This window comes from Rhinoderma darwinii, chromosome 10, assembly GCF_050947455.1.
Source record: "Rhinoderma darwinii isolate aRhiDar2 chromosome 10, aRhiDar2.hap1, whole genome shotgun sequence".
NCBI lineage: Eukaryota > Metazoa > Chordata > Amphibia > Anura > Rhinodermatidae > Rhinoderma > Rhinoderma darwinii.
Genome location: NC_134696.1, coordinates 13,601,239 through 13,673,327, shown reverse-complemented (window position 1 = coordinate 13,673,327; position 72,089 = coordinate 13,601,239). Strand labels below are relative to the sequence as shown.

The window sequence follows — 72,089 nt, the reverse complement described above, 5'->3', positions numbered from 1 at the left end:
CCTTTCCACATTCTGCTATTTCTCCCGTGTACATTGATACCAAATATGTGTGTCTAATCTATTATATGGACCTGTTATAGGGAATATCATAGAGGGAGTCTATTTTGGCTTTTGGAGGCCTTTTTACACCAGAGCTGATTTTAGTGCACCATGCTATATTTGCCGTGGTGCTGAAAGTCATTTTGAGAGGTATAAATGTCCTGCTAATATTCATCTAGGGGTATAGTGAGTATTTTTAATAGGTGGAAAGAAATAAAAAAATAGGTTTTTCCAGAAAATACAGTATTGCTGCATTTTTACAGTGAAACATTATCCAATAAGCAACCCTCCCTTTTGGTTTTTCCTACAAAAACAGTGTGAAAGTAAATGAGTTAATAATGTGGGTAATATCACGGTCTTTGCCGTCATAGATTCTAAAGTCAGATGTGTAGCCTGTACCGCTCTCACAGAGCTTGTAGATTTTAACCCCATATTTTGCTCTCTTTGAGGGGATGTGCTGGTGGAATGAGAGCCTGCCTTTGTAACTCATCAGCGATTCATCCACCGCTAGGTTTTTTTCGGGGTTGTACACCGGCATAAATGATCCCTCCAAAAATTTTATCAGCGGCTTTATTTTATACAGGCGGTCACGGCCTGGATCGCTACTGGGGGGGGCATTGTGATTGTCGTTAAAATGAAGGAAACGCATTAGCACTTCACATTGGCTTCTGGTCATAACGGCTGGAAAAACAGGTATGGCATGTGTGGGGCTTGTTGCCCAATATGACAGGATTGAGGGCTTTTTCACTAACCATGTTGAGGATGAGCCCCAATTTTTTTTTAAGTTCGCCAGTATTTGTGGGGTGCCACTGCTTTGCATAGGAGGACGTTGGCTTTTCAGCAAAGAATTGGCGAGCATACAGATTGGTTTGGTTAACAACCAGCTAAAATAGTTCATCTGTAATGAATAGTTTTAAAAAATGGAGGGCTGTAAAATTTTCCACATTAATATATATATTTTTTTAAAAATTTACATTTTTATTAACTTTTCAAAATTACAGGAACAGAAAAACAAAAAAACATCAGACTTTATCAACAATAAGGTCCACGCAAGAACCTTCAAACATATAGAACAAATAGTGTATTATAATAATACCAGTCCACATATCGTAGTGATGCATACAATAAATAGCATACAAAATGACAAAACGAACATTGACCACCTCTATTATACTACTATATAAATATAGCATATTGGTATATAAAGATATCAGAACATTGCAATTATAAAGGATTCTGAGAGGAAGGCAAGGCAATGTCTGAGAGGATGCCAGGGCACTACATAGAGAAAAAACCCCACACATGTGAATAAGAAATAATAAAACCCATATTATTATTATTATTATTATTATTATTATTATTATTATAGTGACAGACTCAAAGGGTTACACCAATACCACAAATATTACCTGAAAGGTAAATTATGCTAGACAATGAAGAGCATGTTGTAATATAAGTGGCATGAAGCTGGTAACCTAAATTAGTAACCTAAATAGCTGCACCTTGTACTGCAAATGTCAAACTACAGGTGGAAGAAGAGAAATCAGCTGAACTCCCTGTGAGGAGGTGGAGAGATACTTGGTCTATGGTTCCCATAGTGTGAGAATGTAAGGAAGTCTATGGTATCTCAAAGCATACATACATGCGTTCCATAGTAAAGGAAACATTAACTTGATTAATCAATTCAGGAATGGAGTATTGAGTGAGTAATTTCCAGTACTTAGCTAAGAGCAAACGAGCCGCTATGATAATATGACTGGACACCATTTGAGAGTGACGAGGGATATTGTGCATATTAAGAAAACATAAGGCCAGAGCCGGATCAGGCTTAAAGGGAAGGTGTCACGAAAAAAAAAAAAATTATATTATATTTGCTTTTAGTATGGTATTTAAATACATTTTATTTATTTGTGTTCTTGTATTGTACTTTTTTCTTTTTTCTTACTTTTACTTCTCTATGGGGGCTGCCATTTTTTTTTTCATCTCTGTATATGTCGATTAACGACACATACAGAGATGGAATACGGCACATACATCCCCATAGAGAATGCGAACGGGAGCCGCTCCCACACACAGACCAAAGGGAAGGTCTTTGGTAGAGCAACATGCGGCGCCATTTTCACAAAGACCGGAAGCCACAGCCGGACAGTAATGATGACGCCTTCCGGTCGCGGCTTCCGGCCATATGTTCAAGGCAGCGAAGATGCAAGGTGTAGGAGCGGAGGCGGCAGCGGCTGCAGGAGCAGGTAAGTTATGTTTGTGTATGTGATGTGTGTATTATGTTTGTGTATGTTTGTGTTATACTGTCTGATTAGCACTGTATCTAATCCTCCTACACTGTGCATTCGCTCAGAAAATGGTGACACACAGTGTAGGAGGTTTGAGGATTCAACCCCCTCCTTCTCCTGGCACTAGCCAGGATAAGGGAGGGGGGATAGTGTAAGTACACTAGAGCGAGTGTGTCTACCCCAAATTTGCAGCATAAAGCAATGAGGTTGCTTTACCACATTGCCAATGCTGCAATTTCGGGAATTGCTCCCTCTAGTGACCAGCACATGGAAATGTTATAAATTAGAATCTAATTTATAATACTTCCTGACTTGAGAAAAAATTTAAAAAAATAAATCAATGTGTAATCACTTATATACTAACTGTTTAACTGAAAAAAAAACAAAAAAAAATTTCTAGCGACACATTCCCTTTAACAGCACAAGACGAAATTTGGGAAATTATATCAAATATCTGCATCCAAAATGAGTAGACTTTCGGACATTGCCACCATATGTGAAAATATGACCCTTTGCATCCACATCCCTTTCAGCACAACTCCGGATAAGAATTGTCAGAGTTCGCAAAATTTGAAGGTGTCAAATACCAGCGTAATAACAGTTTTTAAGAAGCTTCCCAATGTTTAACCCCCCTAGAAAAAATTTTGGTCCAAGAAAAGGCTTTCCGCCATTCTATCAGAGAAAAGGAGGATTGAAAATCATCCTCCAATTTATCACAATAAGAAGGTCTGTTGGGAAGGAGATGCTCACATAAATCACCATAGAATCCTGAAATACCCCGTTTCCTACCTGTGAGATCACAATACAGCTGAAGAGCCATGGATGGAAATGATAAGGCATTGACATCTAAGGACTCAAATAAATGTTGAATACATAAATACTTATAGAAGTCCCTATTAGGGATAGCATAAACTTTTACTAAATCTGAAAAGGTCAAGAATGTGTGGTCACTAAATAACATGTGAATGTGGGAGATCCCTGAAGTTATCCAATTATCCAAAGATACCCCTGGCAAAGAAGTAAGTAAATATCGTAAGAGTAGTCTTTTAAGTTGAGTAAGAGCCAATGAGGGAAGCCGAGAGGCGTATAATATCCAAGCCTTCAGAGAAGCCGAGACAGTCGGAGGCGCATAATTATAAGTTTTAGGAGGATAGTGTGAACCAACCCCTAACAATGAGATAAGTGGACGGTCTACTAGTGCCTGCTCAATATGTATCCACCTCTTCAAGGGGAAAGGTGCACACCAAGACTTCAGTTGATCTAGTGAAACTGCCCAATAATACTTTTGAACATCTAGCATTCCCATACCTCCTTGTCTCCAGTGTCTAAATAATGTGTGCATCTGCACTCTAGGCTTTTTATGCGCCCATATAAAGTTATTAAGTATTCTTTGGATATTCCTCAAAAAAGGACCGGGAAGAGGGATTATCAGTGCACGGAACGTATAAAGAATAATGGGCAAGATCATCATTTTAATGATCGCTATTCTCCCCGCCCAAGATGTACAGACGTTAGACTAGGTAGATAACAATTGGGGAATACTAGTTAAAAGAGGGATAAAATAAGGTTTAAAGAGGAGATTAGTAGAATTAGTAAATTGTATGCCCAAATATGAGATTTTTAGTGAATTCCATTGGAAAGGGAAGGAGCTTCAAATCCTATTCCTAACTTGTACCGGGAGCCCCATATCTAACAAGTGTGATTTACCAGCATTAATTTTATAGTAGGCCACCCTCCCAAATATGTCTATGGTGTTTTGCACCTCCGAAAGGGAGGATAATGGATTGGAGAGGGAGAGGATAACATTGTCTGCATATAACCCTATCTTATGTTGGAGTTGACCAATCGTTATACCTGTAATGGACGGGTTTTGTCTAGTAGACATAGCTAGAGGCTCCAACCATCGCAAAGATCAGGGGTGACAGTGGGCACCCATGACGAGTGCCATTGGAGATAGGGAACGAGGTAGACATAAACCCAGAGGCCAATACTCTAGCTGAGGGAATGGACTACAGTGCCATAATAGCAGATTTTATCCACCCACCAAATACAAATTTGCACAGAACTGCCTCCAAGTATTCCCAGTGGACCCGATCGAATGCCTTCTCCGCATCCAAAGTGAGAAGCACGGAAGGCACTCAACGGGTCCTTGCCCAATTAATCAAATCTAGTCTAGTACCATCTGGCGCCTGCCTCCCAGCAATAAATCCCACCTGATACTCGTGTATTAAGTCAGGGAGTAAATTAGCCAACCTACCAGCCAATATCTTAGCATAAATTTTAACATCTGTGTTCAACAGAGATATTGGATGGAAGTTAGCAGGAGAATCAGGTGTTTTCCCAGGCTTCGGCAGAGTGACTACCGTTGCAGAGAGCATTTCCATTGGAAAAGACCCCGCGGCTGCAGCTTCATTAAACACATTGACTAATTTAGGGGCTAGAATCGTAACATACCTTTTGTAATACTGATTAGTAAACCCGTCTGGGCCTGGGGCTTTACCTTGTTGTAAACCTTTAATAGCTTGTGAAAGTACAGTAAAAGGGGATTGTAAATTAGAACTATCTTCTTCTGACAGGGAAGGAAGATTCAGGCCGTACAGAAAGTTTTTATGTCTGATACTGATGGCTGATAAGTGGCTTTATCTTCTCTGAGATTATATAAATTGTGATAAAAACTCCGAAATTGTTCACTGATTTCTTGAGGGTGAGTAACCTTATTACCATTTTTGTCAATGAGAAATTCTGTTCTCTTCTTAGCACTCCTTTTTTTAATCATTTTGGCTAGAAGTGCCCCTGGTCTATTACCATGAAGGTAAAAACCAAATTGTAGTTTTTTAAATAAGGCCATATGACAGGACATAAGTACAGCTTGAAGTTGATCTCTAAGGACTTTAATTTTTTGCGATGTGTCTGGAGTCACTTTAAGGGATTCCAGATTATGTAATTGGGTGAGAATATCATTAGTGGTTTTCTCCCAATGTTTTTTTTTATCTGGAGGCGGCCTGAATCTCCATCCGACGCATATATGCCTTATGAGCATTCCATAGAGAAAAGCAATTGTCTGAAGAAGGGGTATTAACATCAAAATATGTTTGTACGTGGGTATCCTTCAAATCTTTAGTAAGAGGGTGATCTAAAACTAAATCATTTAATCTCCAGGAGGAGAAAGGGGGCGATGGTAATTGATCCAAAACAACTATAGAAATAGGGGCATGGTCAGACCACGATATGTCCCCAATAGTGGATGAAGACATACAGCGGAGACTGATTTTGCTCACTAAAAACATATCTATTGGAGAGTACACTCTATGTGGTGCAGAGAAAAACGTAAAATCACGTTCATTACCATGGTGACAGCGCCATACATCATATAACTCTTCCAAATGTACCGTATGATGTAAATTGGAGTGTGGTCTATGGACATTGGAGGAGTCAATTGATGGATGTATAACTTCATTGAAATCCCCTCCTATGATCAACAGACCCTTCGCCACTTTATTAACCTTCCGGAGTATTTTGTGAAATGCCTTAAGCTGGTGTGAGTTAGGTAAATATATGTTAACTAACGTGAAATTAATATTATTTATATCACATACTAGTATCAAGAATCTACCATGAGGGTCCAACAGGACGTCATGTACATGAAAGGTAACCGAATCTTTAATTGCAATCAATACACCCTTAGATTTGCTGGAGTTAGATGCCTGAAATATGTGAGGAAATTTAAAATGTGTACGTTTCGGAGGATGAAGGGATGAGAAATGAGTCTCCTCGGCGAGGAGAACGTCACTACGAAGGGCCAGAGCCTCCTTCCACATCTGCCGCCTTTTAAAAGGGCTATTTAGTCTCTTTACATTTAAAGAGGATATAGTAAAAGGCATGAGGTAGTGTAAGAAACATATTATGCCTGGCTGGGCATTGATCACTAAATCTTAACAGACAAGTAGGATCTTGTGAAACATGAAGTAGACAAAACAATATGCCCAAATAGTGGAATATAAACAGGAAAACAAAAATGTAAAAAAACATGGTGCCTACTCTGCGCCGTACAGACCTCCATGGGGAAGAGAGGAAAGAAATATTAGCAACAAGTAGCATTATTACATGACCATACAACCAGCGTGAAGATCAGGTGATGGATTGTCCCTGTACCAACTCCCATTCCGGATGAAGACGTCTCAGTGGCTTACTGGCGGGCACAGATCCCGTAGACTGGATAGGAATTTTCCACTGGCGAAGCAGAGCAACCCCATCAGAAGGAGTAGGAATCACGTGTGTGGAACCATTCCTGGAAACCAATAACTTGACCGGGAAACCCCACTTATATTTCAGATTTTGCTCCCTGAGAGCCAAAGTGATCGGTTGAAATTGCTTTCGTAGCATCAAGGTAGAAGCAGACAGATCCGGGTATATTGAGATGTGAGCATAGGGAGGTGGGAGTTTCCCCAATTTTCTGTATTCCTGAAGGATACGGTCTTTGGCTTGGTAAAAGTGTACCCTTGATAGAACATCTCTGGGAGCATTTTCCAGAGCAGCCCGAGATTTAGGAATCCTGTGCGTTCTACCCCAAGTTAAATCCAGTGGGGCAAACATTGGAACTAGAGTTTTAAACATAACTTTCAGAAAGTTAGGTAGTTCAGAGGGTGAAATGTCTTTGGGAATACCTCGAATTTTGAGATTATTCCGCCTTGATCTGTCCTCGATACATTAGCGTATCTTTTGGCCACTTTACGTCTTCTGTAAGCTCAGCATGAGCATCGATAAGATCCTTATGGGCCCTGGCGTGATCTCCCAGACTTCGTTCTATATGATCCGTGCGGAACCCTAGGTCATCCACAGACGTATGGATTTGTGCCAGTACTCTATCCAGCACCCCAGAAATTGAATTCTGCAATGTATGCATTAGCCCTTTCATGATGGCTGTGGTCAGAGGATAATCGTCAGCTACCTCAGACATCCCAGACAGATCAGAGTCCGTGAGATGTGTCTCATGGGGTGGTAGACTTTGAGGGAAGAGCGCTTTTTTAAACGCTGGGCCCTTACTATTAGGTGAGGAGGAGACCGATCTAGTCGCTCCTCTTTTGCCGGGGCCAAACACCTCTTCCATCCTGCCCTGTGAGTCGACATCTGCAGACTGACCTGAGACAGCTAATGGTTGCGTATGAAGGTGCCGCACATCCAGCTCAGGCAGGGAGCCGACGCCATCTTGTCAACGGCCCGTCGCGGGGAAGTAGTAAGGAAGCTTTTTTGGCTCCGATTTTGACTGTCGTCTCCTGGTCATGTTCCACATTTGGGTCAGCCGGAGCAGGGATCCTTCAGGGGAAGATAGACCGCAGTAGAAGGTCAGATATCGCCGTGAGCCGCAGTTATGCTACTAGTGAAGCAGGAGAGATTTCACTACACCGCCATTCCAGTCAGCGGCAAGCTCCGCCCCTTTCCAAATTAATATTTATCCCTGGTGTGGCAATAGATTCTGGGATATTAGGGGAAAATGACTCTGTGGGTATCCATTCAATATATTCTGGGGGAATAAAGTGGCCCGTGTTTTGTGGTACTTCTGCGACATGCCCTGTGCTTGTGGACTCTGCAGCAACACTTGCATTGCAGAAAGTGTATCACTGTCGTCGCTATCACTGGTACATTTCTACCTTAGACGTGGTTTCTGTATCGCTTCCATCAGGGTCAGAAATTAACATGGCATATGCCTCTTCCACCGTGAACCTTCTATGGGCCATTTTAATTACACACACGTACAACAAAGACTGTAACCAGACACACACGCAGACAAATTGTATTATTTTGTTCTTTCCTTTTATTTTTCACAGACAAAAATACACGGACGTCACAAAAGCACATTTCACAAAAAACTGATGTCAAACAAACAGACTATAAAACTTTTTTTTTTTACATATATCTATTTTTACCTTTTTTTTTTTGCACAAAAAAAATACACAGATGACACACACGTACGCTACACAAAAACCCAAGGCTAACCCTAGACTAAACCTAGGCTAACCCTAGACTAACTCTAGAATAGAACCTAGAATAACCCTAGACTAACCCTAAGGGCACGTTCACACATGGCGGAATTGCTGTGGAATTGCGCTGCGGACAGTCCACAGTGGAATTCTGCAGCGGCCGTTTTTTACATTTGTTTCTATACATTTTTACGAAAGTTAGTTCAGATGTTGCGGAAAACTCCTCTGTGGACCATAGGCTGCGGTGCGGAATTTTCCCTCCGCAGCATGCACTGCCTGTTGTGGAGAAGAAGCGGAATTTCACTGAGTATTTCAGCCTTTGCAATGCAAAAACTGAAATCTGTGGCATGTCCGCTGTGTTTTCTGCAATGTCTGAATTACCTGTCAAATATGCAAATGTTGGTGCAGATTCGTTGCGTAATTGCCCCAAATCTGCACCAACATTTGCAGTGGAAAAACTCTGCCACGTATGAACGTGCCCTAAGGATAACCATAGCCTAGGTATAGAATTGAAGTTTATATAAAGTTTATATATTAGATTTTTTGTAATTTAGTGTCTTTGGTGTCACAGTAAAATTCTCTCTCTGTCTCTTCTCATACAAAGTAACAAGTGTGAGGAGAGACAGAGAGACAGGTAGGAGAAACACTGTTTTCCATTTTGTGATCACTGTGAATGGTTCTCACAGTGATCACATGAACGGAGACCACTGTTATTGGTCTCCGATCATCACTCTAAAGCCTTGGCTGTTGCGCTAACAGCCTTGGCTTCAGGGGCAGATTACCCGATGACCGGGAAAACCGCTCCAATGCGGCCCCCTCCCTCGCAAACCACTCACTTGCTATTGAGTGCCGCATCTGAGGAGTTAAATACGATCGGAGACCACTGCTAGTGGTCTCCGATCGTTGCCCTGAAGCCCGAGGCTGTTACCAGCAGCCGGGTCTTCAGGAGATCCCTGCGAAAACCGCTCCAATGCGGCCCCCTCCCTCCCAAACTACTCAGATGCGGTACCTGCTATTGAGTGCCGCAGCTGAGGGTTACATACGATCGGAGACCACTGTTAGTGGTCTCCGATCGTTGCCCTGAAGCCCGAGGCCGTTACTAACAGCCCGGTCTTCAGCATCACCCCGCACGATGCAGGGAAAGTTCTTCTGAAGTGCCGACGTGAAAAGCCGACACTTCAGAAGAACTACCCTGAACGGCCGACGTAAAAACACTATACGCCGGTCGTTAAGGGGTTAAGGAGTTGTCCATATTCTCTATTAGGGAATACAGAGTTAATATAGTGAGGGCACCTGTTCAGACTCCTGTCCTGTCCTACACTACACAGACAACACATTGATATGAATGGACACTGTGCAGAGCTTGATTTACCATGTGGTGGCGCTGCAGGGAAATTAAACTCTTACTTCTAGGTTTCTCATAGATTACAGCTGATCGCTAGGGTCTCAGCAGGGGGACACTTTGTGTTCTGTTTATTGTCACGGGACCCTTCTAACAAGTAGGGATTTTTTTCAAGGAGGAGATCACCTTTAGTATATACAACCTTTACATAACTAGAATTTGAATATAATAGGATTTCACTATGAATTTTTTGTTAAGCAATTGGTTAATTTGTTGTTATAGCTGCTTTGTTTTTGGAATCTTTCTTTGGACTAATAATAGTGTCAGGAACTAGTGTGATCTTCTAGGACATAATGGGGTATTATGAGGCTTCTGGCTATTTGCATTATATTAGCATTGTAATAAAGATAAACATATAAGGCTTCATTCACATATGTGTCAGGGCTCCGTTCATGGGTTCCATCAGGAGAACCCGTAAACAGAACCCTGACTGAAACAAATGGAAACCATAGGTTTCCGTTTGCATCACCATTGATTTTAATCGTGAAGGATCCGGTGCAAATGGTTTTCGTTTGGCACCGCTATTTAAGGGTTCCATCGTTTTGACGGAATGAATAGCACAGTCGACTACGGTATTGATTCCATCAAAACGATGGAACCCTTAATCAACGGTAACAAACGAAAACCATTTGCTCCGGATCCCTGACCATTGAAATCAATGGTAATGCAAACGAAAGCCTATGGTTTCCCTTTGTTTTAGTCAGGGTTTCGTTCATGGAATCCCCTGATAGAAAGCTCAGACAGAACCCAGGAACGGAGCTCTGATGCAGATGTGCACAAAGCCTAACTGTATGCTTTCCTTGATGAGATTATTGTTACTCGCCTGCTCCTTATCATAGGTATTAAGAATCTTGATTTATGAACCTTAGATTCCTCCTGAGTCAGAAAGTGAAAATGAATAGAATACAATATTAGCTGTTTCATACGATGGAATTTGGAGGTTAAAAAGTGGTGTAAGGAAAATATTTTTTAACATAAGTCAAGCCCATTTTTTGCAGGTCACACTCTTTTCACTTTCCTCACCCATTCAGTGCTATAAATGTGCCTTGTATCCCCTTATTTATAAAATATACTGCAAAAAAATAATGAAGTTGTAGCCTATAGCAACCAATCAGATCACAGCTGTGCTTTCCAGGGCAGTGATAGGTCAAATCTAAATGTTGTTATGGCCAACTGCTGCACCAGAACAAAGCTCAGTACATATATACACCACCAGAACCAAGCTCAGTATATATATACAGCACCAGAACAAAGCTTCACTACATATATACAGCAACAGAACCAAGATTCGTACATATATACAGCACCAAAACCAATCTCAGTACATATATACAGCAACAAAACCAAGCTCAGTACGTACATACAGCATCAAAATCAAGTTCAGTAAATATATACAGCACCAGAACTAAGAACAGTACATACATACAGCACCAGAACAAAGCTCAGTACATACATATAGCGCCAGAACAATGCTCAGTACATATATACAGCACCAGAACAAAGCTCAGTAAATAAGTTTTGGGGTTACCCTCATAGCGGGCAGGCATAGTTAAATGTAGTCCTGGACTGTGGACAGGAGCTTGCAGTGGTGGCTGTAATGGAGGCGCCGGAGGCGCTAGTTCGTTCAAACGAGTGGACACATTTTGCAGCAGCTGAAAAAGCTGATCTTGGCGGGCTCGTTATCTAGAAAGCTCCTGAGCCATATCAGCTGCGTCAGGCAGGGCTGTGTCAAGGGGATCCATGGCTTGTTCAAACTATAACGGTTCTCACCGTTTTTTTTGTGGATCCTCTGTGTCGTCTGAAAGATGGTGCTTGGAACCCAGGGCAACGCTTGGCACAGCAGGTTAGAGGCAGTCGGATGAATAGGCCAGAAGTCAGGACAGGCAGCAGACATCGTAATGGGTATGGGTAGCAATAGGTCAAGGCAGGCGGCAGGCAAGGACAGTCAGGTTCAGGCAGAGGTCACAACGGGAAATCCAGACAAAGGCAGAAGTCAAGGAAACAGGGAACTAGGTTGAACAAAGCATGGTTCAGAGGGAGGAATATCCTTAAATAGTAAGTCTGGAAATTAGGCACGCGCTGGCCCTTTAAGAAGGGAAGAGTCAGAGCGCGCCCTCTAGTGGCTGAAACCGCACATCGAGGATGACGGCCGCAGAGGGAGGTAGGAGATGCACTTACCTGACGCTGCCCAGAGCCTGCAGAGCGTCCGGATAGGGTAAGTGGAGCTCGGGAAGAGCATGAGGGAATGGAGGGCGCAGGAACCGGAGCAGAGGGTGTGGGAAAGGTGGGGAACGGTGCAGCAGCCTTTACACATACACTGTGCTCCCTGAATATAAAGCACCATACACATAGTGCCCCTTGAAGATAGTGCCACATACTGTGCCCCTTGCAGATAGATCCACACAGATAGTGCCCCCTGAAAATCCAGAATCACATACACGATTCCCCCCAAAGATAGCGCCTGCCTCTGTGTCCCTAAAAATGAAGTTCCACATGATGTTCCCCTGAAAGTAAAGTACCCCACAGTGCCCACTAATGAGGAAGCGCCAAACAAACAGCAACACTAAAACAAGTAAAACAAATGTACCTGTCCCCGTTTCCTTGCTGTCATACAGCGATGAAGGCCTAGCTTCTTCTAGTCAAACAGAATGATGAAGGAACCACGTCAGCGGCGCGATTAGGTCACCACGCCATCTGTTTCACAAACAAAGCAGGGAACTTATGGTTTTCTTGCTCCCGAGAACACCAGTTAGGGCTGTTCAATAGTATCTCGGTCCTAAGGGGGATTCAGGTAGGACTGGATCGGGATCCCTCTACTCCCCGGTTTTCCAAACAGCTGTCATTTTAACAACCGGTTAGAGAGAACCGGGGAGAACTCAACCTTATAGATAAGGCATTAAGTGTTGTATAGCTAGATTTTTCAAAAGCATTTGATGCAGTTCCACCTGAAATGTTGGTACATAAAATAAGAATGCTGGGGCAGATGGAAAATGTTTGTATTTAGGTTAATATCTGGGAAAAGCATAAAAAAAAGTGTTTTCTTCATGAACTATACTAAGATTGGGTCAAGGTTACCTTTGCATACCTAATAACCGTCCCATTTTTCATGGGATTGTCCCATGAAACAGAACTCAAAAGGTGAAAGGTTTATGCAAATGAGCCAAAAATGGGCATTTCTGGAAGGTTTTGTGGGCATTTCTGGGCAGATTGGGAGTGAAGCTTAAAAATGTCCCACATATGGTAATTCAAATGTTTTGGGGATTGTTATTGAAGTATCATAAGGGTCAGTAGTAGGCTACAATCACAGAACAGTGGAGAACGGCCATACGACGGACGTTTTTAACTGCTGCCGCATGGCTGCTTTCAAAATATTGAAGTTCTATGGGTGTATTCATACAGCCAAGGATTCTGCTCCAAGAGGAGCCCCTGACATCACTGTACATATATGGACAGTGACGTCAGGGGTTCCTCTTGTAAGCGGAATTCACGACCAGAGCATTGCCGATGCTCTGGCCAGGGATTACGCTCCTGCAGGAGCCCCTGGCGTCACTATCCTTACATGGACAGTGACGTCAGGGGATCCTCCTGGAGTGGAATCCCCAGCTAGAGCACTGCCGATGCTCTGGCCGGGGATTCCACTCCTGGAGAAGCCCCTGGCGTTACTATGCATATGTGGACAGTAACGTCAGTGGCTTCTCCTAGAGCAGAATCCCCGGCCAGAACATTGCCAAAGCTCTGGCCGGGGATTCAGTTTCTGGAGGTGCCCCTGGCGTCACTTTCCATATATGGATAGTGATGTCATGGGCTCTTTCTAGAACGGAATCCCCGGCCAGAGCTTTGGCACTGCCGACGCTCTAACCGGAGATTCCACTTCAGGAAAAGCCCCTGGCGTTACTATGCATATGTCGACAGTAACGTCAGTGGCTTCTCCTAGAGCAGAATCCCTGGCCAGAACATTGCCAAAGCTCTGTCCGGGGTTTCCGTTTCTGGAGGTGCCCCTGGCGTCACTTTCCATATATGAATAGTGATGTCATGGGCTCTTTCTAGAATGGAATCCCCGGCCAGAGCTTTGGCACTGCCGACGCTCTGGCCGGGGATTCCACTCCTGGAGAAGCCCCTGGCCTTACTATGCATATGTGGACAGTGACGTCAGTGGCTTCTCCGAGAGCAGAATCCCCGGCCAGAGTCTTGCTGAATCTCTGGCTGAGGATTCCGCTTTTGGAGAAGCCCCTGGCATCACTATCCATATATGGACTGTGACGTCAGGGGCTACAAGGGGGGGCAGTGTGGCACTATATACAAGGAGAAGCTGTGTGGCACTAAACACAAGGGGGCTGTGTGACATTATACACAAGGGGGAGCTCTGTGGCACAATATACAAGGGTGTCTGTGTGGCCCTATACTAAGGGGGGCTGTATAACACTATTTACAAGGGGAGGGCTGTGTGGCATTATATACAGGTGTCGGTGTGTGGCGCTATCTACAGGGGGGCTGTGTGGCACTATGTACAAGGGGGCTGTGTGGCACTATATACAAGAGGGGGGCTATGTGGCACTATCTACTTCACCCTTCAGCCTACATTTAGTCTGTCAATAGGGTAACCAATCCTAATCCTAAACAGCAGCCAAATAACAACTATTATCAACAAGTTAACCAAATTTTTGTTATCATTAAAGGGATGGGTATGATTCATGTATGTCTAACTGTCTTAGGGGCTATTGGATTTTCTATAAACTTTCTAGTTACAGAGATGTTACTTAATAATCAGCAACTCATTCAGGTTGGGTGTCCAAGGGTTAGCCCACAACCATTGCTCTTACTTCCAGCTAGGTGCGCCTCTTATGGGTCACAGACTGGATATGCGGAAGTCTTAACAATCACTTGGGCGGGGTTGGGTACCCATCACATCTGCAAGAATCAATTTTCAATCTGATCCTAATACATTCTAAACCCAGGGGCCGAAGGGAACACTGTGGACAGGCCTTTTCGTGTTATCTCTGTATTTGGTTAAAGGGACAGTGTCATGATTTTTTTTATTCATTTATGTGTTTTTATTGAATAAAATTTTATATTGACTTTATTTTTTCACACACAATGTTTTTTTTATTAACACTTTCTTACTGTACTGGCGCTGCCATGTTTATTTCATCTCTTAACGACACATACACAGATGGAATACGGCAGCTATAGTGCATAGGACACAATGAACGTCTCCCGTTCATTGTATCCTCTGCTTCCGCTATCTAACTCTGCACTGCAGTTCAGATTGACCCAGCAAAGAAGTTGCAGCCATCCCAGTGCCCAACCATCACTACAGATTGTCGTGTACTGGATTGTACCTGGCTCCTCCCGATACCCCTGGTGGCGGTGGGTAGTGGGGTAATAATGGGGGTTAGTATTGGTCTTTTACTGGCTAATATTAAGCCCCGCCTTAGTAATGGACGTCGTGAAACAGACAACTGCCATTACTAAGGTGGTAATAAAGAATTAAAAAAACAGAGACATAAGAAAATATTTTTATTGAAATAAATACTCCCCCACACAATCCTCGCTAACCATTTTATTTAAATAAAAACCGTAGATCATCGCAGTAGTCCACCGAATCTACAACGCAGTCCAATAGGTCCAGCGGAACCTACATAAAAAATAAAGTTAGGCTTCGAGCACACTTCAGTGAAATGCTTCAGTGTGCTATCCATTTTTTTAGCAGATAGCACACTGACCTCATTCATTTCTATGGGGTCATGCACACTCCTTTTTATTCACGTGTTTTTTTTTACAGTTTTTGTGTGTGCTTAATTAATCCAACACTTCTTTTTTACGCAACACGTTTTTTAAAAACCCTTGCTTTCCCATTGATGTAAATGATGTAAGCTTAATCAAGCATTTGATGCTTTTTTCACCTGTTTTTTGACACATTTTGTGTGCGCTTTTTGGCGCATAATTCAAACTCCCGTTGACTATGGGAAAATTTGACACGTTTTACTTGCAAAAGAATTGACTCGACACTTCTTTATTTACATGACGCATTTTTTTAAAACGCGTGTGTAATAAAGTGCGTTGTATTTACTAACGTTTTCTGATGCGGTTTTTGGCACATAAAATGCACCAAAAAAACACCTCAACTTCACTCCATGTGAATCTGTCAACTGATACGTCATTCACCACAGGGTCCCCCCTCTACTTTCATCATTCTGAGCCTTTTGGTGTATCCTAGAGCTCTGCCAGCTACATTGTAAAAAGCACCCCCAAAATGGAGCTGGACAATGCTTAGCAATTTGAAGACACCTTTTCCTGGTTTGTAGCCAAAAATAGGGAGGGGGTGTAAGTCTCCCTCCCACATTTATGGCAACTGTGATTCTGCTTGCTTTTACCTTATTCACCTTGATGTAATTCTGGGAAGTGCTCCCTCTGGAAGTGCTCCCCCTGGTGGCCAATATAGGAAAACATGTCAAATTATTATTTCATTTTTAAGACTTTCCACCTTGTGGAAGAAAAAAAAATAAAAATACGGCAAAAAAACTTACAAAATATAATAAAAATAAGTAACTTACTTAAAAATATATATTATTTGGCGACACATTCCCTTTAAATTTTTGTATGTCTTGGGATCATAAAACAAACGTTCCCTTATCTCAGCCTCCCACAGATTCATTCATAGATTTGTTTAATCTCACACACCTATTCTTATAACACATACAAAAACCCACAGACAAGTGATGTTCATGGTTCCCAATTAGTCAAAAGAGACAATACTTAGATGGCATCTAATTGAAGAGGGAAGTGCACAGTAAGAATAACATTTCTTACTCACCGGTATTGTGTGCAGTTGTGTGCAGTTGTGTGCAGTTGTGCTTTGTTAGCTGTCGTCCACCTTCGATTGTTTCCTCGGACCTGTGTTGGGATCCCAGACAAGAGCCCTCAGGAAATGTCGCTGCAGAAAGTAATTTGCCCATTAAAAACAGGACAATCTGAATTTGTCTATGAGTTCTAAATCAATTAATACTCTCTCACTAGGGGATTGAGAGAATCCGACCAGTGAGACCATGACACACAGCATTGGTGTTCAAACGAGCCTCTGCCATGAACTGGCAGATGTAACTTTATTTCTGATAATACGAGAGCAGGCGTTATCCTCATACTTACACACATACATTGCACATATGGTATAATAAAGAATCGTCCAAGCTCGTCTACTCAAAGGTCATTGGGTGAAATACCATAAGTCTTAGAAATAAAATACCCATTATCCGCTGTAAGCTATTTTATAGTTCCACCTGTCAACAATAAATATTCCTGACAGCAATTTTAGGTTTACATATAATGATGCAATATTAAATTATCTTTCATAACAGCTCATAAGCATAATTTAAACATAAACTTTTACTCTGAATTTCTTGTTAAGCAATTGGATCATTTGTTGTTATAGCCTCTTTGTTTTTAGAATCTTTCCTTATACTGATAATAGTGCCGGGAACTAGAGTGATCATCTGGGACATCATGGGGTATTTTGAGGCTTCTGGCTATTTGCATTATATCAACATTGTGATAAAGATAAACATATAACATATAACTGTGGCTTTCCGTGAGGAGATAATTGTTACTTGCCTGCTCCTTATCATAGATATTAAGAATCTTGATTCATGAACCTCAGATGCTTTAAAAGAAATAGACAAAAAAGATATTAGCAGCACTTATTATGAGATGTCCTCATCCTTAAGCTGGCCGCACACTTGAGGTAGTTTTTGGCCAACAGCTATTCCTCCCGACTCCACTATACACGTACATGTGCTTTTAATGGATAGAAGTGAGAAAGCCGCTGCCACGTTCCTCTGGAAGCAGCTTATCTATTTGCAAACGACAGGATCAGACATGTTGGAATTAATCATTCTCAACCCTTCTCTCCACCGACATCTGCCGTCGAGGGAGTGTTGGGATGCCACCATATACATAAGATAGTCGACATACATCTAATATGTTTGGCCAGCCTTAGGGCTCATACACAAGGGCATATTATTTGTATGTTTTGTATGGAGCTGTAATAGACCTTATATAGAGGTGCATGGGGCCTCTACTGTACCTCTGTTTCATCTGATGGGAATTGGAGGTTGCACGGAGGTTTAAGGAAAATATTTTTTGAAGTAATGTGCACACATTTTTTACAGGTCATGCCCACTTTACAAGGCTTTCCTCAATCGTTCAGTGCTAAAAATTTGCCTTGCATTCCTTTTTTTTTAAATAAATTCTAGTGCAAAGAAAATATAAATCAGTTGACCATAGCAACCAACCGGATTACAGCTGTACTTTTTCAGGGCAGTCATAGGTAAAATCTAAATGTTTCTATGGGCAACTGCTACACCAGAACTAAGCTCAGTACATATATACAGGACTAGAACCAAGCTCAGTAAATATATACAGCACCAGAACAAAGCTCAGTACATATATACAGCACCAGAACAAAGTTCAGTACATATATACAGAACCAGAACAAACTTAGTACATATATAAGTAGTGTACGGCTGGCACAGGGTAAGCGGAGCAGGCCCAATATGGAGGCGGGAGATATGTCTTAAACGGGCTTTAATCCTGGTTAACGGGCCTACTGTAACTTTCCCACTTTTCCTTGGGCTAAACGCACACCAGTGATAAGGGGGGGTTTTGCACTAAGGATAAGAGGATGGCAGTCTCTAGTTCTGCCAAAGAAATTCTCAGTGTCTACTCCTGTCCTGTTGGTGTGTGAGGTCTCCTTGCTCTTTACGGGCAAATTAAAGACAGGAGGTTGCAATAAAGTGAAACAATTATCCCACCGTTTCTTTACTTTCCATAACTTGTAAAACTCTTCCAATTTGGAGGCAGTTCTTATAATAAACAGTTTTTCATCAATGGGCTCGAAATTCTGGAGTTGAAGTAGAGTTCTAACAAGTGTCAAATAATGTACACAAAAAGTAATTTGAAAGTTGCTAAAAAAAACTGATTAGCCAGGCTGGAAGCCTAAGGCCTAATCATACATAAAAGTGACCTGGAAGTTATCAAAAATTACTAAGTCAGGCCCGAAGGTTCTTACTTAGACATGGCTGTAAGACCCAAAGAAAATGTTTTCTCAGAGACTTCTATTCTGTTCTCCTCCGATACTAGCACATATCGTGCTCCATCCATTCTCTGTCCAACGCCTATAACTTATCCTAAGAAAGGGAGCAAATCTTTTATAACTTTAGCTCCTCCCTCTTCCAGAACAATCTCCAGGTCATACTACCTAAGTATTGGGGAGAGCCCTTCACTCCTGCTCCAGCCTCAGATGGTAAGACCCAGGTATTCAAAGATACAATTGAATTTACATTTAAAGTGACAGTACACAATAAGTACAAGTTCATTATAAAACACCATAAAACATTGTAAAACACATTATACTTGCAATGAATACTTTGTAGTGTTTTGTGGGACACAACATATATAGCACGAGAACAAAGCACAGTACATATATACAGCAGCATCAATAATATAGCTCAGTACAGAGATAATTTGTAAAGCCAGGTTAACCTTAGCCATAATTTGTACGAAGTGAAACTACAGCTTTCAAAATGAACTGAAGAATGGTAAAGATTTGCGGTGCCCCATGAAGGTAGTGCCACACAATGTGGCCCCTGAAAAAATAACAACACACCCACACACCTGGCCTCTTCTAGTCTAGCAGAACTTTTGCAGAAATAGCATCAGCAGCACAATTACATCATTGCGCCATCTGTATTACAAGCAAAGCAGGAAACTGCTCCTGAGAAAGCCAGTTAAGGCTTTTTAATTGGACTTCCTATATACCCCGGTTCCACAAACCAGCTGTCATTTTAACAACTAGTTATGGAGAAACGGAAAGAGCCTAACCCTGTAGGTTAGGCTTTGGATGTTGTAGATCTAGATTTTTCTAAAGCATTTGATGCAGTTGTACCTAAACATTGGTACATAAAACAAGAATGCAGGGACAGATGAAAAACATGTGTATTTAAGTTAATATCTGGGAAGGTCAGGAACAAAGCGTGGTTATTTATGAAGTATACTAAGACTGGGTCAAGATTCTAATGCATACCTACCAACTGTCCAGTTTTTCACTGGATTGTCTCATGAAACAAAACTCAAAAGGAGAAGGGATTTTACAACTGAGCCAAAAATTTGCATTTTTGGAAGATTTTCTGGGCATTTCTGGGCAAATCAGGGGAGGAGCTTAAAATGTCCTGCATAAGGTATTTCGAATGTTTGGAGGAATGTTATTGACTTTTTACAAGGGTTAGTATTAGGGACTATATTTTTTTGTATGTTTATAAGTCATCTTGTAGATAACATACAGAGTAAAATTGTAATATGTGCAGATGATACTCACCCAGGAAATTTGTAGAGAATTGTATTAATTTGTTTCATTTGTGTCCGTTACACTATGTATTTGTCTCTTTGCTGTATACTTCTGGATAGTGCGCCAATATCCAGAGAAGGATGTCCAGTCAAAAACAGGAGAGAGACGATGGAATGCACAGGGGTATGAGAGTTGGTGAATCAGTCCGATGGGAAACTCAGAGAACTTTCTATTCAGGATGAACACCCTGTGTTTTATATTGTTATAGTGGACATTATCAATATAGTTTATATAATTTATGTTATATTATACGTTGAAGGCTGATATTTAACCCCTTAACGCTCAGTGACGTACTATTCTGTCATGGAAACCATCCCACTCGCGCTCCATGACCTAATAGTACGTCACGGGAGGAAAGGCCATTTCGGCCGTCTTCCCGACACATACAGGAGCTGTGACAGCTGCTGTCTCGTACAGCAGCTGTCACAGCTCCTTCAACGGGGACCGATCGCTGTGTCCCCGCTGATTAACCCCTTAAAAGCCGCGTTCAATAGCGATCACGGCTTCTTAGGGGTTAAACCACCATCGACGGCCTGCTACATGATAGCGGGCAGTGATGGTGGCTATGGCAACCGGATGCCTAACAATGGCGTCTGGCTATGCCATCTACGGAAGCCTAGTGGGTCCTGACAAAGTCAGGACCCACTATGCTTGCTGTCAGTCTGGAACTGACAGCTCCAATACACTGCACTACGCATGTAGTGCAGTGAATTAGAATTGCGATCAGGGCCTCCTGCCCTCAAGTCCCCTAGTGGGACAAAGTAATAAAGTTAAAAAAAGTTGTGTAAAAATAAGAAAATAAAAGTTTTAAAAGTAATAAAAGTAAAAATCACCCTTTTTCCCTTATCATACCTTTATTATTAATAAAAATACATAAATAAACTCTACATAATTGGTATCATCGTATCCATAACGGCCTGAACTACAAAATTATTTCATTATTTATCCCGCGCGGTGAACGCCATAAAAGAAAATAATAATAAACCGTACCAGAATCACAATTGTTTGGTCACTTCACCTCCCAAAAAATGGAATAAAAAGAGATCAAAAAGTCGCATGTACCTAAAAATGGTACTGATCGAATCTACAGTTTGTTACGCAAAAAACAAGTCCTCGCACGGCTTTCTTGATGGAAAAATAAAAACGTTATGGCTCTTAGAATAAGGCAACACAAAAAGTAAATGATTTTTTACAAAAAGTATTTTATTGTGCAAACGCCATAAGACATAAAAAAACTATAAACATATGGTATTGCCGTAATCGTATCGCCCCGCAGAATAAAGTGAATATGTAATTTATTGCGCACGGTGAACGCTGTAAAAAAAATAGAATAAAAAAACAATAGTATAATTGCTGTTTTTTAGTCACCACGCCACCTAAAAATAGAATAAAAACTGATAAAATAGTCGCATGCGCCCCCTGAAAACTGCAGTGAATTCCTCAAGGGGTCTAATTTCACTTTTGGGGGGTTTCCATTCTCTTGGCACCACAAGACCTCTTCAAACCAGACATGTTGCCTAATAAAAAGGAGGCCTCAAAAGCCACTAGATGCTTCTTTGCTTCGGAGGCCGGTGCTTCAGTCCATTACCACACTTAGGCCACATGTGGGATATTTCTCAAAACTGCAGAATCCAGGCAATATTTATTGATTTGCGTTCCTCTAGTAAAACCTTAGGTTTTACAGAAAAAAAAATTGAATAAAAATGCTGTTGTGAATACTTTGAGGGGTCTAGTTTCTAAAATGGGGTGTTTGATAGGGGTTTCTAATATATGGGCCCCTCAAAGCAACTTCAGAACTGAACTGGAACCTAAAAAAAATAAAAAATGAGGCAATACTACATTATACTGATAATGAGCAGGGCCCACCTTTAGATGGCCCCAGTTTTGACCGTTTGTATAAACAGAGACCCTTATTAGACCGTTTCAGTGCCCGGTTTGCCCAAACATACAGCCCCGAGAAGTGTATTTCTGTTGATGAGTCCCTGGTATGTTTTAAAGGGAGGTTTCAATTCTGCCAGTACCTGCCGAGTAAGAGGGCAAGGTATGGTGTGAAAATGTATAAACTGTGCGAGAGTGCATCATACCTACAAATTTAGGAGATATGAAGGGAAGGACACCAGTATTCAGTCCCCAGAATGTTCCCCCTTACTGGGATTAATACAAAAACTGTGTGGGATTTGGTGCACCCACGGCTGGACCAGGGTTACCACCTCTACCTGGATAATTTTTATACCAGCGTCCCACTCTTCAACTGCTTCGCTTCCAGAAGTACTGCGGCATGCGGCACTGCTAGAAGAAATCTGAGAGGCCTCCCTAAGACTCTGCTGGGGCAAACAAGAAGGGGTGAGAGCAGGGCAAAATCTAGCAGCAACATATTGTGTGTCAAGTACAAGACAGGAGAGATGTTCTTGTATTGACAACAATACATGGCCACACCAGTACCCATGTCCCTGTACGAGGTACCATTACAGAGACCCCCAAACCAGACTACATCCTTTACTACAATAGGTACATGGGAGGGGTGGACTGGTCAGATCAAGTCCTGAAGCCCTACATCGCAATGTGGAAATCGAGGGTGTGGTATAAGAAGCTGGCCGTGCACATCATACAGATGGCTTTGTACAATGCGTACGTGCTACGTCGATGTATAGGCCAGAGGGGAACTTTCCTGGAATTTCAAGAGGTGGTTATCAAGAAACTAATTTTTAGGGTCCAAGGAGGGGGGGGCACCCAGTACTTCTGGAAGCAAGGCCACCCGCATCGTACCAGGGCAACACTTCCAGGAGAAGTTCCCCAAACTGGCAAGAAGGGAAAAAATCAAAAGAGGTGCAAAGTCTGCTATAAGAGGGGGATAAGGAAGGACACAATATATCAATGTGACACGTGTCCCGAAAAACCAGGGCTCTGTATGAAAGAGTGTTTTAAATTTATCATACATCCCTTGATTTTTAATCTACCCCAGTTTTACTTAGCCTGATACACTCTGCACAGCTTGTCCCCCCTCATCTTTCCCTTCTGAGCCCTGCTGCGTGCCCAGGCAGTTGTCAACAGCCACATTGAGGGTATTGCCGTACCTGGGAGAACACACATTACAGTTTATGGGGTGTACGTCTCCGGTCAAAATGCTCACTACACCACTAGATGAATGCCTTAAGGGGTGTAGTTTTTAAAACGGGGTCACTTCTTGGGGGTTTCAACTGTACTGGTACCTCAGGGTCCTCTGCATACGTGACTTCGCACCAGAAAATCCCCAGTAGGCCAAATGGTGGTTCTTTACTTCTGAGCCCTCCCATGGGCCCAAACGGCAGTTTATCACCACAAATGGTGTATTGCCGCACTCAGGACAAATTGAGCAAAAAAATGGGATATTTTATTCCTTGTGAAAATAAGAAATTTTGAGCCAAAACGACATATTATTGGAAAAAAATATGTATTTTTAAATTCCCAGCCTAATTCAAATCATTTCTGTGAAAAAACTATGGGGTCTAAATGGTCACAATACCCATAAATGAATTCCTTGAGGGGAATTTTTATTTTTTTTTAACTTTACAGCCCAATTCAAATAAAGTCTATGAAAAAACTGTGGGGGGTATTACTGCACTCAGGAGAAATTGGGAAACAAAATGGGGTATTTTGTACCCTGTGAAAATTAGACATTTTGATGAAAAATTACATCTTATTGGAAAAAAATTCATTTTTTTAATTTCACAGCCCAATTCAAATACGTGCTGTGTAAAAACTGTGGGTTCAAAATGGTAACAACAACCATAAATTAATTCCTTGAGGGGTGTAGTTTCCAAAATGTCACTTTTGGGGGATTCCTACTGTTTTGGCACCTCAACACCTCTTCAATCCTGGCATGCTGCCTAAAATATATTCTAATTAAAAAAGGTGCTTCTTTGCTTCTAGGGCTTGTGTTTTAGTCCACGAGCGCAGTAGAGACACATGTGGAACATTTCTAAAAACTGCAGAATCTGGACAATACATATTTAGTAGTGTTTCTCTGGTAAAATCTTCTGTGTTACAGAAAAAAATTGAATAAAGTGACCAATCAGCATCATGCACTCCTCTCCATTCATTTAATCAGCGCATAGGGATCCTTTTTATACTAACACATTAACGATACTGAAGTGGCTAAACAGTGAATAGACATTCCACGGGATGTCTATTCACAATCCCTGCACTTTGTTACCGTTTCTGTGGTAGTTACAGCAGAGCAAGCGTAATCTCGCTGTTACCTATCATCTACAGCGTAATCTCGCGAGATTACGCTTGCTCTGCTGTAACTGCCACAGAAACGGTAACGAAGTGCAAGGATTGTGAATAGACATCCCGTGGAATGTCTATTCACTGTCTAGCCACTTCAGTATCATTAATGTGTTAGTATAAGACAGCACACAGTGATCTAAAAGGATCCCTATGCGCTGATTTAATAAATGGAGAGGAGTGCATGATGCTGATTGGTCACTGATTGGTCAGCGTCATACACTCCCCTGTACAACACCCACTTGGTTATATAGTAAAACACGCCCAGTTGTCCATTGAGCAACTCATTAGCATAAATCTAAAATCGCTAATAAAGTGGTGAAAATAGATTGTTTTTTTAAATAAAATTAGTCATTACTGTCACCTACATTGTAGCGCCGATCTCCTTTTGTAGGAGATAGAGCACTTATAATGTGGTGACAGAGCCTCTTTAAAGGGAATGTGTTGGCAGAAAAACATGTTGTTTTTTTTTTAATTAAACATTTAGTGTGTAGGTGATTAAACATTGTTCAAATTTTTTTTATTTTTTTCACGAGTCAGGAAATATTATAAATTAGATCCTAATTTATAATATTTCCCATTGCTGGTCACTAGATGGAGCTATTCCCAAAATTGCAGCATTGCAAAATTGGGTAAAAAGCCCTCGCTCTAGCGAGCTCTCAGCATCCCCCCCTCCTTTATCCTGGCTAGTGCCGGGATAAACGAGGGGTTTGAACGGTCTATCCTCCTACACTGTGTCTCGCCATTTTTTGAGCTAACACACAGTGTAGTAGGTTTACATACAGTAGTAAACGTACACAAACACGAACATACATTGAAATCTCTTACCTGCTCCTGCCGCCGCGGCTCCCTCCGGCCCGTCCGCTCCGTCTGCTGCCGCTGGTCCAAGTGCACAAGTCCGGAAGCCGCGACCGGAAGTAGTAATCTTACTGTCCGGCTGCGACTTCCGTTCCACAGGAAAATGGCGCCGGACGGCACCAATTTCAAATTGGACTGTGTGGGAGCGGCACATGCACAGTTCCCACACAGACGGCGTACACAGAAGTGGATGGGACGGGAGCCGTTCGCAGTCCCTATGGGACTGTGGCTGCCGTATTCCATGTCTGTATGTGTCGTTAATCGACACATACAGAAATGGAACAAAAAATAGCAGCCCCCATAGGGAAGAAAAAGTGTAAAAATAAGAAAAAGTAAAACACAAACACACAAATAAATATAAACGTTTTTAATAAAGCACTAACATCTTTAACATATGAAAAAAAAAAATTGTGATGGCACTGTTCCTTTAAGGCCAAAACAAGGCTGCGTCCTTACGGGGTTAATATTAATTGAATTATTATTTTTATATTTTTTTTTTATAGATTTTCTCTTTGTTTCAGAACGCAGGCTTTTATAATGATTTTGTACACTATAGGCTTCTAAAAGTAGAATTGCTCAGTCTTCAGTATGAAGGTGCATCCACATTTATAAAGAGTTGTGCACAAATCACATTACCTCCATATTCAAGCATCCAGCAGGAGGTCTGCAGATTTTAGTAGAAGACAATACACATTGGGGTATCTGGCGATCAGCGTTAGGTGCTAAGCTGCCCAGCCACACCATCTGCACCCAGACTACAAGGAGCGCCAAGCCACCAAGATTCTAATAAGACTGCACGGAGTACCCAGTAATACTGGCCATAACCCATTACCAGACTGCACTCATAGAGAAGTGTGGGTATAGCACTACTATGCAGTAGCATGGCAGTATAGATAAGGAGACTCCATCCTCTCCGCTTGTTAGGTGACTGACAAAGAGACAATTTTATATTTTATTTTGTTTTTATCTCATTGTTCCTCTAACAATAAAATAGATTTATTTATTTAAAGATCATTAATTCTCTATGTGAATTTATTATAACACATGACCGGTTCATAGGCTCATGAATATAATAAGTCATCATGTGATAAGTTATTTTTAGTAACACACTTTGTAGATTGAATCCTGGTAATTATATAAAGACATTGTACCCCGGTCTAGAGGTAGTCACCCCGTCTGTGGTACAGGAGTAGATGATGGATTCCAGTACCCATAAGCTCTATCATGTACATGGTTATGATTCGAGACAATATCTGGAGCATTACTTTTCAGATAAATCTGACATGGTCTTTGGAGATGACACCTTGAAATTTGCCATTGAAAATCTTAGAGAAGTTTTCGCAGTGGGTATGTATCCTGATTTTGTGACTCCTAAGATATGTTGACACGTGTATTCTTATATTTTGAACTGGTTTTAAACAATTGCAAACAACTGAATACAAATTGAGCAAACTTGTTTTTTTGGGGTGTGAGAGATCAGAGATGGTGAAAATACTGCCCCAGTCTTAGCAACTGGAAAAACACAGGGTGCAGAACAAAGCCCTTGTCATTGTATATGATGAAGAATATCGGGTGTCAGGGTTTAGTAAAGTCATGTTTTTTTCTTCTCTAACCTCGAGAACCCGGGAAAACTTTTTGGCAAATGTTGAAGGGCATCTAAAAAATTCTAATTTTGTGTGCAATTACCTAAATCTGCTGTTATCTGACAATTTGTGGTTTATCAGTTTAAACTGCTGTTATTTTCTGATCTCTTCTAACTATGTTTTTTATAAACTAGAACCTGATCTCTATAATCTACAGTTTGATGTTTAATGACAGTAATCCATACTAAAGAATAATGCACCAACATACACTACCATTCAAAAGTTTGGGGTCACCCATACAGTTTTGTGTTTTCCATGAAAACTCACACTTATATTTATCAAATGAGTTGTAAAATGACTAGAAAATATAGTCAAGACATTGACAAGGTTAGAAATAATGATTTTTATTTGAAATAATAATTTTCTCCTTCACACTTTGCTTTCATCAAAGAATGCTCCATTTGCAGCAATTACAGCATTGCAGACCTTTGACACTCTAGCTGTTAATTTGCTGAGGTAATCGGGAGAAATTTCACCCCATGCTTCCAGAAGCCCCTCCCACAAGTTGGATTGGCTTGATGGGCACTTCTTGCGTACCATACGGTCAAGCTGCTCACACAACAGCTCTATGGGGTTGAGATCTGGTGACTGCGCTGGCCACTCCATTACAGATAGAATACCAGCTGCCTGCTTTTTCCCTAAATAGTTCTTGCATAATTTGGAGGAGTGCTTTGGGTCATTGTCCTGTTGTAGGATGAAATTGGCTCCAATCAAGCGCTGTCCACAGGGTATGGCATGGCGTTGCAAAATGGAGTGATAGCCTTCCTTATTCAAAATCCCTTTTACCTTGTACAAATCTCCCACTTTACCAGCACCAAAGCAACCCCAGACCATCACATTACCTCCACCATGCTTGACAGATGGCGTCAGGCACTCTTCCAGCATCTTTTCAGTTGTTCTGCGTCTCACAAATGTTCTTCTGTGTGATCCAAACACCTCAAACTTCGATTCGTCTGTCCATAACACATTTTTCCAAGCTTCCTCTGTCCAATGTCTGTGTGCTTTTGCCCATATTAATCTTTTCCTTTTATTAGCCAATCTCAGATATGGCTTTTTCTTTGCCACTCTGCCCTGAAGGCCAGGATCCTGGAGTCGCCTCTTCACTGTAGACGTTGACACTGGCATTTTGCGGGTACTATTTAATGAAGCTGCCAGTTGAGGACCTGTGAGGCGTCTATTTCTCAAACTAGAGACTCTAATGTACTTATCTTGTTGCTCAGTTGTGCAGCGGGGCCTCCCACTTCTCTTTCTTCTCTGGTTAGAGCCTGTGTGTGCTGTCCTCTGAAGAGAGTAGTACACACCGTTGTAGGAAATCTTCAGTTTCTTGGCAATTTCTCGCATGGAATAGCCTTCATTTCTAAGAACAAGAATAGACTGTCGAGTTTCACATGAAAGCTCTCTTTTTCTAGCCATTTTGAGAGTTTAATCGAACCCACAAATGTAATGCTCCAGATTCTCAACTAGCTCAAAGGATGGTCAGTTTTATAGCTCCTCTAAACAGCAAAACTTTTTACAGCGGTGCTAACATAATTGTACAAGGGTTTTCAAGTGTTTTCTAATCATCCATTAGCCTTCTAACACAGTTATCAAACACAATGTACCATTAGAACACTGGAGTGATGGTTGCTGGAAATGGGCCTCTATACACCTATTGCATTGAAAACCAGACGTTTGCAGCTAGAATAGTCATTTACCACATTAACAATGTATAGAGTGTATTTCTGATTAATTTAATGTTATCTTCATTGAAAAAAACTGTGCTTTTCATTCAAACATAAGGAAATTTCTAAGTAACCCTAAACTTTTGAACGGTAGTGTACATTTTCTGCTCAGGTTACCATTAATGGCAGAAATAACATACTTTATTACTTATTATTATTATTATTATTATTATTATTATTATTATTATTATTATTATTATTATAATAATCATCATACTTATACTTAGAGGTTGTTGTGATATTAGGATGGAGATGTCACTTTCTTTGTCACATTAGACTGCACATAAATGACAGCTCGGCAAACTTGTTGATTGGGAGATTCTACACAGGGTCAGGTCCAGTCACATCACAGGAACTCAAATAGTAAAATAGGTACAAAAAGTCATCATGGGTTAGTTCAGGAATACGCAACCTTTTTGTATGCTGGTGAAATAAAGAATCAATGATGAAGTACTCCGTCTGCCATGCAAATATGAACGTCATATAAGACAAACAGTTACCATGTATGTATCATAAATCAATTGAACAGTTAATTAAACTAACATTTCAGTGTGACCCATGTCCCTGACTTTTTTTGCAAAAATTATACATCTGTGGTGCGTACCAGCAGGGTGGGTGCACATAGGAGAGACTGTGGCTACTGATCACTAGCTTGAGCGCGCTGCACACAGAGAAAGCGACTGCTGAACACCGGCTAGGCAGAACTTCACACAGGAGCTGCAGCTACTGAACACCGGTTTGGCAGGGGGAAAATAGGAGAGACCACACTACTGAACAACAGCTTGGGGGGGTGGGGTGCACAAAGTAGAGCTGTAAACTTTTGCTAACGTTTTCTTTTACAGAGCAGTTACAAAACTCCGTCCTTGTGGCGATGATCACCAGGAGAGAGCAGCGCTTCACTATGCACTTGGCAACTCTGAACACCATGACAGAGAGCAGTGCTGCATTGTGTGCACTGCTCTCTCTTTTGATCACCGCCGCCAAGCACATATTGAAGGGCCACTAAGTGCCACTATCTCTCGCTGTGTTGAGCGCTGCCAAAAACAGAAATGGTGCTGGTCACTGGGAGAAGGAAGTATGCCAGAAAACCATGCCCCAAGTGCCGACTGTGGCACCGGTGCCATAGGTTGCTGACCCCTGGGGTAGATCAAGGAAAATATGTGAAAAAAAAGCTAACCGAGAGCACATCAATGTAATATAGGCAGTAAAAGGTCTAGAAATTAGAAACCATTGGAGTCGTAAGTGAAGCTGTAGATGTGAGTCTGTAAAAAAAACTAAATGAACCAGAATGTAGCTCATAAATTCTTAAAAAGTTGATTTAATTTTCTCAAAAATTTTTGCAAGATAATAATGTCTACTAGGACTTCTGAGCCTGACAATATGGTTTTGTTCGAAGCCTCATACATATAACTTCCCTTAAGACACCTTATCTGGTTTCTGTGTGTCCAGTGTGGTGCTTTAGAATATGCAATCCAGCCAGGTGGGTCTAGCACCTTATTTTCTTAATCTACATTATACAGAACATACTACACAAGGGCCCCAATGTTTGCTTTTTTTCATCTTTTGGTATTTCATTCTACATCTAGATCCATGAGTTGCAGCCACCAGGGCCGGCCTTATGAGTGTGCGACCTGTGCGAGTGCACAGGGCGCTGAGCCCTCTTTAAATGTAGGGGGCGCCACTGAGCATGTCATTTTATGAGCTATCTATCCTCTGCTTCTGGTTACACACAAGGAGAAGACAGGTGTAGAGGCAGCAAGAGTAGAGAAGGAAAGTCCACCCACAGGCTGCTCCTGCAAGAATCCTCTGAGCAAGGGATAAGCTAAGTGCCTAATGGAGAATTTTTCTGCTGTTTTTGTCTATATATGTGCCTGTGTTACTATATGTGTATCTGTGTGTATCTATGTGTCTGTGTATATACAGATGTAGCCGTCTTTATCTTGACTTTTAACGCATTAAATACACAGTGGCAGGATCCTTTATCTTGACTTTTTCAATGACTTTTCAATGGCTTTTGTTGTGTGACATCTCGCTGCAGCAAGTTATCAGAGTCAAGATAAAGATGGCTACATCCGTAAGTCTCTGTGTTTGTATGTGTAAATGTTCTAATATGTGCATGTAAAAAATTGCACCTACATAAGGTACAACTCGTCCCACAAAAAACAAAGTCTCATACAGCTACATCAAATAAAAAAAAATTTAAGTTATGAGCTCAGGATTCAAAGAGGGAAATATAAAAAAAAATGTTATGTCCTCAAGGCCAAAATTGTCTGTGTCCTTAAGGGATTAAAACATATTGAAGACATTTGTATTTTTCTAGTTACGGCCCCATGAGCCTCCCTTCTCCTTCACTTTCCTCTTACTACAGGACCTCAGATGATTGCAGTCTTCACCTTCTAAAAAAACTTTGACGTCATCGATTTATAGAACATTTGAGGATTATTTAATATGTTTAAGATTTTGGGTATTGGAAACCCAATGTTTACATCGTTTGCTAGAAGTGATACAGACATATGTCCTTGTTTATCCATAAAATCTATGAAGATTCAACATATTAAATGTTTCAGTAGTCAAACATTTTTTCTGCAGGTCATATTAATGGAGACATCTTGATTGACCTCAGTTCTGGTTCCATGGTTCATCATCTATATTCAGCCTGTGAGTTTTTTGAAAACATCATAGTGTTGAAGGCCAATAACAGATGCATCATGGAGCTGAAGAGATGGGTGGACGAACGTACGGGAGCATTTTATTGAGGCCATATATCAACTCTTCTTCAAGAAAAAGAAGAAAACAGGTGACGTATTTGTCCAAATATCAAGATAAAAACCAATGTCATTGTGATTGTTGCTTCTTATACCCAGATACTTCTCAACAAGTGACTCTCCCAGTATAGCTCCCCCTAGGACATATTATACATGCAGATTGTTGGTACCCAGAGGAATAACTCTACATTTATCTACATTAAACATAATTTGCCAAGTGGATGCCCAAACACTCAGTGTGCCAGATCGGCTTGTAATTTCTGAACATCTTCCATAGACTGAACTATATTACATAGCTTGCTGTCATTTGCAAAAATAGAAACAGTGCTTTTAATACCATCCTCTATATCATTAATAAATAAGTTGAATAATAGTGGTCCCAGCATGGAACCCTGGGGTCACCTCTTATAACCGGGGACCATTCAGAGTAGGAATCATTGACCACAACTCTCTGGATACGGTCCTTGAGACAATTTTCAATCCAATTACAGACTTTCTAAACCTATTTACCCATCAGGCGTCTATGAGGGACAGTGTCAAATGCCTTTTCAAAGTCCAAAAACACTTTATCCACAGCGGCCCCTCTGTCTAGGCTTCTACTCACCTCTTCATAAAAACAAATCAGGTTAGATTGACAACTTCTGTCCTTAGTAAAACTGTGCTGGCTGTCACTTATAATACTTTTTTTTTGTCACATACTCCTGAATATAATCCCTCAATAGCCCCTCAAACATTTTTTCCACAATGAATGTTAAGCTTACTGGTCTATAATTACCCGGGGCAGACCTAGAACCCTTTTTGAAAATATGCACCACATTTGCCCTGCGCCAGTCCCTTGGCACTATACCAGTCACTAGAGAATCTCTGAATATGAGGGGGACAGAAATAACTGAACTAAGTTCTTTAAGAACTCTTGGGCGTAACCCATCTGGTCCCACGGCCTTGTGAACATTTATTTTATTTAACTTATCTTGTACCATATCTACATTCAGCCAATTCAGTACATTAGTTCATGTATTAACAGCACTGGCACTGGCTGCATCTGATACTCTTTCTTCTAATGCATATACAGCGCTAAAGAATTTAGTAACTCTGCCTTCTCTTGATCCCCTGTGACCAAATCCCCTATACCATTATTTAGGGGTTCTTCATGTTCAGATCTTGGCTTTTTTGCATTTATATATTTTCATTTTTTGAGATTTGTTTTACTATCCTTGGCCATTTGCCTTTAATTTTGTATTTTTGCTGATTTTATTACTTTTTTGCGGATTTTATTAAACTCTTTGTAATTTACAAAGGCTAAAGCTGTACCCTCAAATTTGTATTTTTCAAATGCCCTTTTTTTTGTCATATATTGCCGTTTTTACAGAAGGTGTAAGCCATAGAGTTTATACTTGTTACCTATAGGAATACATTTTGCACTATAAAGTAGATTTTAAGATTTCCCACTTATCATTTGTACCATTATTTGACATTAGTTGTTCCCAATCTATGTCCTGAATTGCAGCCCTCATCCCGGGGAAATTGGCCTTCTTAAAATTAAGTGTTTTTGCCCTCCCCGCCTGTGTTTGTTTTTTACAGTATAGGTAAAATATAACTATATTGTGATCACTGTTACCGAGGTTTTCACGAACATTGACATTCCCAACAAGCTCTGCATTATTAGAAATGACCAGATCCAATAGAGCTTCACCTCTAGTCGGGTCTTCCACAAACTGGCCCATAAAATTTTCCTGCAACAGGTTGAGGAAATGTCTCCCCTTTGCAGTTGAAGTCGAAACATGACACCAATTAATATCCCGGTAATTAAAATCTCCCATTATCACTACAGTACCAGCCTGTGCAGCCTGTTCCATCTGTTTATATAGCTGATCTTGCATTTCCTCAGTTATATTGGGGGGTCTATAGATTGCACCAAAAATATTTTTTTCGGTGTTTACCTCCCTTTGTAATTCGACCTACAAGATTTCAACCTCCTCACAATCTTCACCCACTATTGTCTCTTTCACACTCGCTTTCATATCACTTTTCACATACAGACATACACCACTGCCTTTCCTATTTGTCCTGTCTTTTCGAAACAATGTAAAACCCTGAAGATTTACAACCCAGTCATTAGAAGAGTCCAGCCATCAACTATATCAATATGTTCCTCCAGTACCAAGGCCTCAAGCTCACCCATTTTTCTTGCTAGACTTCTGGCATTTGTGAACATACACTTTAACTTGCGTTTCAATTTCTCGCATTCAGTATTAGAAATGTGATTATTTGACATTATTTGTGCATTTTTATCTTTAATATTGTTTTGGAACAAGGGGATCTCCTTATCTTTTTGCCTAATCCTCTCCCTACAGTCATTTTTCGTAGACCCCTTTCTACTGCCCTTAACTACATTAACCCAGATACTTAGCTGATATTTATGAACCATGTTTTCACCCTCCTAACTGCATGCTCAGTGAGCAGCATGCTCCGCTCAAGATTGTCTATTGCCCTCTGTGTTGCATTTTGCTTCACCAGATCTCTAATGCGAGCTTCCAGGTGAACAACATGCTCACATCTGCCACAGAGGTATTCACCTGGAAAATCTTGCTCCAGTCTTGCATACACATGGCAACTGTGCACTGAAGAAAACCTCCAAACCTGCTGGCCATTATCTCAACTACAAAAAACAGTGCACAATTTAGAAAGTAAAATAAAAGAAGAGTACTTACAGAAAATTTAACTCCTCCTTTGAACACCGGTTTATTAACTCCACTTATTTCACAAGGCACTTAGTCCACCAAGCTCATTGAGAGCGATTTTGATCAAATTGTTTGAGCCCACCTGCTGAGACAATTAGACAATGGCATCCTCTTTTAAGTGGGTCCCTAAACGAAAAATATTCTGTTACGGGTCTAAACCTGCAGAATATACTCGGGGTGGGTATAAACGAGCTTTGCTCAATTGGGGTAAAGCTCGATCCTACCTACCCCGAGTAATGCAAATGTATTTATATATATATATAGTGTATTAGGTAGTCTTAGCTTTCACAGAGTGCTGCTGCAATGTTTTTTTCTTTACCTGTGTTTTTTTATATTGTTATAGTGGACATTATTGATATATATATTTTATGCATGTTATATTATACCTTGAAGGCTGATATTTATTTTTTATATCATTTTTGTTTTTTTAATTTATATTTTTGTTTTTTGATTGATTCTTTTCATATAGGACAGGAAAAAACGCACCAAACATATAAAGAGTTGTGGACAAACCACGTAACCTCCATTTTCAAGCATCCAGCAGGATATGGCCCGTAGAAGACAATACCCATTTGGGTTTCTGGCTGTCAGCATTAGGTGCTAAGCCACCCAGCCACAACATCTGCACCCAGACCACAAGGAGCGCCAAGTCACCAAGGTTTTAATAAGACCACACAGAGTACCCAACCATACTGCCCATAACCGATTACCAGACTACACTCATAGAGAATTGTGAGTATAGCACTACTATGCAGTAGCATGGCAGTATAGATAAGGAGACTCCATCCTCTCAGCTTGTTAGGATTGTAAAGCTCTGCATTCTGACAGACTGAAAAAGAGACAATTTTTTATTTTATTTTGTTTTTCTCTCATTGTTACTTTAACAATAAAATTGATTTGTTTATTTAAAGATCGTTATTTCTCTATGTGAATTTATTATAACACAAATTCCCATGACCGACTCATGACTATAATAAGTCATCATGTGATAAGTTATTCTTAGTAACACACTATGTAAATTGAATCCTGGTAATTATATAAAGACCTTGTGCCCCGGTCTAGAGGTAGTCACCCCGTCTGTGATACAGGAGTAGATGATGGATTCCAGTCCCCATAAGCTCTATCATGTACATGACTTTGATTCCAGACAATTTCTGGAGCATTACTTTTCAGATAAACCTGACATGGTCTTTGAAGATAATTGCTTGAATTTTTATATTGAAAATTTTAGACAACTTTTTGCAGTGGGTATGTATTCTGATTTTATTACTCCTAACATATATTGACCTGTAAATGATTCTATTTTTAACTCGTTTTAAAAAATTGTAAACAACTGATTAAAAATTGGGCAAACTTTTTTGGGGTGTGGGAGATCAGAGAGGGCAAACATACTGCCCCAGTCTAACTAACTTGAAAATCACAGGGAGCCGAGCAAATCCCTAGTCATTGTATATGATGAAGAATATCGGGTGTCAGGGTTTAGTAGAGTAATTGTTTTCTCTTCTCTAACCTCGAGAACCCCGGAAAACTTTTTGGAGGATGATTAAGAGCATCTCAAAAATTCTAATTGTGGATGCAATTACCTAAATCTGCTGTTATCTGCCAATTTGTGGTTTACCAGTTTGAGCTGCTGTTATTTTTTTATTTCTTCCAACAATTTTTTTTTATAAATTCCCTGATCTCTAGAATTTATGATTCTGTGTTCAATGACAGATATCCATACTTATTATTAAAAAAAAATGCACCAACAATCATTTTCTGCGCAGTTTATAACAAATGGCAGAAATAATAATATTATTTAATCGTACCCATATTTAGAGGTTGTTGTCATATTGGGATGGAGATATCACTTTCTTTGTCACATCAGACTGAACATGGATGACAGCTCGGCAGGCTTGATGATTGCAAGATTTTACACAGGGTCAGGTCCAGTCATGTCACAAGAACTCAACTACTAAAAGGGGAAAAAAAGTCACAAAGGGTAGATCAAGAAAAAAATGTGGGGAAAAATGCTAACAGAGAGAAAACCTATGTAGCACAGCCAGTAAATAGTATAGAAATCAGAAACCATAAGTGTCATAAGTGAAGCTTTAGATCTGTGAAGCTTTAATGAAACTGAACGAACCAAAATGAAGCTCATAAATCCTAAAAAAGTTGAGTGAGCACCGCTTCTTTAAAGAAGAACATACAGCGAAGGAAATAAGTATTTGATCCCTTGCTGATTTTGTAAGTTTGCCCACTGTCAAAGACATGAACAGTCTAGAATTTTTAGGCTAGGTTAATTTTACCAGTGAGAGACAGATTATATAAAAAAAAAAAAAGAAAATCACATTGTCAAAATTATATATATTTATTTGCATTGTGCACAGAGAAATAAGTATTTGATCCCCTACCAACCATTAAGAGTTCAGCCTCCTCCAGACCAGTTACACGCTCCAAATCAACTTGGTGCCTGCATTAAAGACAGCTGTCTTAAATGGTCACCTGTATAAAAGACTCCTGTCCACAGACTCAATTAATCAGTCTGACTCTAACCTCTACAACATGGGCAAGACCAAAGAGCTTTCTAAGGATGTCAGGGACAAGATCATGGACCTGCACAAGGCTGGAATGGGCTACAAAACCATAAGGAAGACGCTGTGTGAGAAGGAGACAACTGTTGGTGCAATAGTAAGAAAATGGAAGACATACAAAATGACTGTCAATCGACATCGATCTGGGGCTCCATGCAAAATCTCACCTCGTGGGGTATCCTTGATCCTGAGGAAGGTGAGAGCTCAGCCGAAAACTACACGGGGGGAACTTGTTAATGATCTCAAGGCAGCTGGGACCACAGTCACCAAGAAAACCATTGGTAACACATTACGCTGTAATGGATTAAAATTCTGCAGTGCCCGCAAGGTCCCCCTGCTCAAGAAGGCACATGTACAGGCCCGTCTGAAGTTTCAAATGAACATCTGGATGATTCTGAGAGTGATTGGGAGAAGGTGCTGTGGTCAAATGAGACTAAAATTAAGCTCTTTGGCATTAACTCTACTCGCCGTGTTTGGAGGAAGAGAAATGCTGCCTATGACCCAAAGAACACCGTCCCCACTGTCAAGCATGGAGGTGGAAACATTATGTTTTGGGGGTGTTTCTCTGCTAAGGGCACAGGACTACTTCACCGCATCAATGGGAGAATGGATGGAGCCATGTACCGTCAAATCCTGAGTGACAACCTCCTTCCCTCCACCAGGACATTAAAAATGGCTCGTGGATGGGTCTTCCAGCACGACAATGACCCGAAACATACAGCCAAGGCAACAAAGGAGTGGCTCAAAAAGAAGCACATTAAGGTCATGGAGTGGCCTAGCCAGTCTCCAGACCTTAATCCCATCGAAAACTTATGGAGGGAGCTGAAGATCCGAGTTGCCAAGCGACAGCCTCGAAATCTTAATGATTTACAGATGATCTGCAAAGAGGAGTGGGCCAAAATTCCATCTAACATGTGTGCAAACCTCATCATCAACTACAAAAAAGTCTGACTGCTGTGCTTGCCAACAAGGGTTTGGCCACCAAGTATTAAGTCTTGTTTGCCAAAGGGATCAAATACTTATTTCTCTGTGCACAATGCAAATAAATATATATAATTTTAACAATGTTATTTTATGTTTTTTTTTTTAATATAATCTATCTCTCACTGGTAAAATTAACCTAGCCTAAAAATTCTAGACTGTCCATGTCTTTGACAGTGGGCAAACTTACAAAATCAGCAAGGGATCAAATACTTATTTCCTTCACTGTACATGTGTAGCTAAGTGCAGCATGTAATGGACAGGGCTTCACAAACCCTGGGGCTCTTTACATTTTATTCTACCCTCCTCCGTTATTTAGATATCGTGCCGTTATATTTGGTGCCTGATATTTAAATAACCCCCTGAACTGTCAATGAGGCGTGTACTGGCAAGGGAGCGTGTTGCTATGGCTGTGACACTGTCCAATCAGATATGGACAGTGTTACAGCAAGAGCGAGGATAGAGGAGAGAGTGTGTGCGAGCGCGAGCGCACGCACTCACTCTTCAGCTTTCAAGATTAGTCTTCTGCAGAACTGGCAAGGGGGCGTGTCACTGCTACGGACAGTGTAAGAGCTGGGGAGAGGAGAGCGCACAGCGCTTACACTGTCCGTATCAGTGACACGTCACCTTGCCAGTTCTGCAGACAAAGTAAAAGACATCTCTCGCAAGAGCTGAAGAGATGAGAGTGCGCATGCGCGCTCTCCTCTTCCCAGCTCTCACACTGTCCGTAGCAGTGACATGCCCCCTTGCCAATTCAGCAGAAGACAAATGTTAATATCATTATTGTCATATCTATCTATGTCTCTCATATCCATCCATCATATCTATAGATCATATCTATCTATTAGATAGATAGATAGATAGATAGATAGATAGATAGATAGATAGATAGATAGATAGATAGATAGATAGATAGATAGATAGATAGATAGATAGAAAAAGCAAGTTTGCGCACCATTCATTGTAAGCTCCGCCTCGCGCCCAGCGTGTAAGACATACACACATATTTGGTATCGTTAAAAACGGCAGAAGTTGCCAAATATGAATTTAGGTGTGTTAAACCAGTAACATGCACCAGATGTGAAAAAAAAAACACCTAATATCACATATGCATATTTTTTTTTATTTATTTCCCGTTTTTCCTTTTACATTTTTTAAAAGTAACATACACTACCGTTCAAAAGTTTAGGGTCACTTAGAAATTTCCTTAGTTTTGCAAGAAAAGCACAGTTTTTTTCAATGAAGATAACTTTAAATTAATCAGAAATACACTCTATACATTGTTAATGTGCTAAATGACTATTCTAGCTGCAAACGTCTGGTTTTTAATGCAATATCTACATAGGTGTATAGAGGCCCATTTCCAGCAACCATCACTTCAGTGTTCTAATGGTACATTGTGTTTGCTAACTGTGTTAGAAGGCTAATGGATGATTAGAAAACACTTGAAAACCCTTGTGCAATTATGTTAGCACCGCTGTAAACAGTTTTGCTGTTTAGAGGAGCTATAAAACTGACCTACCTTTGAGCTAGTTGAGAATCTGGAGCATTACATTTGCGGGTTCGATTAAACTCTTAAAATGGCTAGAAAAAGAGAGCTTTCATGTGAAACTCGACAGTCTATTCTTGTTCTTAGAAATGAAGGCTATTCCATGCGAGAAATTGCCAAGAAACTGAAGATTTCCTACAACGGTGTGTACTACTCCCTTCAGAGGACAGCACAAACAGGCTCTAACCAGAGTAGAAAGAGAAGTGGGAGGCCCCGCTGCACAACTGAGCAACAAGACAAGTACATTAGAGTCTCTAGTTTGAGAAATAGACGCCTCACAGTTCCTCAACTGGCAGCTTCATTAAATAGTACCCGCAAAACGCCAGTGTCAACGTCTACAGTGAAGAGGCGACTCCGGGATGCTGGCCTTCAGGGCAGAGTGGCAAAGAAAAAGCCATATCTGAGACTGGCTAATAAAAGGAAAAGATTAATATTGGCAAAAGCACACAGACATTGGACAGAGGAAGATTGGAAAAAAGTGTTATGGACAGACGAATCGAAGTTTGAGGTGTTTGGATCACACAGAAGAACATTTGTGAGACGCAGAACAACTGAAAAGATGCTGGAAGGGTGCCTGACGCCATCTGTCAAGCATGGTGGAGGTAATGTGATGGTCTGGGTTTGCTTTGGTGCTGGTAAAGTGGGAGATTTGTACAAGGTAAAAGGGATTTTGAATAAGGAAGGCTATCACTCCATTTTGCAACGCCATGCCATACCCTGTGGACAGCGCTTGATTAGAGCCAATTTCATCCTACAAAAGGACAATGACCCAAAGCACACCTCCAAATTATGCAAGAACTATTTAGGGAAGAAGCAGGCAGCTGGTATTCTATCTGTAACGGAGTGGCCAGCGCAGTCACCAGATCTCAACCCCATAGAGCTGTTGTGGGAGCAGCTTGACCGTATGGTACGCAAGAAGTGCCCATCAAGCCAATCCAACTTGTGGGAGGGGCTTCTGGAAGCATGGGGTGAAATTTCTCCCGATTAACTCAGCAATTTAACAGCTAGAATGCCAAAGGTCTGCAATGCTGGAATTGCTGGAAATGGAGCATTCTTTGACGAAAGCAAAGTCTGAAGGAGAAAATTATTATTTGAAATAAAAATCATTATTTCTAACCTTATCAATGTCTTGACTATATTTTCTAGTGATTTTGCAACTCATTTGATAAATATAAGTGTGAGTTTTCATGGAAAACACAAAATTGTCTGGGTGACCCCAAACTTTTGAACGGTAGTGTATATCTATTATTTTTTTATACAATATGGAAGCACAATATGTTCTGAGAAAAATAAGACCAAATACATGTGGATTTTAAGAGTAATAGAAGAACAATTTGCTTTTAAATTGGCACATGGCTAGAACTTGAAAATGGGCCTGGTCAGGAAGGGGGGTAAAGCCTCTGGTCAGGAAGTGGTTAAAAAGATTGCAGGCTTCACCTCCAAAAAACATTGGTGTCATCTACAGACCCTACTGAGTTGCAACTTCATAACTGCTCATCTTGTACTTATGAGAAGTATTACATTAACAACACCAAATCACGCCCCAAAAAACACATTAGAGGATTATATATTTTATTTTTTTCAGATTTTTGGGTATTGGAGACTCAATGTTTACATAGTTTGCTAGAAGTGATAGAGACATATGTCCTTGTTTATTCACAAAATGTATGAAGATTCAACGTATTAGATGTTTCAGTAGTCAAATGTTTTTCTGCAGGTCATATTAATGGAGACATCTTGATTGACGTCAGTATGGGTTCGATCATTCATCATCTATATTCAGCCTGTGAGTTTTTCAAAAACATCATCGTCCTGAAGGTCAATAACAGATGCATCATGGAGCTGAAGAGATGGGTGGACGACCGTACGGGAGCATTTTATTGGGGCCATACATCAGCACTTCTTCAAGAGAAAGAAGAAAACAGGTGACGTATTTGTCCAAATATCAAGAGATATAACCACTGTCATTGTGATTGCTGCTCCTGATACAACAAATATAATGGGAAATGGGGCAAAGATCCCGGAAAATGTTTACTCTATTTATACTCAGTTTAAGGTGTGAGTGGTATATTTGAAGCCTTCCACCGCAGGACTTGATATTTTGTATACTCTACAAGAATTTATAATTAAATCACTGGAATAGGACTAGAGTTTAGTTTAAAATGTAACTTTTACTTGTAACATATTTAAAAAGTGTGTAAAACAAATGACACACCAGGACAAGACTGTTTACAAAAAAATCTTCCTTATTGTACAGGAGATGTAGTGCTCCATGCAAAAAAAGTCAATTCAATATTGGTGATATTATCATTTCTTTGCAGAGTTTAAGAAAATGCTCCAAATTGTTGCAAAACATGTGAGTGATCTATTTCCCAGGAGGATAAATATAAATCTCTGTGGGGTAATGACCCCTCCTACCCGTTCCGTAGTGTGTTAAAGTCCTGTTTCGTTCTTATGGCTGGGGACTGGGAAGCCTCACTTGTTTCTTTCATATGATTTTAGGCAATCAATCATTGCTTTCTCCCGACGCGTTTCCTTATGGCCAGAATTCCTCAGGGGAGATAAGGCCAGATAACCTCCTTAACAGGGGGCACAAATTAAGTTGGAGCTGTTTTGAAGTTTAAATCTTCTGCAGTGGCAGAGATTCCTCATAGCACTTGTTTCCTCGTGCTGGAGTAAACGCTGGTTCCGGCATGTGACGTCCTCACCCACATGTGTTTTCTGTTGCTCTTTATACAGGTTATTCCCTCCCTCATTGTGCACTCCTCCAGTGACGTATCCAGGGGAGTGCCCCTTAGTTGAAGCTAATACAGAACGGAATCCAGAGCACCTCCCATTGGGTAGTGTCTGTCAGTGACTCCATGTTATCCAGCTCCTCCTACCACAATCACGGACCACTGCCTCTGTGATTGCTGCTGCTGGACATGAACAACTGTCAAAGACAGTTGAATCACCCTCAGCAAACAGCAAGTCAGCTTGCGTTACCGCATGCATTCACAATGTGAATCAGACCCAGTGCTGCCCGAGATTGGGAGAGAGGGGAGGGTGTGTCTGGCTTATCTACTGGTGTAGATGTAGTGTCTGTGGAAACAAATACAGAGAACTACATACCATTAACCCCTGCAAACCCGTTTATAAATTCCAAATTTGAGCTATTAAAGTGGGTTTTTGTTCTTTTATTTAGATATATTATTATTTAGATACTTTGGGCAGTAAACCTCCTGGGAAATAGATCACTCACATGTTTTGCAACAATTTGGAGCATTTTCTTAAACTCTGCAAAGAAATGATAATATCACCAATATTGAATTGACTTTTTTTGCATGGAGCACTACATCTCCTGTACAATAAGGAAGATTTTTTGGTAAACAGTCTTGTCCTGGTGTGCCATTTGTTTTACACACTTTTTAAATATGTTACAAGTAAAAGTTACATTTTAAACGAAACTCTAGTCCTATTCCAGTGATTTATCTATTTATACTCAGGTCAGATGTAAAAATTCTATTACCCACTCAGATAAATGTTATTATCAATAGGGTGTGATCTTATACAAGTTAATGCTGGAAAGGCACAGTATAATCCTGACACTTGGTGCCACAGTCTTTAGATGATTTCAGGCTTTACCTCTAGTATTGCAAGTCAATAGTCCAGTGCTAAGTACTGAGCCACCATGTTGATGTTGACTGTGGGACAATCACTTTACTTGTCTTTTTTGTTTTCCAGTGACCAGTTTCAGGACCAGGAATCAAAACTGAGATCAGCCATTCAACATATTGTGAAATACGACCTGGAGAAAGAGAATATGACAGACCCGCTGGTCTTACCACCAGCCGACTGTGTCATCAGTGCTTTGCTCCTGGATGTTATCAGCAAAGGTCAAGATGATTACATCAGATATCTGAGGAAGTTCTCTAGGTTGCTGAAACCTGGGGGACACCTCATAATAGTTGGGACTTTAGAAACAACATATTACACAGTCGGAAATGACAAGTTCCATGCTTTCACATATGATGAGGATTTTGTCAGGAAAGTTCTAGTTGGAGAAGGTTTTATCATTGAATACTGTAATGTCAAGGAGAGAATGGGTGTGAGTGACCTTACTGACTTTAAGGCAGTCATGTTTATTTCAGCTCACAAGGAGAAGTAGGTCTAATCTTACAACGTCTACATGTCATTACTTCATATGTTAAGCTTAAAAACATCTAATAATCAAAAAGAAGCTTCCTTAGTGCAGTATAGAATAGCATAAAAATAGTTGTTCGGTTCTTTTTGGGACTTTGCCTTGGATTGGTCCTAGATAATATTGCCGGGACCGAGTCTGATCATCTGGGACATCATGGGAGTCTGAAATCTTGGGATCAGTTGCTTTCTCATTGTTGTTCTGTTTCGTATCTGCTTTATATAAATAGTGTAATAAAGTGAAGCATAGAGCATTTAACTCTTTGTGTCCTTGGCTTGAGGAGGGGGGTTCCTGCTCCATAGATTTTACAGACCTTGATTTATGAGAAGAAACTTAATAACTTTAAAACAAAACAATATAATAATCCACAAGGGTTTTGCTCTATGATCTCATTTACTTATAGATTATTTTTAGGGAATCCTGTTAATTTACCTAATTAGAATCTAGTGCACAATATAATTGTCTAAAAAAAATTTTTTTACAGCCTTTAGTATAACAGATGTTTTGCAGTATATATCCCAGAGGGTGTATGTTGCTAGTGCTGTGTCTTTAAAATCCTCTAATGGTGCCACAACTTTAAAGTTAATACCCACCTCTGAAAATTATTTTGTTAACGGTCCAAATTTCTGTGCCTAATAATTTCAGAATTATACGGCAAAGGAAAATAGTTAATCCCTAGAAACCCGATAACAGAGAGCTTACTGCATACTGATATATTATTACTAGATGCAATGAGGGCCATATACAGCAATCTCCAAAACTTCTCATAGTGGTGACTGTAGAAAGCCAGAATGTTATCACCTAAAGGGGTTTTCACAGAATTATAAATTATCACCTATCCATGGGATAGGAGATAATTTTATGATCGCTGTGAGCTCCACCGCTGGGACCCCCATCAATCGCGAGAACGGGAGTCCCAAACCCCTAGATCCTCCTAATTGCACCCCCTGCTCCATTCAGTATCTATGAGAATGACGGAAACAGCCGATAGTGTGAATGGAGCTGCAGTGCGCATGCTCGACTGCTGCTCCAATGAATGTCCTCCTCACTGCGGTCAAGAAGTGAGAAGGCACATGGGGTTTAGGACCCTTGTTCTCACGATCGATGGGGGTTTGAGCAGTGGGGCACTCATTGATCAGAAAATGATTACCTAGGGGGTGTGGCTTAGCAAGCAAGGTAGAAGGACACCTTTCTCTGTAGCTTCCCTTATTGATGGTCTACAAGGTCCTGCTGAAACAGGTGTGCCCTCCTGTAAACCTGGGAGACATTACCCTACACCCTGAATAATCTCCTTCACCGTGCGCTTACATCTAGCAGCTCTGCCTGACAACATTTGGAAGTACCACATAGGCTGCTGAGGTTTATGGAACATCACTCTGACCCCCTTCCCCCCACTAACACACTGCCTTAGAAGTGAGGGTCACTGTGACCTATTGTCAAAACAGGTTTGCCACCTGTCTCCTATGACTTTCCACCTGAATTTATTTGTCCACCCAATCTAAAGTGTCTCCTCATGTTGAAGTACTGCCTTGATGGGATGGACGTAACAAGTGAGACAAAGTTTTAATCTATCTGGAGCGTATACCCACAAACACTTCCACAGTCCTGTTAGTGGGATGTTTGCCATCACAACGCCAACTATAGATTGCTGCTGATTTAACCCTTCCCTCCAACTTCCCTTACTCTTGCACTGGAGTAACCGAAATCACTTAATGACAGTGAGCTATGCTGTTGAAATGATCTTCTGTACACAAATGTAAAGGCGCCTTAAGCTCTTCCTTCTCTAAGGCTACATTCACATGAGCGTATCAGATTCCAGCGCGTTAAAAAAGTGTGTGAATCTGGTCCGTGTGTGTCGCGTTGTGCAATCAGTGTGGCATGTGTTTTTCACGCACTCGCAAAGCACATCTTTTTTTAAATTAAATTGATGCGCAAGTCACGCACAGCACAAGGATGTGCATCCGTGTGCTGTGCGTGATTTTCACGCACCCATTGACTTCAATGGGTGCGTAGGTGCGTGAAAAACCGCACCAATATAGGACATGTAGAGAGTTTCACACAACGGACACACGCTGCGTGAAAACTCCTGCATGCATGATTTCCACGTGCAGCACACGGACGTTATTCATGGTCATGTGAATGGGCCCTAACAGTTTAAAGGGAACCTGTCACCAACATTTCACCTATTAAACCGACTATACCTGGTGGTAGTGGGTGAAAAATCATTTCTATATAACCTATAATTATCTTCTTAGTCGGCTCTCTAGCTTTAGTATTTAGCTTTTTAGTGTTCCCACACCGTATGCTAATGAGCAGAAAAGAGTCAGATCTTCATTTGAAAAGAGTCAAATCTTCGTTTGGAAAGAGTCATATCTTCATTCCTCAAGTCTTTCCAAGTTTACTTCGCCTCCTTACTTTTGATTGACAGCTCCTCGCCTTCCCCCAGCACACAAAATCCTGCGCTTGTGCATTAATGTCCTCTTCTGGTGTGTGCGCACAAAGGGACACCGCATAATTACGATAAAAGGCGCAAAACGTTTGCAGACCGATATTTACAGTCGGAAGAGGAGTTTAGGAGCGGGGATAACGGCAATTAACTTTTTATAGCAGCGGCCAGTGAGGGAGAAGTAAAGTTCAATAGGTGAAATGCTGGTGACAGGTTCCCTTTAACAATGGTCAAGATTGGTCAACAGAAATTAAGAGAAAACAGTTCGACAACCAAGCAGAGAAATTTGGACAGTTACGTTAGGAAAAACGCTCCAGATTCTCAAAAACCTTCAAACATAGCTGCGCACTTTGAAAAGCCAAGCTCCTTAAAAAATGTGGATTCATTTCTGAAAGATGACGAGAGTGAATGCACTTTCCGTTTCGAGGTCCTTCATCAATGGAGCACTCATGAAAGCTTTATATCCCATTGTCAGTGACCTTCAGGAGATAAAGCAGGAAGTCCGATAAATTGGTCACAGAGTAAAACAATTTGAGACCTCCCAGGCACAGGTCAAGGTCATCTCAACAAAATAATCAATTGGCTAGTGGATCATAACTACAGAAACAGGCGTAACAACCTTAGACTTAAGGGAGTTCCAGAATCTTCCAAACTTCCAGGAAACTCTACATACCTCAGTCAGACTCCTTTTTATTCAAATTCTGGGAGATAGCTATTCAGGTGACATTACTATTGAAAGTGCTCACAGAGCCAAAAGTGTCGACCAAAACCAAAAAATATACTCAATGCAGCTAGAGAGCCTGGAACAGTTCTATGGGAAGGAGCGAACATTCTCATTTTTCAAGATGATGCAAAAGTCACACTGTCAAAAAGGAGAATGCAAAAACCCCTAACAGGCATGTCCTGCATCCATATCCCAGAGATTACTCATTCTTCTCACAGATACACTCTTCACACCACAGACTGGACTACTTAATTTTATCAGGAAGATATTTTACTTCTGCTACCAACTCAACCATAGGCTCTATCACACTTTCGGATCACGTCCCTGTCTCAGTCTCCATATCCTTTGCTAGCCCCCCACCTAGAGAATGGAAGTGGGTGCTTAACTAAACTCTGGTAGATAAAACAAAACATATTGAGTCTTTGTGATCCTCGCTGACCGATTTCTTTGCTTCACCCGTGGTTTTGGAGACGCACAAAGCTTTTATTAGAGGTGAACTATTTGCTTTGGGCTCCAAACCTAAAAAAAAAACAATGTTCTGCTGAATTAAACTCACTCCTGGCTGAGATTTCCACTTTGGAGAGGATCAGGAAATGCTCTAAGGCGATCTCAGAAGTAGACTGTAACATCTCCTGAATATTAAATCCGCTAAATTATACCAGGGAAGGACGTTTACGTTTTACGCACATGGAGAAAGAGGCACTAAAGTTATGTCTGCTCTATGCAAAAAGAAAAAAGAGAAATCATATTTACATAAGATTAAGACAGGCTCGGGCAGGTTGGCATCGGATGTTGGTAGTATAACTAGTGAGATTGTTAGGTTCTATACTTCGTTGTATAACCTTTCTGAACACCCTCTAGCGGAAGAAGCTGCAAACTTGCTTTTGAACTCTATCAATCTCACATCCCTCTCAGAGGAGGACAGACAGATCTTGAGTAGGACCTTTACGAGCCAGGAACTGTCCGATATCCTCCGTACGATACCAGTTGGCAAGGCGCCCGGCCCAGATTGCTTACACAGCTTGGGAGAGGGAACCAGATGAAACTTTCTTTAGATCAGAGGTGCAACAGATCCTTCAAAATTCCCAGAGGTTTTCGAGATGTTTTAGGGTGCAAGAAAATTCCTTCAAGACGTTGTCTAGGTGGTACAGAACCCCAGCATTTTTACATAGACTAAATCTGAATATGTCTGATACATGTTGACGCTGTGGAGTACAAAAGGGAACTATTTCCCACTTATGTTCGTTCTGTCCTCTAATTACAACCATTCTGGAAGCATGTTGAATCCATTTGTTTTCAGGTCACTAAATGGAAGTTCACAATTACACCTGCACTGATATTAATTTGGCTTCCATCTGATGGTTTTCAACCAACGTGCAACACTTTACCCACTTACTCACTGACGCTAAACTCCTTATTTCATAGCACTGAAAGTCCAAGGACCCCCCACGTATTCGGAACTTGGCCGATAAGATAGACATGATCTGCAGGATGGAGGAGCTTCTTAGTTGGGTACTTTGCAATCACAACAGATACTCCAGTCTCTGGAACCTGTGGCTTTTCTATAGGAGAAAACATCCCCACACATCAACTTCAGCTATCCCTACTACTGTCTCTACTTCGTGCAGAAACATTGTTAACCCTGGTGATAGTACTCATAACAGTACATTTTTCTCTATTGCTGATATTGTACCTGTCCTCAGTACTCATGGGCTTCCGTTCGTAACTGCGGGAACTGAATTGGTCGTGATCTTTTGTTAGTCTTATGTGGTATATTTTGCGATAATTTCCACTAGTTCTCCTTTAATGTTTCAACAAATGATTGACTTCTAATGATTTTTTGCCATACGTAATCAGCCGCATAATTCCACCTTTGTTACGCTCTTCATTTATTTCTCTTTAGCACAACCTTGAACCAGATTTGTTTCTGTGTATTGGATTTACACAATATCTGATGATTCTTTGTGTAGTCGGAACTAAGTATAAAGTTATTTGTTAAAGCTCCCTCTTTCTCTCATATCGACTTTAAGTGCCTTGCAATTTCCTTAATCATTTTAAGAGGCCTGCGTGCCTCTTTGTTTTTTCCTGTATGGCATCTGTGACATTATTATTACTATGATTTCACTGTTTTGTTATATATTTCATAGTTTGTACGGTTGAAAAAAGACACATGTCCATCAAGTTCAACCAAGGGTTAGGAAAAGGGAAGAAAAAAACATTTTTACACATAGGAGCTAATATTTTTTTTTTCTAGGAAATTATCTAAGCCTTTTTTAAAGCCATCTACTGTCCCTGCTGTGACGGCACCTGCGGTGACTATTCCATAGATTCATAGTTCTCACATTAAAAAAGGCTTGTCGCCTCGGCAGATTGAACCTTTCTTTTTCCAGACGGAGGGAGCGCCCCCTTGTTTTTTGAGGGGGTTTAACATGGAACAGGATTTCACCATATTTTTTGTATGTGCCATTAATATATTTATATAAGTTAATCATGTCCCCCCTTAGTCGTCTCTTTTCAAGGCTAAATAGGTTTAATTATTTTAATCTTTCCTCATAACTCCATGCCCCTTATTAGCTCGTTGCTCTTCTATGTATTTTTTCCAACTCCAGGGCATCCTTTCTATGAACTGGAGCCCGGAAACTGGACTGCATATTCTAGATGAGACCTCACTAATGCTTTGTAAAGGGGTAATGCTATATACCTGTCCCGCGAGTCCATGCCTCTTTTAATTCATGACAATATCTTGCTGGCCTTTGAAGCAGCTGATTGACACTGCATGCTGTTATTTAGTTTATTGACACTGCATGCAGCTTGTTGGTACCCTGATGCATAACTTTATTTTTAAACGTTTTTTTAAAGTAGTAAAATATACAAAAATCTATATAAATTTGATATCACCGTAATCGTATAGAGCCACAGAATAACGTTAAGTTGTTGTTTTTACCACATGGTGAAAGATGTAAAAACGGAAATGGAGTAATCTCAGTTTTTCCCAATTTCAGCCAGCAAATAATTTTTTTTCAGTTTCCGAGTACATTATATGGTACTTTAAATGCTACCAATAGAAACTACAACTCCTCCCGCAAAATATAAGCCCTCACACCACTCTATTGACGGAAAAACAAAAGACGTTATGGCTCTTGGAATGCGAGAGGTGAAAAATGAAAATTAAAAATAAAAAAATGGCTCGGACCTTATGGTGTTAATACATACAGCTTTTACATAACCAGAAATTAAACAGAATATGATTTTACTATGAATTTCTTATAAATTAATTGGATAATTTCTTGTTATAGCCGCTTTGTTTTTGTAATCTTTTCTTGGACTGATAAAAGTGCCGGGAACTCGTGTAATCATCCGGGACATCATGGGGTATTATGAGGCTTCTGGCTATTTGCATTATAATAACATTGTGATAAAGATAAACATATAACATATAACTGTGACTTTCCTTGAGGAGGTCATGTTACTTGCCTGCTCATTAGCATTGATATTAAGAATCTTGATTCATGAACCGCAGATGCTTTAAAAGAAATAGACAAAAAATATTAGTAACACTTACTATGATGTGTCCTCATCCTTAAGCTGCCCATACACTTGAGGTAGCTTTCGGCCCACAGCTTTTCCTCCCTACAACCATAGACTTGTGCATGTGTTTTTAATAGATAGAAGTAAGAAAGCCGCTGCCACATTCCTCTGGTAGCGGCTCATCTATTTGGAAACGACATGATCAGACATGTTGAAATACATCATGTACAACCCTTCTCTCCACTGACTTCTGCCATCGGGGGAGTGTCGGGATGCCACCATACACATAAGATAGTCAACATATATCTAATGTGTATGGCCAGCCTTAGGGCTTATACACAAGGGCATATTATTTCTCTATTTTGTATAGATCTGTAATAGACCTTATATAGAGGGGCATGGGGCCTCTACTGTACCTCTGTTTCATCTGATGGGAATTGAAGGTTGCACGGAGGTTTAAGATAAACATTTTTTATGTAACTTGCACACATTTTTTTACAGGTCATGCACACTTTACAAGGCATTCCTCACTCATTCAGTGCTACAAATTTGCCTTGTATCCCTTTTTTTAATCAATTTTAGTGCAGCGAAAATATAAATCAGTTGACCATAGCAACCAACCGGATCACAGCTGTACTTTTTCAGGGCAGTCATAGGTAAAATCTAAATGTTTCAATGGGCACCTGCTGCACCAGAATTAAGCTCAGTACATATATACAGGACTAGAATCAAGCTCAGTACATATATACAGCACAAGAACAAAGCTCAGTACATATATACAGCACCAGAACAACCTCAGTACATATATACAGCACCAGAACAAAGCTCAGTTCATATATACAGCACCAGAACAAAGCTTAGTACATATATTAGTAGTGTGCGGCTGGCACAGGGCAAGTGGTGCAGGTTCAATTTGGCGGCGGGAGATATGTCTTAAACGGGCCTTAGTCCTGGTTAACGGGCCTACTGTAACTTTCCCACTTTTCCTTGGGCTAAACGCACACCAGTGATAAGGGGGGTTTTGCACTAAGGGTAAGGGGATGGCAGTCTCTGGTTCTCCGAAAGACATTCTCAGTATCTACTCCTGTCCTGTTGGTGTGTGAGGTCTCCTTACTGTTTACGGGCAAATTAAAGACAGGAGGTTGCAATAAAGTGAAACAATTATCCCACCGTTTCTTTACTTTCCGTAACTTGTAAAACTCTTCCAATTTGGAGGCAGTTCTTATAATAAACAGTTTTTCATCAATGGGCTCGAAATTCTGGAGTTGAAGTGGAGTTCTACCAAGTATCGAATAATGTACACAAAAAGTAATTTGAAAGTTGCTAAAAAAAAGACGGATTAGCCAGGCTGCAAGCCTAAGTCCGAATCATACATAAAAGTGACCTGGAAGTTGTCAAAAACTACTAAGTCAGGCCCGAAGCTTCTTACTTAGACATGGCTGTAAGACCCCAAAAAAATGTTTTCTCAGAGACTTCTATTCTGTTATCCTCAAATACCAGCACATATTGTGTTCCTTCCATTCTCTGTCAAACGTCTACAACTTCTCCTAAGAAAGGGAGCAAATCTTTTATAACTTTAGCTCCTCCCTCTTCCAGAGCAATCTCCAGGTCATAAGTATTGGGGAGAACCCTTCACTCCTGCTCCAGCCTCAGATAGTAAGACCCAGGTATTCAAAGATACAATTAAATTTACATTTAAAGTGACAGTACACAATAAGTACAAGTTCATTATAAAACACCATAAAACATTGTAAAACACATTATACTTGCAATGAATACTATGAAGTGTTTTGTGGGACATTACATATACAGCACGAGGACAAAGTTCAGTATATATATAAAGGCGCCAGCAATAATACAGCTAAGTACAGAGATAATTTGTAAAGCCAGGTTAACGTTAGCCATAATTTGTACGAAGTGAAACTACAGCTTCCAGAATGGGCTGAAGAATGGTAAGTATTTGCTATGCCCCATGAAGGTTGTGCCACACAATGTGGCCCCTGAAAATACAACACATCCACACACCTGGCCTCTTCTAGTCTAGCAGAACTTTTGCAGAAACATCATCAGCAGCACAATTGCATCATTGTGCCATCTGTATTGCAAGCAAAGCAGGAAACTGCTCCTGAGAAAGCCAGTTAGGGCTGTTTAATTGGACTTCCTCTATACCCCGGTTCCACAAACCAGCTGTCTGTTTAACAACCGGTTAGGGAGAAGCGGAAAGAACCTAACCCTGTAGGTAAGGCTTTGGATGTTGTATATCTAGAATTTTCTAAAGCATTTGATGCAGTTCTACCTAAAAGGAAGGTACATAAAATAAGAATGCTGGGACAGATGAAAAACATGTGTATTTAGGTTAATATCTGGGAAGGTCAGGAACAAAGGGCGGTTATTTATGAACTATACTAAGACTGGGTCAAGATTCTGAATACACATGACGTCCAGGCTGGATGATCATGTGTATTAAGAATCCTGACACTTCTGAATCTTTTCTGTGAGATTTGCAGCAAGGGAAACTAAATCTCGTTTACCTCCGTAATCACGCGAGATTTCGTTTCCCTTGCTAGAAATCTCAAAGAAAAGAGTCAGAAGTGTAAGGATTCTGAATACACACGACGTCCAGGCTGGATTTCATGTGTATTCATTATCAGGACACTTGATTAACGTTAATCTCTGTGTATGTGGCTGTACATCGCTGCTGTGTAAATCAATGGAGATGAGTGTATGATGCTGACTGGTCACTGATTGGTCAGCGTCATACACGTAAACATGCCCAGTTAAAAACACAATACACGCCCAGTTGGACATAACGAAAAAAAAACGCCCAGTTGTCCATTTCAAACCTCATTTGCATAAATATAAAATAGCTCATAACTTGGCCAAAAATGAACGTTTTTAAAAAAAACTAAAAACTTTACTGTTATCTACATTGCAGCGCCGATCACATGCAATAGGAGATAGGGATTTGAGAATCTGGTGACAGAGCCTCTTTAGGCATACCTACCAACCGTCCAGTTTTTCACGGGATTGTCTCACAAAACAGAACTCAAAAGGAGAAGGGCATTTACAAATGAGCCAAAAATTTGCATTTTTGGAAGGTTTTGTGGGCATTTCTGGGCAGATCAGGGGAGGAGCTTAAAATGTCCCGCATAAGGTATTTCGAATGTTTGGTGGAATGTTATTGATGTTTTATAAGGGTACGCAATACGGACTATATTTGTTAGTATGTTTATAAGACATCTTGTAGATAAAATATAGAGTAACATTTTAATATGTGAAGATTATACTCACCGAGGGAATTTGTCCAGGATTTTATTAATTTGTTTCATTTGTGTCCATTACACTATATATTTGTCTCTTTGCTGAATACTTCTGGATAGTGCGCCAATATACGGAGAAGGTTGGCCAGTCAAAAACAGGAGAGAGACAATGGAATACACAGGGGTATGAGAGCTGGTGAAGCAGTACGATAGGAAACTCAGAGAACTTTCTATTCAGGATGAACACCCTGTGTTTTATATTGTTATAGTGGACATTATTGATATAGATAATTTATGTTATATTATACGTTGTAGGCTGATATTTAATATTAATTGAATTATTATTTTTATTTTTTTATAGATTTTTTCTTTGTTTCAGAGCTTTTTTATTGATTTTGTACACTATAGGTTTCTAAAAGTAGAATTGCTCCAGTATGATGGTGCATCCAAATTTATTAAGAGTTGTACACAAATCACATTACCTCCATATTCAAGCATCCAGCAGGAGGTCTGCAGATTTGACCAGTACAAGACAATACACATTGCAGTATCTGGCGATCAGCGTTAGGTGCTGAGCGGCCCAGTCACACCATCTGCACCCAGACTACAAGGAGCGCCAAGCCACCGAGGTTTTAATAACACAGCACAGAGTACCCAGCCATACTGCCCATAACCCATTACCAGACTACACTCTTAGAGAATTGTGAGCATAGCACTACTATGCAGTAGCATGGCAGTATAGATAAGGAGACTCCATCCTCTCAGCTTGTTGGGAGACTGACAAAGAGACAATTTTATATATTTTGTTTTTGTCTCCTTTAACAATAAAATAGATTTATTTCTTTAAATATCATTAATTCTCTATGTGACTTTATTATAACACAAGTTCCCATGACCGGCTCATGAAGATAATAAGTCATCATGTGATCAGTTATTCTTAGTAACACACTTTGTAAATTTAATCCTGGTAATTATATAAAGACCTTGTGCCCCGGTCTAGAGATAGTCACCCCGTCTGTGATACAAGAGTAGATGATGGATTCCAGTCCCCATAAGCTCTATCATGTACATGACTTTGATACCAGACAATGTCTGGAGCATTACTTTTCAGATAAACCTGACATGGCCTTTGGAGATGACACCTTGAAATTTGCCATTGAAAATCTTAGAGAAGTTTTTGCAGTGGGTATGTATCCTGATTTTATTACTCCTAAGATACATTGACATGTGTATTCTTTTATTTTGAACTGGTTTAAACAAATTAATACAAATTGAGCAAATTAGTTTTTTTGGGATGTGGGAGATCAGAAAATACTGCCCCAGTCTTAGCAACTGGAAAAACACAGGGTGCAGAGCAAAGCCCTTATCATTGTATATAATGAAGAATATCGGATATCAGGGTTCAGTATAGTCATTGTTTTCTCTTCTCTAGCCTCGAGAACCCTGGAAAACTTTTTGGCGAATGTTGAAGGGCATCTCAAAAATTCTAATTGTGGGTGTAATTACCTAAATCTGCTGTTATCTGCCAATTTGTGGTTTACTGCTGTTATTTTCTGATCTTTTCTAACTATTTTTTTATAAACTAGAACTTGATCTCTATAATCTACAGTTCGATGTTTAATGACAGATATCCATACTAAAGAATAATGCACCAACATACTGTACATTTTCTGCTCAGGTTACCATTAATGGCAGAAACAATATTTTTTCATCATACTTATACTTAGAGGTTGTTGTGATATTGGGATGGAGATGTCACTTTCTTTGTCACATCAGACTGCACATAAATGACAGCTCGGCAGACTTGTTTGATTGGGAGATTCTACACAGGGTCAGGTCCAGTCATGTCACAAGAACTCAAATAGTAAAGAGTCAAAAAGTCAGCATAGGATCAGGTTCAGGAATAGGCAACTTTTTTTGTATGGCGTGCTGATGAAAAAAAAAAAATCAACGATGAAGTACTCCGTGTGCCATGCAAACATAAACGTCATATAAGACAAAAAGTTACCATGTATGTATCATAAATTAATTACACAGTTAATTAAACCAATATTTCAGTGTGACACTTGTCCCTAACTTTCTTTGTAAAAATTATCCATCTGTGGTGCATACCAGCAGGGGCGGTGCACATAGGAGAGACTGCGGCTACTGATCACAAGCTTGAGCGCGTTTCACACAGAGAAAGCGACTGCTGAACACCAGCTTGGGGGGGCACATAGAAGAGACCACAGCTACTGAACACAGGCTAGGCGGAACTGCACACAGGAGGGATCGCAGCTACTGAACACCAGCTTGGGGGGGGGGGTGCACATAGTAGAGCTGTAAACTTTTGCTAACTTTTTCTTTTACAGAGCAATTATTGAACTCTGTCCTTGTGGGGATGATCACCAGGAGAGAGCAGAGCTTCACTATGCACTTGGCAACCCTGAACACCAGGACAGAGAGCAGTGCTGCATTATGTGCACTGCTCTCTCTTTTGATCACCGCCGCCAAGCACATATTGAAGTCCCACTAACTGCCGCTATGTCTCGCTGTGTTCAGCGCTGCCAAGCACGCAATGGTGCTTGTCACTGGGAGAAGGAAGTTTGCCAGCAAACCATGCCCCAAGTGCCGACTGTGGCACCGGTGCCATAGGTTGCTGACCCCTGGGGTAGATCAAGGAAAATATGTGAAAAAAAAGCTAACAGGGAGCACATTAATGTAGTATAGGCAGTAAAAGGTCTAGAAATCAGAAACCATTGGAGTCGTAAGTGAAGCTGTAGATGTGAGTCTGTAATAAAACTGAATGAACCAGAATGTAGCTCATAAATCCTTAAAAAGTTAATTTAATTTTCTAAAAAATGTTTTAAAGATAATAATGTCTACTCCTAGCACTTCTGAGCCTGCATATATGGTTTTGTTGAAGCCCCATACATATAACTTCCCTTGGGACACCTTATAACGTTTCTGTGTGTCCAGTGTGGTGCCTTAGAATATGCAATCCAGCCAGGTGGGTCTAGCACCTTTCTTCTTAATTTACATTATACAGAACATACTACACAAGAGCCCCCATATTTGCTTTTTTTTCATCTTTTGGTATTCTACATCTAGATACATGAGTTGCAGCCACCAGGGCCGGCCTTAGGAGTGTGCGACCTGTGCGAGTGCACAGGGAATTGAGCCCTCTTTGAATGTAGGGGGCGCTACTGAGCATGTCGTTTTATGAGCTATCTATACTCTGCTTCCAGTTACACACATGGAGGAGACAGGTGTAGAGGCAGCAAGAGTAGAGAAGGAAAGTCCATAAACAGGCTGCCCCTGCAAGAATCCTCTGAGCAAGGGATGAGCTAAGTGCCTAATGGAGAATTTTTCTACTGTTTTTGTCTATATATGCGTCTATGTGTTACTATATGTGTGTCTGTGTGTTTCTATGTGTCTATGTATATACAGATGTAGCCGTCTTTATCTTGACTTTTAACGCATTAAATACACAGTGGCAGGATCCTTTATCTTGACTTTTTCAATGACTTTTCAATGGCTTTTGTTGTGTGACATCTCGCTGCAGCAAGTTATCAGAGTCAAGATAAAGATGACTACATCGTAAGTCTCTGTGTTTGTATGTGTAAATGTTCCAATATGTGCATGTATATTTGTGCCTGTGTGTCTACATATGTGTCAGTATCACTGTATTTTATCTGTGGTGTTACATAGGATTGTAAGTAACATCTACTACATTTTCTGTACTCAGAGAGTAATCACTGTGTGTATCTGTGATAGGACTGCAGGTAACATCTACATTATCTGGACTCAGAGTTATCACTGTGTAATCTGTGGTGTTACATAGGACTGCAGGTAACACTACTACATTATCTGTACTCAGACAGTTATCACTGTGTGTTATCTGCGGTGTTACATAGTACTGCAGGTAACATCTACTGTATTATCTGTACTGTGTATATATGTGCCTGTATGCATATATATGGGTCTTTATGTGTGCAGGTCTCTGTGTTTGTATGTGTATATGTGTATCTGTGAATGTATAAAAGTGCCTCTTATGTGTATATGTAAATTTATATATGTGTCTGTATGTTTAAATATGTATCTTTATGTGTGTATATTTGTTCCTGATTGCGTTTATAAATAATTGCCTGTATGTCTAAATATGTCCTTATGTATGTACAGTATATATACGTTCCAGTATATGTATACCTATACATGTGGTTAATTTTTGGTTTGTGGAGGGCAGCAATAGAGAGTCCCACAAAGGGTGCCATCCAACCTAAGGCCGGCCCTGGCAGCCACAACAGATGAACAGCTCCACCCCTGGTTTTTTAGGACACATTGTGTAACCTATATGCCATCCCATTAGGTGAGCATTACTTTAACTGGTTGCCGACACAGGTCTAGAATAGTCATCCTGAGCGGCAGGTGCTGCTGCATTAGGACGAGTATGCTCGTCCTGTGTGACACACAGTGTGACGTTCGATTCGGAGCGGGGCAATGGCTGTAATACACAGTCGCAACCCCGCTCTAATGGCGGAGAGAAGAGAAACAACTAACGTCTTAAATGCCGCGATCAAAATTGACTGCGACATTCAATGAAAAAATGAGAAGAGGATCCCCCTTTAATCGCGTCACAGGAAATCCCTGTGACGTGATTGAGGTCAATACCTTGCATGGCCAGACAACCCATGGTCCAGAGACCCCAGGACTGTCTGACCATATTTCCTGTTGTTAGGGCATACTGAGGTATACCCTAACAACTGCCTGTATACAATCAGTACACAGGCTAATGTACTGGCATATAGATATATGAAAACTGCATCAGAACTGCTTTTTTTCGGAATTTTTGACAAAATAAAAATTTATATAAACTAAACGATAATGTAAATGTACAAAAAATTGCACCTACATAAGGTACACCTCGTCCCGCAAAAAAACAAAAAGTCTCATACAGCTACGTCAAATAAAAAATAAAAAAGTTATGAGCTCGGGATGCAAAGAGGGAAATATAAAAAAAAATTGTTATGTCCTCAAGGCCAAAATTGTCCTTAAGGGATTAAATTATATTGAAGACTTTTGTATTTTGCTCGTTATGGACCCATGAGCCTCCCTTCTCCTTTTCTTTCCTCTTATTACAGGACCTCAGATGGTTACAATCTTCACCTTCTAAAAAAACATTGATGTCATCGATTTATAGAACATTTGACGATTATTTAATCTGTTTAAAATTTTTGGTATTTGAAACCCAATGTTTACATCGTTTGCTAGAAGTGACACAGACATATGTCCTTGTTTATCCACAAAATCTATGAAGATGTAACATATTAAATGTTTTAATATTCAAACATTTTTTTCTGCAGGTCATATTAATGGAGACATCTTGATTGACCTCAGTCTTGGTTCCGTTATTCATCATCTGTATTCAGCCAGTGAGTTTTTCAAAAACATCATAGTGCTGAAGGTCAATAACAGATGCATCATGGAGCTGAAGAGATGGGTGGACGAACGTACGGGGGCATTTTATTGGGGCCATATATTACCTCTTCTTCAAAAGAAAGAAGAAAACAGGTAACGTATTTGTGCAAATATCAAGAGAAAAAACACTGTCAATGTGATTGTTGCTTCTTATACAACAAATATAATGGGAGATGGGATCCAGGAAAAGGTTTTCTCTGTTAAAACTCAGGTTAAAACTTAAAATTTTTAATACCCACTTAGTTCCATATTCTTGTACAAGTTAATGCTGCAAAGTCACAGTATAAGTCTGACACTTGGTGCCACAGTCTTGGATGATTTCAAGCTTTACCTCTATTATTGCAAGTCAATAGTCCAGTGCTAAGTGCTGAGCCACCATGTTGATGACTATGGGACAATCACTTTCCTTGTCTGTTTTACTTTCCAGTGATCAGTGTCAGGACCAGGAAGCAAAACTGAGATCATCCATTCAACATGTTGTGAAATACGACCTGGAGAAAGAGAATATGACAGAGCCGATTGTCTTACCACCAGCCGATTGTGTCATTAGTGCTTGGCTTCTGGCTATTATCAGCAAAGATCAAGATGATTACATCGAAAATATGAGGAAGTTCTCTAGGTTGCTGAAACCTGGAGGACACCTCATAATAATTGGGACTTTAGGTGCAACACATTATACAGTCGGAAAAGACAAGTTCCATGTTTTCACATATGATGAGGATTTTATCAGGAAAGCTCTAGTTGGAGAAGGTTTTATCATTGATTACTGTAAGGTCCAGGAGAGAACGGCTGTGAGTGACCTTATTGACTATAAGGCCGTCATAATTATTGCCGCTCACAAGGAGAAGTAGGTTGAAACTTATAAAGTCTGCATGTCATTACTTCATATGTTAAGCTAAAAAATAGATCAGTAATCAAAAAGAATCTTCCTTAGTGCAGTATAGAATAGCATAAAAATAATTGATTGGTCCATTTGGGGATTTTCCCTTGGACTGGTCCAAGATAATATTGCCGAAACTGAATCTCATCTGGGACATCATGGGAGTCTGAAATCTTGGGATCAGTTGCTTTCTCATTGTTTTTCTGTCTTGTATCTGCTTTATATAAATAGGGTAATAAAGTGAAGCATAGAGCATTTAACTGTTTGTGTCCTTGACTTGAGGGGGGGGGGGTTCCTGCTCCATAGATTTTACAGGCCTTGATTTATTAGAAACTTACAAGCTTTAAAATAAATCAATATAATATTCCACAAGGATTTTGCTTTATGATCTCATTTACTTAGAGATTTTTAGAGAATCTTGTTAGTTTTTAAAAAAAATTAGAGTCTAGTGCACAATATAATTGTCTAGAAATAATGTTTGAGAACATTATCACCAATCCTGTAAATAGAGGATAGTTAATGATTCTGGGAAAACCCCTTTAAACCCTTCCCACTCCTGGACGTACTATTAGGTCATGGTAGCTGTATCGTTCGCTCTCCATGACCTAATAGTACGTCTCGGGTGTAACGGCCGTTTCGGCCGTCCTCCCGACACATACAGGAGCTGTGACAGCTGCTGTCTCGTACAGCAGCTGTCACAGCTCCTACAGCGGGGACCGATCGCTGTGTCCCCGCTGATTAACCCCTTAAAAGCCGCGTTCTATAGAGATCGCGGCTTTTTAGGGATTAAGCTGCCATCGCCGGCCTGCTACACGATAGCGGCCGGCGATGGTGACTATGGCAACCGAACACCAAACAATGGCGTCCGGCTATGCCATAGACGGAAACCTAGTGGGTCCTGACAACGTCAGGACCCACTATGCTTGCTGTCAGTGAGTAGCTGACAGCTCTAATACACTGCACTACGCATGTAGTGCAGTGTATTAGAATAGCGATCAGGGCCTCCTGCCCTCAAGTCCCCTAGTGGGACAAAGTAATAAAGTTAAAAAAAAGTTAAAAAAAGATGTGTAAAAATAAGAAAATAAAAGTTTTAAAAGTATTAAAAGTAAAAATCCCTCTTTTTCCCTTATCAGTAATTTATTATTAATAAAAATATATAAACAAACAAATAAATTATACATAATTGGTATCGCCGTGTCCGTAACGGCCTGAACTACAAAATTATTTCGTTATTTATCCCGTACGGTGAACGCCGTAAAAGAAAATAATAATAAACCGTACCACAATCACAATTGTTTGGTCACTTCACCTCCCAAAAAATGGAATAAAAAGAGATCAAAAAGTCACATGTACCTAAAAATGGTACTGATCGAAACTACAGATCGTTACGCAAAAAATAAGTCCTCGCACGGCTTTATTGATTGAAAAATAAAAAAGTTCTGGCTCTTAGAATAAGGTAACACAAAAAGTGAATGATTTTTTACAAAACGTATTTATTGTGCAAACGCCATAAGACATAAAAAAAAGCTATAAACATCTGGTATCGCCGTAATCGTATCGCCCCACAGAATAAAATGAATATGTCATTTATAGCGCACGGTGAACGCTGTAAAAAAATAGAATAAAAAAACAATAGTAGAATTGCTGTTTTTTAGCCTCCACGCCACCTAAAAATAGAATAAAAACTGATCAAAAAGCCGCATGCACCCCAAGAAAACTACAATGAATTCCTCAAGGTGTCTAGTTTCCAAAATGGGGTCACTTTTGGGGGGATTCCACTGTTTTGGCACCACAAGACCTCTTCAAACCGGACATGGTGCCTAATAAAAAAGAGGCCTCAAAATCCACTAGGTGCTCCTTTGCTTCGGAGGCCGGCGCTTCAGTCCATTACCGCACTAGGGCCACATGTGGGATATTTCTCAAAATTGCAGAATCTGGGCAATAAATATTAAGTTGCGTTTTTCTGGTAAAACCTTTTGTGTTATAAAAAAAATGGTATAAAAAGGATTTTCTGATAAAAAAAAATTTACATGTCACCTCTACTTTGCTCTAAATTTCTGTGAAACACCTAAAGGGTTCATAAACTTTCTAAATGCTGTTGTGAATACTTTGAGGGGTCTAGTTTCTAAAATGGGGTGTTTCATAGGGGTTTCTAATATATGGGCCCCTCAAAGCAACTTCAGAACTGAACTGTAACCTAAAAAAATTTATAAATTAGGCAATACTTCACTTCTTACATTATACTGATAATGAGCCGTGCCCACCCCGAGATGGCCCCAGTTTTGACCATTTGTATAAATGGAGACCCCTATTAGACCGTTTCAGTGCCCGGTTTTCCCAAGCATTCACCCCCGAGACGTGTATTTCTATTGATGAGTCCCTGGTACGTTTTAAAGGAAGGGTTCAATTCCGCGAGTACCTGCCGGGTAAGAGGGCAAGGTATGGCGTGAAGATGTATAAGCTGAGCGAGAGTGCATCAGGGTATACCTACAGGTTTAGGATATATGAAGGAAAGGCCACCCCCAAACCAGACTGCATCCTGGACTACAATAGGTACATGGGAGGGATGGACTTGTCAGATCAAATCCTGAAGTCCTACAGCGCCATGCGGTGTGGTATAAGAAGCTGGCCGGGCACATCATACAGATGGCATTGTACAATGCGTACGTGCTACATCGATGTGCAGGCCAGAGGGGAACTTTCCTGGAATTTCAAGTGGTGATTATCAAGAACCTAATCTTTAGGGACCAAGAAGGGGGGGCACCCAGTACTTCTGGAAGCGGGGCCACACGCATCGTACCAGGGCGGCAACACTTTCCAGGAGAAGTTCCCCAAACTGGCAAGAAGGGAAAAAGTCAAAAGAGGTGCAAAGTCTGCTATAAGAGGGCGATAAGGGATGACACAATATATCAATGTGACACGTGTCCCGAAAAACAAGAGCTCTGTATGAAAGTGTCTTAAAATTTATCATACATCCCTTGGTTTATAATTTACCCCAATTTTACTTACCCTGATCTACTCCGCACAGCTTATCCCCCCTCGTCTTTCCCCTCTGGGCCCTGCTGTGTGCCCAGGCTGCTGATAACAGCCACATGTAGGGTATTGCCATACCCGGGAGAACCCACATTACAGTTTATGGGGTGTAGGTCTCTGGTCAAAATGCTCACTACCCCTCTAGATGAATGCCTTAAGGGTGTAGTTTCTAAAACGGGGTCACTTCTTGCGGGTTTCAACTATACTGGTACCTCAGGGGCTTCTGCATACATGACTTCGCACTAGAAAATCCCCAGTAGGCCAAATGGTGGTCCTTTCCTTCTGAGCCCTGCCATGGGCCCAAACGGCAGTTTATCACCACAAATGGGGTACTGATGCACTCAGCACAAATTGGGCAACAGAATGGGATATTTTGTTTCTTGTGAAAATAAGAAATTTTCAGCCAAAACTACATATTATTTGAAAGAAATAATTTTGTTTTCATTCCCAGCCCAATTCAAATAAGTTCTGTTAAAAAACTATGGGGTCAAAATGGTCACAACACCCATAAATGAATTCCTTGAGGGGTGTAGTTTCCAAAATGGGGTCATTTGTGGTTGGTTTCTATTGCTTTGATACCTCTGGGGCTCTGCAAATGCGACATGGCACCCGAAAACAAATCTAGCAAAATCTGGACTCCAAAGAACAAATAGCGCTCCTTTCCTTCTGAGCCCTCCCATGGGCCGAAACGGCAGTTTATCACCAAAAATGGGGTATTGCCGCACTCAGGACAAATTGGGCAACAAAATGGAGTATTTTATTTCTTGTGAAAATAAGAATTTTTGAGCTAAAATTACATATTATTGGAAAAATATATATATTTTTTTTATTCCCAGCCCAATTCAAATAAGTTCTGTGAAGAAACTATGGCGTCTAAATGGTCACATTACCCATAAATGAATTCATTGAGGGGTGTAGTTTCCAAAATGGGGTCACTTCTGGTGGGTTTCCATTGCTTTGATACCTCTGGGGCTCTGCAAATGCGACATGGCACCCGAAAACCAAACCAGCAAAATCTGTACTCCAAAGAACACACAGCGCTCCTTCCCTTCTGAGGCCTCCCATGGGCCCAAACGGCAGTTTATCGCCACAAATGGGGTATTGCTGCACTCAGGAGAAATTGGGCAACAAAATGGAGTATTTTGTTCCCTGTGAAAATAAGAAATTTTGATCAAAAATTACATCTTATTGGAAAAAATGTCATTTTTTTAATGTCACAGCTCAATTTAAATAGGTGCTGTGAAAAAACTGTGCAGTCAAAATGCTAACAACAACCATAAATGAATTCCTTGAGGGGTGTAGTTTCCAAAATGGGGTCACTTCTGGTGGGTTTCCATTGCTTTGATACCTCTGAGGCTCTGCAAATGCGACATGGCACCCGAAAACCAATCCAGCAAAATCTGGACTCCAACAAACATATAGCGCTCCTCTCCTTCTGAGCCCTCCCATGGGCCCAAACGACAGTTCATCACCACAAATGGGGTATTGCCGCACTAAGGACAAATTGGGCAACAAAATGGGGTATTTTTTTCCCTGTGAAAATAAGAAATTTTGATCACAAATGACATTTTGTTGGAAAAAATTAAATTTTTTTCATTTCACAGCCCAATTCAAATACGTGCTGTGAAAAAACTGTGCGGTCAAAATGGTAACAACAACCATAAATTAATTCCTTGAGGGGTGTAGTTTCCAAAATGGGGTCACTATTTGGGGATTCCTACTGTTTTGGCACCTCAACACCTCTTCAAACCTGGCATTCTGACTAAAATATATTCTAATAAAAAAAGAGGACTCAAAATGCACTAGGTGCTTCTTTGCTTCTAGGGCTTGTGTTTTATTCCACGAGCGCACTAGAGACACATGTGGGACATTTCTAAAAACTGCAGAATCTGGACAATACATATTTAGTAGTGTCTCTCTGGTAAAACCTTCTGTGTTACAGAAAAAAATGAATAAAATTGAAATTCAGCAAGAAAAATGAAATTTGTAAATTTCACCTCCACTTTGCTTTAATTCCTGTGAAATGCCTGAAGGGTTTAAAAACTTTCTCAATGCTGTTTTGAATACTTTGAGGGGTCTAGTTTTTAAAATGGGGTGTTTTATCAGGGTTTCTAATACATAGGCCCCTCAAAGCCACTTCAGAACTCAAGAGGTACCTTAAAAAAAGGCTTTTGAAATTTTCTTAAAAATATGAGATATTGCTGTTTATGTTCTAAGCCTTGTAACGTCCAAGAAAAATTAAAAAATGTTCAAAAAACGATGCCAATCTAAAGTAGACATATGGAAAATGTGAACTAGTAACTATTTTGGGTGTTATAACTGCCTGTTTTACAAGCAGATGCATTTAAATTCTGAAAAATGCTATTTTTTCAAAATTTTCTCTAAATTTTGCAATTTTTCACCAATAAACACTGAATATATCGACCAAATTTTACCACGAACATGAAGCCCAATGTGTCACAAGAAAACAGTCTCAGAATCGCTTGGGTAGGTTTAAGCATTCCGACGTTATTACTACATAAAGTGAAATATGTCAGATTTGAAAAATGGGCTCTGAGCCTTAAGGCCCAAACTAGGCTGCGTCCTTAAGGGGTTAAGGAGATTTTCAGCTGTAAAACAGGAAAACTGATCTCCGAATTCTATAAAGATATAATATCAAATGATTTGGCACAGATCTTTGGACCAATTTAAATAAAAATAAAAAATGGTAGTAGAGTAGATGTTTACGTTAAATATAATGAGGGGAATTTTTAAATACAATATGTCAGTTTTATAAAGTATAAAGTTGCAATTTACATAAAAACTCTGTTTTGAGCAAAAAAAATTGTGACTTTTGCATTTTTATGCCACTTCTGCCTTTTTTTTAAAGAAAATGCTCAGAGTTTAGTGGAAGTGGATGGGGCCTCCAGTGGCCTTACACATTTACTATAGTTTATGCCATATACTGGGGTGAATTATAGCACAAATCTTCCCCAGCTCACAGCTGCAATAGATTTTAATTTCTGGCACAAGGACAACCAGAGATGAACCTAGTTTATTAAATGGCGCGCGCCTCTTAATAAATTAAGCGTATTTCATTTCAGCGCTCCTCATATTTAGCTGGTCATATAAAACACCAGTCTTAATAAATTCACCCATTATCTATTTTATATTTTGCTGTTCCTTGCACGTCTTTAACCCCTCAATACCAAAGGTGTTTTAAACCTTACTGACCAGAGCCATTTTCGCAGTTTTGCTATTCACAGATGTAACACAGTATAAGTGTATGTGCACACGATATCAACAATTACGGCTGAAATTACGGAGCTGTTTTCAGGAGAAAACAGCTCCTGAATTTCAGACGTAATTGCTCGTACTCGCGTTTTGCGAGGCGTCAATTACGGCCGTAAATCAATGAAAAACGGCTCAAATTACCTCCCAAGAAGTGTCCTGCACTTCTTTCACGATGCTGTTACTTTACGCGCCGTCTTTTGACAGCGACGCGTAAAATTACAGGTCGTCGGCGCAGTACATCGGCAAACCCATTTAAATGAATGGGCAGATGTTTGCCAATGTATTTCAGCCTTGTTTTCAGGCGTAATTCGAGGCGTAAAACGCCTCGTTTACGCCTGAAAATAGGTCGTGTTAACCCAGCCTATCTCTGTATGTGTTTTATGTATCGATGTGAATTTTGCACTGTTTTCTTTGGACATGAGGTGCTTCCTTTTTGTGGTATATATGTATAGGTAACATTTTTGTTACTTTTGTTTATAGCTGTGGAAAGACAGAAAAAAAAGAATTTAGATTTTTCATCATTTAAAATGTAACAGTTTGAAAATAAAAGTAATTGTATCATACAAATGTATTGAAATATATTTTTTCATTTATCCTGATCATAAGGACACCTGACTTGGAGGTGAAGTTTATTTTTTTTGACCAGAAATATAGTATAAAACACAAGTGCCCTTTTTTTCAATTGTGCACTAAAATGTCTTAATTTCCTTTTTTACACCATGGTATTAATGTATGGGCAATGGACTTGAAGTCCAATAAATAATGGTAAAAAAAACATTGTGTTCTACAAACTAGACACTCTAAAGTCTATTTCTAGCCGTTCAATTTCTGTTTTAACCCTTCACACTTTTTACAGAATTTGTCCAAACTTGGGCCAAAAAAATTTAAATTGCATTTTTTTTACATAAGTGTCAATTTTCTTAAGCCATTTCGAAACACCATATGACATACTGGTAAAAGGGACACCTTTCCACATTCTGCTATTTCTCCCGTGTACGTTGATACTAAATATGTGTGTCTAATCTATTATATGGACCTGTTATAGGGAATATCATAGAGGGAGTCTATTTTGGCTTTTGGAGGCCTTTTTACACCAGAGCTGATAGGTGGAAAGAAATAAAAAAATAGGTTTTTCCAGAAAATACAGTATTGCTGCATTTTTACAGTGAAACATTATCCAATAAGCAACCCTCCCTTTTGTTTTTTCCTACAAAAACAGTGTGAAAGTAAATGAGTTTGCTGTCATAGATTCTAAAGTCAGATGTGTAGCCTGTACCGCTCTCACAGAGCTTGTAGATTTTAACCCCATATTTTGCTCTCTTTGAGGGGATGTGCTGGTGGAATGAGAGCCCGCCTTTGTAACTCATCAGCGATTCATCCACCGCTAGGTTTTTTTCGGGGTTGTACACCGGCATAAATGATCCCTCCAAAATTTTTATCAGCGGCTTTATTTTATACAGGCGGTCACGGCCTGGATCGCTACTGGGGGGGGGGGCATTGTGATTGTCGTTAAAATGAAGGAAACGCATTAGCACTTCACATTGGCTTCTGGTCATAACGGCTGGAAAAACAGGTATGGCATGTGTGGGGCTTGTTGCCCAATATGACAGGATTGAGGGCTTTTTCACTAACCATGTTGAGGATGAGCCCCAAATTTTTTTTAAGTTCGCCAGTATTTGTGGGGTGCCACTGCTTTGCATAGGAGGACGTTGGCTTTTCAGCAAAGAATTGGCGAGCATACAGATTGGTTTGGTTAACAACCAGCTCCAATAGTTCATCTGTAATGAATAGTTTTAAAAAATCGAGGGCTGTAAAATTTTCCACATTAATATATATATTTTTTTTAAAGTTTACATTTTTATTAACTTTTCAAAATTACAGGAAAAGAAAAACAAAAAGACATCAGACTTTATCAACAATAAGGTCCACGCAAGAACCTTCAAACATATAGAACACATAGTGTATTATAATAATACCAGTCCACATATCGTAGTGAAGCATACAATAAATAGCATACAAAATGACAAAACGAACATTGACCACCTCTATTATACTACTATATAAATATAGCATATTGGTATATAAGGATATCAGAACAATGCAATTATAAAGGATTCTGAGAGGAAGGCAAGACAATGTCTGAGAGGATGCCAGGGCACATACATAGAGAAAAAACCCCACACATGTGAATAAGAAATAATAAAACCCATATTATTATTATTATTATTATTATTATTATAGTGACAGACTCAAAGGGTTACACCAATACCACAAATATTACCTGAAAGGTAAATTATGCTAGACAATGAAGAGCATGTTGTAATATAAGTGGCATGAAGCTGGTAACCTAAATTAGTAACCTAAATAGCTGCACCTTGTACTGCAAATGTCAAACTACAGGTGGAAGAAGAGAAATCAGCTGAACTCCCTGTGAGGAGGTGGAGAGATACTTGGTCCATGGTTCCCATAGTGTGAGAATGTAAGGAAGTCTATGGTATCTCAAAGCATACATACATGCGTTCCATAGTAAAGGAAACATTAACTTGATTAATCAATTCAGGAATGGAGTATTGAGTGGGTAATTTCCAGTACTTAGCTAAGAGCAAACGAGCCGCTATGATAATATGACTGGACACCATTTGAGAGTGACGAGGGATATTGTGCATATTAAGAAAACATAAGGCCAGAGCCGGATCAGGCTTAAAGGGAATGTGTCACGAAAAAAAAAAATTTTATATTATATTTGCTTTTAGTATGGTATTTAAATACATTTTATTTATTTGTGTTCTTGTATTGTACTTTTTTCTTTTTTCTTACTTTTACTTCTCTATGGGGGCTGCCATTTTTTTTTTCATCTCTGTATATGTCGATTAACGACACATACAGAGATGGAATACGACACATACATCCCCATAGAGAATGCGAACGGGAGCCGCTCCCACACACAGACCAAAAGGAAGGTCTTTGGTAGAGCAACATGCGGCGCCATTTTCACGTAGACCGGAAGCCACAGCCGGACAGTAATGATGACGCCTTCCGGTCGCGGCTTCCGCCCATATGTTCAAGGCAGCGAAGACGCAAGGTGTAGGAGCGGAGGCGGCAGCGGCTGCAGGAGCAGGTAAGTTATGTTTGTGTATGTGATGTGTGTATTATGTTCGTGTATGTTTGTGTTATACTGTCTGATTAGCACTGTATCTAATCCTCCTACACTGTGCATTCGCTCAGAAAATGGCGACACACAGTGTAGGAGGTTTGAGGATTCAACCCCCTCCTTCTCCTGGCACTAGCCAGGATAAGGGAGGGGGGATAGTGTGAGTACACTAGAGCGAGTGTGTCTACCCCAAATTTGCAGCATAAAGCAATGAGGTTGCTTTACCACATTGCCAATGCTGCAATTTCGGGAATTGCTCCCTCTAGTGACCAGCACATGGAAATGTTATAAATTAGAATCTAATTTATAATACTTCCTGACTTGAGAAAAAATTTAAAAAAATAAATCAATGTGTAATCACTTATATACTAACTGTTTAACTGAAAAAAAACAAAAAACATTTCTAGCGACACATTCCCTTTAACAGCACAAGGCGAAAATTGGGAAATTATATCAAATATCTGCATCCAAAATGAGTAGACTTCCAGACATTGCCACCATATGTGAAAATATGACCCTTTGCATCCACATCCCTTTCAGCACAACTCCGGATAAGAATTGTCAGAGTTCGCAAAATTTGAAGGTGTCAAATACCAGCGTAATAACAGTTTTTAAGAAGCTTCCAATGTTTAACCCCCCTAGAAAATTTTTTGGTCCAAGAAAAGGCTTTCCGCCATTCTATCAGAGAAAAGGAGGATTGAAAATCATCCTCCAATTTATCACAATAAGAAGGTCTGTTGGGAAGGAGATGCTCACATAAATCTACATTGAATCCTGAAATACCCCGTTTCCTACCTGTGAGATCACAATACAGCTGAAGAGCCATGGATGGAAATGATAAGGCATTGACATCTAAGGACTCAAATAAATGTTGAATACATAAATACTTATAGAAGTCCCTATTAGGGATAGCATAAACTTTTACTAAATCTGAAAAGGTCAAGAATGTGCGGTCACTAAATAACATGTGAATGTGGGAGATCCCTGAAGTTATCCAATTATCCAAAGATACCCCTGGCAAATAAGTAAGTAAATATTGTAAGAGTAGTCTTTTAAGTTGAGTAAGAGCCAATGAGGGAAGCCGAGAGGCATATAATATCCAAGCCTTCAGAGAAGCCGAGACAGTCGGAGGCGCATAATTATAAGTTTTAGGAGGATAGTGTGAACCAACCCCTAACAATGAGATAAGTGGACGGTCTACTAGTGCCTGCTCAATATGTATCCACCTCTTCAAGGGGAAAGGTGCACACCAAGACTTCAGTTGATCTAGTGAAACTGCCCAATAATACTTTTGAACATCTAGAATTCCCATACCTCCTTGTCTCCAGTGTCTAAATAATGTGTGCATCTGCACTCTAGGCTTTTTATGCGCTCATATAAAGTTATTGAGTATTCTTTGGATATTCCACAAAAAAGGATCGGGAAGAGGGATTATCAGTGCACGGAACGTATAAAGAATAATGGGCTAGATCATTATTTTAATGATCGCTATTCTCCCCGCCCAAGATGTACAGACGTTAGACTAGGTAGATAACAATTGGGGAATACTAGTTAAAAGAGGGATCAAATTATGTTTAAAGAGGAGATTAGTAGAATTAGTAAATTGTATGCCCAAATATGAGATTTTTAGTGAATTCCATTGGAAAGGGAAGGAGCTTCATATCCTATTCCTAACTTATACCGTGAGCCCCATATCTAACAAGTGTGATTTACCAGCATTAATTTTATAGTAGGCCACACTCCCAAATATGTCTATGGTGTTTTGCACCTCCGAAAGGGAGGATAATGGATTGGAGAGGGAGAGGATAACATCGTCTGCATATAACCATATCTTATGTTGGAGTTGACCAATCGTTATACATGTAATAGACGGGTTTTGTCTAGTAGACATAGCTAGAGGCTCCATCACCATCGCAAAGATCAGGGGTGACAGTGGGCACCCCTGACGAGTGCCATTGGAGATAGGGAACGAGGTAGACATAAACCCAGAGGCCAATACTCTAGCTGAGGGAATGGAGTACAGTGCCATAATAGCAGATTTTATCCACCCACCAAATACAAATTTGCACAGAACTGCCTCCAAGTATCCCCAGTGGACCCGATCGAATGCCTTCTCCGCATCCAAAGTGAGAAGCACGGAAGGCACTCAACGGGTCCTTGCCCAATGAATCAAATCTAGTCTAGTACCATCTGGCGCCTGCCTCCCAGCAATAAATCCCACCTCATCCTCGTGTATTAAGTCAGGGAGTAAATTAGCCAACCTACCAGCCAATATCTTAGCATCAATTTTAACATCTGTGTTCAACAGAGATATTGGATGGAAGTTAGCAGGAGAATCAGGTGTTTTCCCAGGCTTCGGCAGAGTGACTACCGTTGCAGAGAGCATTTCCTTTGGAAAAGACCCCGCGGCTGCAGCTTCATTAAACACATTGACTAATTTAGGGGCTAAAATCGTAACATACCTTTTGTAATACTGATTAGTAAACCCGTCTGGGCCTGGGGCTTTACCTTGTTGTAAACCTTTAATAGCTTGTGAAAGTACAGTAAAAGGGGATTGTAAATTAGAATTATCTTCTTCTGACAGGGAAGGAAGATTCAGGCCGTACAGAAAGTTTTTATGTCCGATACTGATGGCTGATAAGTGGCTTTATCTTCTCTGAGATTATATAAATTGTGATAAAAACTCCGAAATTGTTCACTGATTTCTTGAGGGTGAGTAACCTTATTACCATTTTTGTCAATGAGAAATTCTGTTCTCTTCTTAGCACTCCTTTTTTTAATCATTTTGGCTAGAAGTGCCCTTGGTCTATTACCATGAAGGTAAAAACCAAATTGTAGTTTTTTAAATAAGGACATATGACAGGACCTTAGTACAGCTTGAAGTTGATCTCTAAGGACTTTAATTTTTTGCGATGTGTCTGGAGTCACTTTAAGGGATTCCAGATTATGTAATT

The 72,089-nt window shown here is 40.3% G+C and overlaps 2 protein-coding genes across 2 annotated transcripts; both read left to right on the top strand.

Annotated features, from left to right (window-relative positions):
• The first annotated feature begins 35,197 nt into the window (after window positions 1-35,197).
• Window positions 35,198-43,350, top strand: LOC142662456 (nicotinamide N-methyltransferase-like). The gene is made up of 3 exons (XM_075840661.1): window positions 35,198-35,348; window positions 40,921-41,128; window positions 42,927-43,350. Exons 1-3 carry the CDS (start codon window positions 35,198-35,200, stop codon window positions 43,348-43,350), a joined length of 783 nt encoding a protein of 260 aa, XP_075696776.1.
• An 11,026-nt stretch (window positions 43,351-54,376) lies between these two features.
• LOC142662455 (nicotinamide N-methyltransferase-like) lies at window positions 54,377-59,649 on the top strand. Its single transcript, XM_075840660.1, has 3 exons — window positions 54,377-54,527; window positions 58,684-58,891; window positions 59,226-59,649. The coding sequence occupies exons 1-3, from the start codon at window positions 54,377-54,379 to the stop codon at window positions 59,647-59,649; spliced, it is 783 nt and encodes a 260-aa protein (XP_075696775.1).
• Window positions 59,650-72,089: the final 12,440 nt, after the last annotated feature.

What these genes read in the sequence shown, in the direction of transcription:
- LOC142662455 (XM_075840660.1), top strand. Translation starts at nt 54,377, where the DNA reads ATGGATTCCAGTCCCCATAAGCTCTATCATGTACATGACTTTGATACC. An exon ending in TAGAGAAGTTTTTGCAGTGG is followed by an intron (nt 54,528 to 58,683) that starts GTATGTATCCTG and finishes TTTTTTCTGCAG; the next exon opens with GTCATATTAATGGAGACATC. An exon ending in CAAAAGAAAGAAGAAAACAG is followed by an intron (nt 58,892 to 59,225) that starts GTAACGTATTTG and finishes TTTACTTTCCAG; the next exon opens with TGATCAGTGTCAGGACCAGG.
- LOC142662456 (XM_075840661.1), top strand. Translation starts at nt 35,198, where the DNA reads ATGGATTCCAGTCCCCATAAGCTCTATCATGTACATGACTTTGATTCC. An exon ending in TAGACAACTTTTTGCAGTGG is followed by an intron (nt 35,349 to 40,920) that starts GTATGTATTCTG and finishes GTTTTTCTGCAG; the next exon opens with GTCATATTAATGGAGACATC. An exon ending in CAAGAGAAAGAAGAAAACAG is followed by an intron (nt 41,129 to 42,926) that starts GTGACGTATTTG and finishes TTTGTTTTCCAG; the next exon opens with TGACCAGTTTCAGGACCAGG.